Source organism: Ranitomeya imitator, chromosome 3 (genome assembly GCF_032444005.1).
Source record: "Ranitomeya imitator isolate aRanImi1 chromosome 3, aRanImi1.pri, whole genome shotgun sequence".
Lineage (NCBI taxonomy): Eukaryota > Metazoa > Chordata > Amphibia > Anura > Dendrobatidae > Ranitomeya > Ranitomeya imitator.
Window position 1 is genome coordinate 136097398 of NC_091284.1, and position 72089 is coordinate 136169486.

The following is a 72089-nucleotide window of genomic DNA, read 5'->3' on the forward strand; positions in this document are numbered from 1 at the left end:
AGAACAATGACAGCAGGTGGTGGCTGATGGGACTATTACTCCTATCAGCCTACACTTGCTGCCGCTAATAAAAGTGAGAGCAGGAGCGGCTCATGGAAATGTTCAACAGCCGGCTCATGTGCTATAAATAAATGAATGCGTTAAATGGCTCTGTATTTTCCATAAGCAGCCAAGCAAAACTGACAGCTGGGGGTGCAACCCTCAGCTATTAGTGCTAGCAAGGCTGGTTATAAAAAACAGAGGGGTCCCTGTAATTATTTAAATAAATAATTTAAAAAAGGCATGGGGTCCCCCCATTTTTGAGAACCAGCCTTGCTAAAGAAGACATCTGGGGGTTGATATTCTCAGGCTGGTAAGGGGTCATAGATATTGACCCCCCCAGCCTAAAAATACCAGCCCACAGCAGCCCAGAAAAGGCACATCTATTAGATGCACCAATTCTGGTGCGTTGCCCAACTCTTCCCACTTGCCCTGTAGCGGTGGCAAGTGGGGTTCATATTTATGGGGTTGATGTCACCTTTTTATTGTCAGGTGAGATCAAGCCCACGGCTTAGTAATGGAGAGGCGTCTATAAGACATCTATCCATTTCTAATCTTATAGTTATATGGTAAATAAAGACACAGCAAGAATGAAGTCCTTTATTAGATATAAAAAAACACACTTTTCCATTTTTATTTAAAAATAACAAACACAGTTATACTAACCTACAGTAACTCCTAATTCCACACAATTCCCTGTCTCCTGTAAGAAAGCAAAAATAAAAAACAACAATATCCCTCACCTCTCTATCGTTCTGTCCCATGCTGTAATCCATGTCTGGGATTTAAATAGTTTTCAATGTGGACGGTGCCAAGATGTGACTGTCCAGGCTGAAAACCAGTGGTGAGGAAATTCTTATGGTGATCCGCTCTGAAGTCACTGAGCTTGAACTGTGGTGACCTCATCATCATTTTCCCATGGTGCTGAGATGACCGCAGTTCAGCCTGGCTGAGAATTCAGCCTCAGTGATAGGAGATAACCTCAATGATGTCAGCGCTAGTCACTGAGGCTGTGCTCTGAGAAGCTCATTCACCAGTGGTTCTCAGCTGCTGTTTTTTATTTTTGTTTTTAGACAAGAATTCATTGGAATAAGGCGTTAGGTGAGTATAACTGTATTTGTTATTTTTAAATAAAATGAAAAAGTGTGTTTTGTTTTATTTCTAATAAAGGACTTTATTCTTGCTGTGTCTTTATTTACCATATTACTATAGGATTAGTAATGGAAAGGTGTCTTATAGACACCTTTCCATTACTAAGCCATGGGCTTGATGTCACCTGACAATACAAAGGTGACATCAACCCCACAAATATGAACCCCACTTGCCACTGCTACGGGGCAAGTGGGAAGAGCTAGGCAAAGTGCCAGAATTGGTGCATCTAATAGATGGGCTGCTGCTATTTTAGGTTGGAGGGCCAATATCAATGGCCCCTTACCAGCCTGAGAATACCAGCCCCCAATTGTTTGCGTTAGCAAGGCTGGTTGTCAAAAATAACGGGGACCCCACACTAATTTTTTAAAATTATTTATTTAAATAATTAAAAATTACGGCATTGGTACCCCTCTATTTTTAATAACCAGCCTTGCTGAAGCTGACAGCTGAGGGTTGCAGCCTCCAGCTGTGAGTTTTGCCTGGCTGGTTATCAAAAAATAAAGGAACCCACACTGGGTTTTCTTTAAATGATTTATTTACAGTGCAGGAGCCAGCTGATGAATACTCCCATCAGTCGCTCCTGCTCTCACTGTTATTAGCGGCAGCATGTGTCGGCTGATGGGAGCTGTAGTCCCAACAGCTAACACCAGTGACTGGAGGTAAACTTTATACAGTGGATACGGAGAGTATTTAGACTCCTTTAAATGTTTCACTCTCTGTTTCATTGCAGCCATTTGGTAAATTCAAAAAAGTTCATTTTTGTTGTCATTAATGTGCACTCTGCACCCCATCTTGACTGAAATAAAACAGAAATGTAGAAATTTTTGCAAATTTATTAAAAAAGAAAAACTGAAATATCACATGGTCATAAGTAATCAGACCCTTTGCTCAGTATTGAGTTGAAGCACCCTTTTGAGATAGTACAGCCATGAGTTTTCTTGGGAATGATGCAACAAGTTTTTCACACCTGGATCTGGGGATCCTCTGCCATTCTTCCTTGCAGATCCTCTCCAGTTCCATCAGGTTGGATGGTGAATGTTGGTGGACAGCCATTTTCAAGTCTCTCCAGAGATAGCTATTGAAATTTTGTGGTCTGTATCCGAGCTGCCAGGTGATGAAGAAACATCAAGTGCCAGAGATAATGTAAAAAAAGGTTTTGCAGACCACAAACTTTCTATTTTTTACTCGCCCACTGTAAACCAGCAAACTCTGCCCTCTGGACACCTGAGCTCAAAAAAATAGTGCAGAGGACTCCAAATTTCTTCATTAACATACAGCAAAAGGTCTGCTAGCATGTTTGCAATGGGGGAGTGAGAATTCATAGATAGTAAATTCATCTTTGGAAACTGCGTGGAATCTCCAGTTATCCAAGTATTATAGCAGTTCAAGGGCATTTTTCATGAGAGCAAATTCATTTTAAGCAGCACTGGCAGTTGAATATACAGTGCATGACATATTAGACAGGTTTTGTGCTCTTATGCAATATGCAATATGGCTCTTTGTCTCTCCCACTGTTTAATTTTCAAGGGACATTAATGGAAAATTACAAGTAGTCACGATAAACAGCTTTACATTTACACCCACATAATTGCAGAGTTCATATATCATATTTATCTAATAGCATGACAAACAGTCAGCAAATAGAAATATAAAAAATAAATGAACAGAACCAATTTGTTTCCCACATCACAAATTATATTATCAAAGGGATGAATTAAGTTACAAACCTCTTAAAAGAAAAAAATCACATTTTATTAATTTGCTTTTTAAATTGAAACTCAGCAGAGCAATATACTGTGCAAACTGCATTAGATGTCCGCGTACCTGTTAGGGCAGGGGTCCCCAACTCCAGTCCTCAAGGCCCACCAACATGTCATGTTTTCAGGATTTCCTTAGTCTTGCCCAGGTAATAATTGCATCACCTGTGCAATGCAAAGGAAATCCTGAAAACATGACCTGTTGGTGGGCCTTGAGGACTGGAGTTGGGGACCCCTGTGTTAGGGCACACCACCATGTTGGACTGAATATCACAATCCTGCATGGGCAGGGGGATCATGGCTCCAAGGGGATCCCCACATCCTGCCATGATCAGGGTTGATGGCTGCACTGAGAAGGTTAACTGAAGGTATTTAAGTTTAAATCAACATGTAGAAATTAACTTATGGCGAAAAAAAGTAAAAAAAAAAAGAAAAGCCAATTAAATAAATAAAAAAAGATCAATGTGGAAAATTCCTTCCTAAGGCTATGTGCACACGTCAGGTTTATTTGCAGAATTTTCCTGAACAAAACCGGACTTTTTCTGCATTAAATCCGCTCGTGGTTTTTTCGTGGTTTTTTTTTCACGTATTGTTCGTGGTTTTTAAGAGGATTTTTCCTGAGCTTTCCTCTACAATATTATATAGCGGCAAATCCGGAGATTTTCCGCAAAATTAATGAACATGCTTTTTGCGGAAAAAAACGCAACATGTGCATGAAATTTGCGGATTACATTCTAATAAATAGGATGCTTAATGTAAGCTTTTTTTCAGCAAAAAAACACAAAAAAACGCAAAAAAAATCCTGAACGTGTGTAGAGCACCTCCATGGGGTCGTGGGGTACTCGGTACCGGGTCCTGCGGTTCACAGGGGGATGTCACGGTGGCTGACCCGGCCCGTGGCCCTGGGACGTCTGTGTAAAAGGGAAAGGTCTTTAAAGGGATAAAGTTTATGTTCATGACGCCACATGAGGTATTCGGTCAGGGTGACCAACGCTGCTTTAAGGGGTCCGCTGGGGTAATGTTATGGCAGCTAGATGGTATACCTTCCCACAGGTGAAGTATATCCCCAGGGCTTTCCGGTGTGTAGATGGTGGATGGTGAGAGGCGCAGAGAAGAACGAGGACACAAGGTTGCAGTCTCTTTACCTTTACTGAAGACTTCAGCATCCACAGTCCAGGGCACCAGATCACAGGGCAGGTAGAGTCCGGCCGGTTTGGAGGCAAGTCGAGAGTCCCCTTGTCCAGGTGGAAATCAGTAGCCTTCCCTTGCGCTGCAGTGATGTAGTCCCTTACTGCCTATAGCTTCACATAAGGGTCTCACAGATGTAGTGTCTTTCTCTCGTCTCCCCCATATAGGATAGGACAAACCCGTATGACTGGTGGCTTGAGGCTGTTTATAGGGACTCTAGCACGCCCCGGCCTCCATGGGTTGCCACCGTGCCCCCTGGGTGTAGGGCGGACAGGTAACTTGCAATTAGATATCATGCTGGTCTCTGGAGCAAAGCATAAAGGTCCTTACTCCTTCGGTGTTCCGGCTACTGGGATTCTGCACCTCAGAAGGAGGCAGCCTGTGCAGGGCTGGTCCCCTTCTGGTATCCTCTCCTTTGCTACGACTTCCTTCACGCTCGCTGCAATACAGTTCTGCCTTCTGAATGTCTCTTCGTAGGAGCTGCAGCTCTGAGGGCATGCACAGCTCCATGTCCTTTCTCCTTCGTTCAGTGACAGGATCCCACCCCTGTCAGGGACCAACTAACTGAGCTGAGCTCAGCCAGCAACTAACTAACTTTCCTTACAGGCGACCAGTTTTACCTATGTGGGGAGTGACCTAATAAATAGGAGCAGATGCTCCCCCTGGTGGTCTGGAGTGTGAAATGTGTTGCATGCTTGTGATACCTGGATGCAGTTATCCTTCTTTGCCTCCAAACGTAATCTCAAAGCAATACCACTGCGACGACCAGGACCCTGGGACGCCGCATGTGCACATAGCCTGTTTAAAAAATGGAACATAGTAACATAGTTATTAAGGTTGAAGGAAGACTTTAAGTCCATCTAGTTCAACCCATAGCCTAACCTAACATGCCCTAACATGTTGATCCAGAGGAAGGCAAAAAAAAACCCATGTGGCAAAGAGTAAGCTCCACATTGGGGAAAAAAATTCCTTCCCGACTCCACATACGGCAATCAGATTAGTTCCCTGGATCAACAAGGAAAAGTAGAAACATTTTCAGTGTCTTTTCATACGTAAAAACTTTATATTAAATTTGCAACACTATTTGAGATGACTGCTGAATAAATAGCAAATAATAAGGGTTTTAAATTTCTAAATAAAAAACTCTACCATATGAGTGCTCCAAAATAGTGCCTGTAAAACAACAAAGACTCGAGGACTAATAGAAAAAAATAAAAAAGTTTGATGTCAGAATGTCAAAATCTAAAAAATAGGGTCAGGGGTGATTTTCCCCCAATCTGTCAATTTACACTATAATTCCTTAGTTCTTTTTTGTTTTGTTATGTATTAGTTATTATCAAAATATATACGATGTATCCTGAAATTGTTCACTGCCTTTTTTGATTAAAAGTAAAGCATTTGTTACATAGATTATACATGGGAGAAGTGACCTTGATATGCTGATTATTTCTACCTCTTATGATCAGTGTCATTTTATATCTGTATGTAATTTAATTTTTCCAAATAATTCTTCAATTGCATATTGTATCAATATCAGATTCTTATTTGCATACCATGCCCTCTAACAAGCCACTGTAAATCCATCCACGGCTCACCGTTGAATATGCCTCGAGATGTTGGGTTTTTGGTGTCCCCATTTTGTAGAAGCCTGCAGGATGTTACAGTGCTTCTGGTAAATATAATAGGGAAGTCATAATTTTTTTAAATACCTATTACAATGAAATTTTTGCTTTACATGTATTTTTAAAGAATTTTGACAATGTTTTTTTCACACTTACCACTAGGATTTTTTAGACTCATTGACTCCAAGTCATTATTTGCGGGGGGGTTTTAAGTCACTTTCCTTTTTGGTCTTGGAGCAAGAGATTCATGAATTTTATGCAAAGTCAAAATAGGTCTTTTTTTTCTGGTAACGAACTGTTTTTGCAACGCTTTGAAGCCAAAAGTTGCAAGTTTTGCAAAATGCCACAAAGATTGCACCAAAACACTGGCACACACAAAATTATATCAAGCAGTAACTGGAGCGAGATTGCACAACATTTGGTGGCTTTTAAAAAGTCATATTTGATGAATCAAGTGAAAACTAAGCTCCACCCACCATGCGAAAAACAAAGAAAATTAGGCACTGGTATACAATATAGACTTAAAGAAAGACGTGAATAGAATAATAAATTGAGAGCAAACAAAGAAAAATGAAAAACACCCAAAACGAGACAAAAAACAGTTGCAAAGACAAGAGTGAATCAGAGCCATACTTTCCTTCCAGAAAGAATTTTCAACAGGGCTCCTCTTTAGCAGAAGCAGGATTACAATGACAATGACAGGTAATACCTCTATGCTCATCTGATAACACACATTCCACAAATCACAATAGGCAATATCACAGCTGATCCTGCTCCCCCTGCCTTCAAAATGACATTTGAACACGCACATTAGATTCTTCAGTATAAAAATTGGGTCTGAATTTGTTAATTGTGGCTAATGTACATTTCCTGAAACAATTGAAAATTTAGGTCTAAAAAAACTGCAAATAGTTCATTTGAGAAAACCCACAAACGTAGCAGAGATTAAGTTGTTTTGTAGATAGGAATGGACTAATATTCCTCCAGTCAAAAATGCTGGACTAATATACAAGTACCAGAAACATTTGGCGTAAGTTACTGCTTCACAAAGGAGTCACACCAGATACTCAAAGCAAAGGTTCATATACTTTACAAATCACAGACATGTGTTATTGGGCCATTTTCGTTAACAAAAACTGACAAAGTCTAATATTTTTACTCATTTGTTTGGTTTGCTCCACTTATCTACTTTAGAAGCTGATTAATTTTAGGTCACATTTATGTAGAAATATGGAAAATTCTGAAGTGTCCACACTTTCGAGTATTACTATCAATACAGTAGACTTATGATAACTGAAAAACATCAACATCTATGATGATCAGACATCAGGACCATGTTACAGCTTTTGACAGACCTTAGAAATAAATTCCATCAATTAATTTTTTAAATTTTTTTAATCAAAAATTGAAGCTTAAATGAGGACTGGATTGGAAACATGGGGAAATATAATGATATAATTTGAGTTTTTCACTTTTATACATCTATGTCGGATTTTGGCTTCAAAATACTTCCCAATTCTGGAGTGCATAAATAAGACTGATGCAGTGCTCCTCCTATTCAGGCTCTGGAAGGTTTTAGATATAAACAGCTTATATAATTTATGTTTCAGTGTAGCCCAACCTTAGTGAGAGAATAACCCATCGTTTAACGGGAAGCTGTTACCTGAAAAAACGCTATTAACCCCTTCCCGACCTGTGACACAGCGTATGCGTCATGAAAGTCGGTGCCAATCCGACCTGTGACGTATATGCTGTGTCACAGAAAGATTGCGTCCCTGCAGGCCGGGTGAAAGGGTTAACTCCAATTTCACCCGGCCTGCAGGGACAGTGGGAGTGGTAGTTTAGCCCCGTGGCTACGATCGCTCTGATTGGCTGTTGAAAGTGAAACTGCCAATCAGAGCGATTTGTAATATTTCACCTAAAAAACTGGTGAAATATTACAATCCAGCCATGGCCGATGCTGCAATATCATCGGCCATGGCTGGAAACACTGATGTGCCCCCACCCCACCCCACCGATCGCCCCCCCAGCCCCCCGATCTGTGGTACGCTCCCCTCCGTCCTGTGCTCCGCTCCCCCGTCCTCCTGTCCGCTCCCCCCGTGCTCCAATCACACCCCCTGTGCTCCAATCAAACCCCCCCGCACTCCGATCACCCCCCCGCACAGCGATCCCCCCCGTGCTCCGATTCCCCCCCCGTGCTCCGATCCACCCCCCTGCACAGCGATCCCCCACCCCGTGCTCCAATCCACCCCCCCGTGTTCCGATCCACCCCCCCGTGCTCCGACGCTCCCCCCGTGCCCTGATCTCCCCCCCTTATACTTACCTCCCGGGATCCGTCCGTCTTCTTTCCTGGGCGCCGCCATCTTCCAAAATGGCGGGTGCATGTGCAGTGCGCCCGCCGAATCTGCCGGCCGGCAGATTCGTTCCAAAGTGAGTTTTGATCACTGAGATATAACCTATCTCAGTGATCAAAATAAAAAAAAATAGTAAATGACCCCCCCCCCCTTTGTCACCCCCATAGGTAGGGACAATAAAAAAATAAAGAATTTTTTTTTTTACACTAAGGTTAGAATAGGGTTAGGGTTAGGGGTAGGGTTAGTGTTAGGGGTAGGGGTAGGGTTAGGGGTAGGGTTAGGGGTAGGGTTAGGGGTAGGGATAGGGTTAGGGGTAGGGTTAGGGGTAGGGTTAGGGGTAGGGGTAGGGTTAGGGTTAGGGTTAGGGGTAGGGTTAGGGGTAGGGGTAGGGGTAGGGTTAGGGGTAGGGCTAGGGTTAGGGGTAGGGTTAGGGTTTCGGTATGTGCACACGTATTCTGTTCCTCTGCGGATTTTTCCGCTGCGGATTTGATAAATCCGCAGTGCTAAACCGCTGTGGATTTATTGCGGATTTACCGCGGTTTTTCTGCGCATTTCACTGCGATTTTCTATTGGAGCAGTTGTAAAACCGCTGCGGAATCCGCAGAAAGAAGTGACATGCTGTGGAATGTAAACCGCTGCGTTTCCGTGCAGTTTTTCCGCAGCATGTGTACAGCGATTTTTGTTTCCCATAGGTTTACATTGAACTGTAAACTCATGGGCAACTGCTGCGGATCCGCAGCGTTTTCCGCAGCGTGTGCACATACCTTTAGAATTAGGCTATGTGCACACGGTGCGGATTTTGCTGCGGATCTGCAGCGGATTGGCCGCTGCGGATTCGCAGCAGTGTTCCATCAGGTTTGCAGTTCCATGTAAACATATGGAAACCAATCCGCTGTGCCCATGGTGCGGAAAATACCGCGCGGAAACGCTGCGTTGTATTTTCCGCAGCATGTCAATTCTTTGTGCGGATTCCGCAGCGTTTTACACCTGTTCCTCAATAGGAATCCGCAGGTGAAATCCGCACAAAAAACACTGGAAATCCACGGTAAATCCGCAGGTAAAACGCAGTGCCCTTTACCCGCGGATTTTTCAAAAATGATGCTGAAAAATCTCACACGAATCCGCAACGTGGGCACATAGCCTTAGGGTTAGGGTTGGAATTAGGGTTGTGGTTAGGGGTGTGATTAGGGTTATGGCTACAGTTGGGATTAGGGTTAGGGGTGTGTTGGGGTTAGTGTTGGAGTTAGAATTGAGGGGTTTCCACTGTTTAGGCACATCAGGGGTCTCCAAACGCAACATGGCGCCACCATTGATTCCAGCCAATCTTGTATTCATAAAGTCAAATGGTGCTCCCTCAATTCCGAGCCCCGACGTGTGCCCAAACAGTGGTTTACCCCCACATATGGGGTACCAGCATACTCAGGACAAACTGCGCAACAATTACTGGGGTCCAATTTCTCCTGTTACCCTTGTGAAAATAAAAAAATGCTTGCTAAAACATAATTTTTGAGGAAACAAAAATTATTTTTTATTTTCACGGCTCTGCGTTGTAAACGTCTGTGAAACACTTGGGAGTTCAAAGTGCTCACCACACATCTAGATAAGTTCCTTGCGGGGTCTAGTTTCTAAAATGGGGTCACTTGTGGGGGGTTTCTACTGTTTAGGCACACCAAGGGCTCTGCAAACGCAACGTGACATCCGCAGACCATTCCATCAAAGTCTGCATTTCAAAAGTCACTACTTCCCTTCGGAGCCCCGACGTGTGCCCAAACAGTGGTTTACCCCCACACATGGGGTATCGGCGTACTCAGGACAAACTGGACAACAACTTTTGTGGTCCAATTTCTCCTGTAACCCTTGGGAAAATAAAAAATTCTGGGCTAAAAAATTATTTTTGAGGAAAGAAAACGTATTTATTATTTTCACGGCTCTGTGTTATAAACTTCTGTAAAGCACTTGGGGGTTGAAAGTGCTCACCACATATCTAGATAAGTTCCTTTGGGGGTCTAGTTTCCAAAATGGGGTCATTTGTGGGGGGTTTCTACTGTTTAGGCACACCAGGGGCTCTGCAAACGCAACGTGACGCCCGCAGACCATTCAATCAAAGTCTGCATTTCAAAAGTCACTACTTCCCTTCGGAGCCCCGACGTGTGCCCAAACAGTGGTTTACCCCCACACATGGGGTATCGGCGTACTCAGGACAAACTGGACAACAACTTTTGTGGTCCAATTTCTCCTGTAACCCTTGGGAAAATAAAAAATTCTGGGCTAAAAAAATATTTTTCAGGAAAGAAAACGTATTTATTATTTTCACGGCTCTGTGTTATAAACTTCTGTAAAGCACTTGGGGGTTGAAAGTGCTCACCACATATCTAGATAAGTTCCTTTGGGGGTCTAGTTTCCAAAATGGGGTCACTTGTGGGGGGTTTCTACTGTTTAGCCACATCAGGGGCTCTGCAAACGCAACGTGACGCCCGCAGAGCATTCCATCAAAGTCTGCATTTCAAAACGTCACTACTTCACTTCCGAGCCCCAGCATGTGCCTAAACAGTGGTTTACCCCCACATATGGGGTATCAGCGTACTCAGGAGAAACTGGACAACAACTTTTGGGGTCAAATTTCTCCTGTTACCCTTGGGAAAATAAAAAATAGCGGGCTAAAAAATCATTTTTGAGAAAAGAATTTTTTTTTTAATTTTCATGGCTCTGCGTTATAAACTTCTGTGAAGCAATTGAGGGTTCAAAGTGCTCACCACACATCTAGATTAGTTCCTTTGGGGGTCTAGTTTCCAAAATGGGGTCATTTGTGGGGGATCTCCAATGTTTAGGCACACAGGGGCTCTCCAAACGCGACATGGTGTCCGCTAATGATTGGAGCTAATTTTCCATTTAAAAAGCCAAATGGCGTGCCTTCCCTTCTGAGCCCTGCCGTGCGCCCAAACAGCGGTTTACCCCCACATATGGGGTATCTGCATACTCAGGACAAACTGGACAACAACATTTGTGGTCCAATTTCTCCTATTACCATTGGCAAAATAGGAAATTCCAGGCTAAAAAATCATTTTTGAGAAAAGAAAAATTATTTTTTATTTTCATGGCTCTGCATTATAAACTTCTGTGAAGCACCTGGGGGTTTAAAGTGCTCAGTATGCATCTAGATTAGTTCCTTGGGGGGTCTAGTTTCCAAAATGGGGTCACTTGTGGGGGAGCTCCAATGCATAGGCACACAGGGGCTCTCCAAACGCGACATGGTGTCCGCTAACAATTGGAGCTAATTTTCCATTCAAAAAGTCAAAAGGCGCGCCTTCCTTTCCGAGCCCTGCCATGTGCCCACACAGTGGTTTACCCCCACATATGAGGTATCGGCGTACTCGGGAGAAATTGCTCAACAAATTTTAGGATCCATTTTATCCTATTGCCCATGTGAAAATGAAAAAATTGAGGCGAAAATAAATTTTTTGTGAAAAAAAAGTACTTTTTCATTTTTACGGATCAATTTGTGAAGCACCTGAGGGTTTAAAGTGCTCACTAGGCATCTAGATAAGTTCCTTGGGGGGTCCAGTTTCCAAAATGGGGTCACTTGTGGGGGAGCTCCAATGTTTAGGCACACAGGGTCTCTCCAAATGCGACATGGTGTCCGCTAACGATGGAGATAATTTTTCATTCAAAAAGTCAAATGGCGCTCCTTCCCTTCCGAGCCTTACCATGTGCCCAATCAGTGGTTTACCTCCACATGTGAGGTATCAATGTACTCAGGAGAAATTGCCCAACAAATTTTAGGATCCATTTTATCCTGTTGTCCATGTGAAAATGAAAAAATTGAGGGTAAAAGAATTTTTTTGTGAAAAAAAAGTACTTTTTTATTTTTACGGATCAATTTGTGAAGCACCTGGGGGTTTAAAGGGTTCACTATGCATGTAGATAAGTTCCTTGGGGCGTCTAGTTTCCAAAATGGGGTCACTTGTGGGGGAGCTCCAATTTTTAGGCACACGGGGGCTCTCCAAACGTGACATGGTGTCCGCTAAAGAGTGCAGCCAATTTTTCATTCAAAAAGTGAAATGGCGCTCCTTCCCTTCCAAGCCCTGCCGTGCGCCCAAACAGTGGTTTACCCCCACATATGAGGTATCAGCGTACTCAGGACAAATTGGACAACAACTTTCGTGGTTCAGTTTCTCCTTTTACCATTGGGAAAATAAAAAAATTGTTGCTGAAAAATCATTTTTGTGACTAAAAAGTTAAATGTTCATTTTTTCCTTCCATGTTGCTTCTGCTGCTGTGAAGCACCTGAAGGGTTAATAAACTTCTTGAATGTGGTTTTGTGCACCTTGAGGGGTGCAGTTTTTAGAATGGTGTCACTTTTGGGTATTTTCAGCCATATAGACCCCTCAAACTGACTTCAAATGTGAGGTGGTCCCTAAAAAAAATGGTTTTGTAAATTTCGTTGTAAAAATGAGAAATCGCTGGTCAAATTTTAACCCTTATAACTTCCTAGCAAAAAAAAATTTTGTTTCCAAAATTGTGCTGATGTAAAGTAGACATGTGGGAAATGTTATTTATTAACTATTTTGTGTCACATAACTCTCTGGTTTAACAGAATAAAAATTCAAAATGTGAAAATTGCGAAATTTTCAAAATTTTCGCCAAATTTCCGTATTTATCACAAATAAACACAGAATTTATTGACCTAAATTTACCACTAACATGAAGCCCAATATGTCACGAAAAAACAATCTCAGAACTGCTAGGATCCATTGAAGCGTTCCTGAGTTATTACCTCATAAAGGGACACTGGTCAGAATTGCAAAAAACGGCAAGGTCTTTAAGGTCAAAATAGGCTGGGTCATGAAGGGGTTAATCTGCAGATATGGGGTTAATCTGTAGGTTAATAGCATTCTGACACCATGCAAAGCCGGCACTGAAAACCCTGCAGCCAGGTGGAAATTAACTTTATTCCTCCCAGCAGTGTCCCTTTTTCAGTCTCGGGGCTGTGCCAGAAGGGGTTCAGTCACCACTCTGTGTATAGAGAATGATGGCTGTAACCACACCACTGGCATTGCCTGACAGCTGGCCCTAATGATGAGCTGGCTATCAGTCAGTGCCAGGGGTGCAGTTACAGCCACTGCTCTGTATAAATAGGGCGGTGACAACCTGCAGCGGCACCACCCCCATAACTGAAACCGGAATGCTAATGGGGGAATAAAGTTAATTTCCTCCCAGCAGTGTGGGTTTAAGTGCCGTCACCAGGCAGGTTCACAACGCTCTTAACCTGTGAATTGACCACAGCTGTCACAATTCATTTTTGGATTTGTGACAGCTCTGTTTCTGCTTTAATTTAAATGTTGCTTTTTCCTTCTGGGCCTGCAAAGGTTAATGCCAGTTTCCTTGCTGGCAGCTGCTTTGTTGTTGGTCAGCTGATGTGGGAGGTGACCACTCCCACCATCCTTTAAATAGTCATATGACGCATCAGCTGACTGTTGGTAATAGAGTTTGTCTATGAAGCTTCTGAGGAGTTCGGGGTTCCTGGTTCCATTTCCTCTGCTGTCTGGAGATAAGTTTAGTTGTTCCTTTTCTTGTCTGTCTCATGCTTGTCACTACCGCCTGTGTTGATACCATATGCAGTGGTGAGGCTAGCATCCTTGTCGGTCAGGGCACTAGTCAGGGTATTGTGAGGTGACAGCTAGGGACTAGGCATGTGACAGCGACAGGGGGAAGGACCCACATAGGGCTTTAGGGGAGCTAAGGGATAGGCACAAGTTGTGGTTAGGAGGTGCCCTAATCCTCGCTCCTACTGTTAGGGCCTTCCTCTCCCTTTTTCCATCCCATTGTTTATGTGTGTTGTGCCACCCACCAGACTTTCCCATCCTGAGCGTGACATTATTACCAACCTCAAACCATTCTTCCGGTGAACCTATGACTCAAGCAGCAGAGGCCCTCATGGATGAAGTAACAGAGCTGCAGTCTCAGGTGGTGCAGGAGCTTCAGCAGGTATCTGGTTCGTTGGTTTCGGCTCATGTCCAGGCTCATCCAGAACCCAAAATATCTCTCCCTTACAGGTTCTCTGGAGGGAGAGATAAATTTATTCTCTTCAAAGAAGCCTGTAAATTATACTTCATTGTTTGCCCTCATTCCTCAGAGAGTGAGGAACAATGTGTGGGGATTATAGTCTCCCTTCTCAAGGGTGATCCCCAATTGTGGGCCTACTCCCCGCTGACCAATTCACTATCTTGGTGGAGAAGTTGTTCACGGCAATGACGCTGGTGTAAGGGGATCCTGATGACATCTCCCTAGCTGAGTCTTGACTTCATAAGATCAAGCAGGGAGGCTGGCCGGCTGAGGAGTACTGCTCAAAGTTTCGGAGATAGTCCACTGACACTCAGTGGAATGACCCTGCTCTTAGGAGCTGTTTTTGTCAGAGTCTGTCAGCTAGACTTCAGGATACTCTGGTGCCGTATGCTACTTCTTGGTCATTGGAGGCCACCATGGCCCTTGCTACCCGGGTGGATAGACACCTTTGGGAGAGACATACACCAAATCTACCCCCTGTCATCCTTTCTATTGTAAAATAGCGCTTACTGCGTGTCTTGGGGGTCTCTCACTTGGCAACGGGATAAATGCACTCAGGCACGATTTTCTTACAATAACAGTCTCTTAGGTTTACTTCAACATCAGCATAAACCACAACCTCATGAACTTGGTAGTTTGTAACAGCCTGAACACCTCCTGTACATGTTCAGCTTTACAGTGGAACCACAGTCCCTCACTGACCCCTGTCAGCATAACACGGATTACAGTCCGTTACCTGTTGGTGACATCACACAGGTTTCTGGATGCGTCTTATCCTCAGAGGTATCCCATAGAGTAAACACAGTCTCTCTCTTTCTCTCTCTCTCTGACCCTGGTCAGTATAAGACGGATCCCTTTCCGTTACCTGTTGGTGTCATACAGGTTCTGGGATACCTCTTATCCTCAGAGTTATCCCACAGAAGTCTCTCACTGACCCTGGTCAGTATCACTCACGGTTATCATTATCATTGCTCTGGCTCAGACTAGCCAGCACTCGCTCCCATATGCCAAATACACCTCCATTACATAGGTGTGATCACACCCAGGTATCTATCACATGGCTAGTCAGGTGATCGTTACATCACCACAGGTTCTCAAACACACAAACATCTTAGGTATTCAAACACATCCCTTTGGGTGGGTTTGTAGGTGACTGGACCCACCCATCACTCCAATCACCTGGAAGCCTTCCCAATGTCAAACAAATCCCTCAGCAGTAGACCTGCTAAGCCAAAACATATCCAGGCTTCAATCACAGGGCCACCCACCTCTGCGATACACACCTCCCATTAATCACATAACCAGTTGCTATGCCACACTAGGGAAGAGGACACACTGGTGCAGTTGGGCTGACCCATGTAGGTGACAGAAGCTTCTTTTCAAACTAGGTTGTCTGCAATTCGCAATGAGATGGGGGCATGTTTCTACTGTGGTCTTACGGATCATTACATCAATGTCTGCCCATCTCATGCCAAAGTTGATACTTCATCATTAAAGCCACATTCCCCTGGTCATGTGAAGGGAGATGACCAGGGTGTGTACATTTCCTCCACCTTCACGTCTCAGTTTTCCATTTCATCTGAAGTGGTGGTTGGTGAGGAGACTGAGACTGCACTGGTTTTTGTGGATAGTGGCGCTGGGGTCAATTTGGTGGATTCTTGCTTTGTTCAGGCTCATGGTCTGATTGGTAGGACGCTAGTGAGACCCATTTTCATTCATGTAATTGACTCTGTTCCTCTCGGCCAAAGGAGTTTGACCCAAGTCATAGACAATATTAACTTGTGTATAGGAACTCTTCATGAAGAGTCCCTGTTGTGCTACATCTTGGAGGGTATGCCAACTCGCATCATCTTAGGCCTTCTCTGCCTAAAGAGACACAAGCTTGTCATAGATTGGCGGTCCAGGGAAGTAGTGAGTTGGGACCAGTCTTGTAAAGACGGTTGCCTGGGAACTACGATCTCTACCATCCTTCTCTAATCAACTCTTTCTTCTCTAGTGGAGGCAGCTAAGCTGCTACCAGGGAATAGGGGCAAGATTCAACCCTCACCACAAGGAAACCCTGAGTCCTGGTGTTCTCTCAGGAGGAGGTATCACGGGAGGGTGGTGGTTTTCCCTGAATATAGTGAGGGTATGACTTTGGTGACACGGTGGAACTCTTCTGTTGTTGTCTATTCCTCAAGGAGATTACCATATGTTGGCAAACGTACACATATGAAATAAACGTTCAGGTCAGAACCTGCATGTGAGTTAGTTTGTGTGGTTGTTCACTAAAAACATCAAGTGGAAGTACCCATCTGGGCCTGGAATTCTAGGGTGATTGGACCATATCGGGTGTCGGCAATTGTCAGCTCTAGGATTTTTCTGTTGGGAGTTATCCCCAGTAATGCAGGTACATAACGTGTCATAATATCAGTTTCCTTGCTAGCAGCTGCTTTGTTGCTGGTCAGCTGATGTGGGTGGCGACTACTCCTACCATCCTTTAAATAGTCACATGATACATCAGCTGACTGTTGGTAATAGAATTTGTCTATAAAGAACAGCCTAGGAGTTTGTAGCTCTCTGGTACTAGCGGTGTATCTGCAGCTCCTGAGGAGTTTGGGTTTCTGGTTCTGTATCCTCTGCTGTCTGGAGCTTGGTAGCAGAGGCCGGAGCTAAGTTGTTTTGTTCCTTTCCTTATCTGTCTCATACTTGTCACTACCCCCTGTGTTGATATCATCTGCAGTGGTGAGGCTAGCGTCCTTTCCGACCAGTGCACTAGCCAGGGTATTGTGAGGTGACAGCTAGGGACTTGCCATGTGACGGCGGCGCGGAGGGGAAGGACCCGCATTCGACGTTAGTGGAGCTAAGGGATAGGCACAGGTTGTGCTTAGGAGGTGCCCCATCCCTCACCCCTACTATTAGGGCCTTCCTCTACCTTTTCCCATCCCGTTGTTTGTGTGTGACGCCCTCAGGACTTTCCCATCCTGAGCGTGACACCATTTCTTCAAATCAATATCTTTTTTTCAAGTGACAGGTTTACTTCAATTCAGGTTTTTGCATTAAATGTATTTTTAGAAATTTATGGCAATGCTTTTCTTTCCATATTGCAAACAGTATTAAAAATAAAAATTAGAAATCTTGAAGTTGTCACACTGACCACTTAGGCTTGTCTACACTCATCTTTACTGTTTTTTTAAGGAAAGTCACGTGTACTTTACTAGAAATGTACTTAAAAGATTCCATCTTTTGTAATAAAACATCTAAAAGCACATGCAAAGCCATTGTGAAGGGAGGGGAGAAGGGTCCGCTTTGACAGCTTCTCACATTTTATTTTTAATATAAATTTTAGTATGAAGAAAACTCAGAGCTGACTGAATGACTATAGGGTGTAGTCTTCTCTGAAGAAATATTGTGGAGATAATTTGTATTAATGCAAACTGCGGTTTTTCAGAAGATGCACACAAATATGATGTTTTAACTAGGTATGTTGTGGCTTAACACTGAGGTAATATAAGGGTGAGTTAAAAATTATGGCGTAGAAGTCGAGCATGAACACCTCGTCTTCATTTATTCTCATTGGGAGTGCCAAAGACAGCCGAGGACGGCCCCATTGAGAATGAATGGAGCAAAGCCACCTATGCTCGGCCTCTACTCTATTCAGATGGGGTTCTCAGGATCAGTGGGGGTTGCAGGAGTCGGACCATCAGCAATCGGGGTAACTTCTAAATTTGGTACATAGTCTTTAGTAGGAGCACACAAGGAAAAAAAGTTCTTTATATTCATACAAGCCTACTTATGTTTTTACATTGATATAAAGCACATTATTTTGCATGTTTTTGAGTATACTGAATGAAAACCAGTTTTCTTTATTCCTTGAGGTTGAGGTGTGCTCTTCTCTTAGGCTATGTGCGCATGTTCAGGATTTTTTGTGTTCTTTTTGCATTTTTTCTGCCGTTTACTGTGGAAAAAACGCTTAAAAAATGCAAACATAAACATCTCATCATTTTTAATGCATTCTGCAATTTTTGTGCACATGATGCTTTTTTTTCTGCCGAAAAAACGCATTGCGGTAAAAAACACAGTATGTTCATTAATTTTGCAGATTTTTTGCGTTTTTGCCGCTATTTAATGCATTGGGAAGCTCCGGAAAAAAACGCACAAAAAATGAGCAAAAAACACGAAAAAAAGCCGTATGCGGATTTCTTGTAGAAAATGTCCGGTTTTGTTTAGGAAATTTCTGCAAGAAATCCTGACGTGCACATAGCCTTAGCCTAAGTGCACACGTTGCATAATTGCCACGGAAATTTCCATGGCAATTCCGCAACTCCTGCCGCGGGTATATCGCATGCGGAATTGGCATGCATATTCCCAGTAAACACAAGCATTTTGCAAGCGTTATTAGCTTGCAGAATGCTAGCGTTTTCCAAGCGATCTGTAGCATTGCTTGGAAAACTGATTGACAGGTTGGTCACACTTGTCAAACATAGTGTTTGACAAGTGCGACCAACTTTTTACTATTGATGTTGCCTATGCAGCATCAATAGTAAAAGATCTAATGTTAAAAATAATTTAAAAAATTAAAAATAGTTATTCTCACCTTCCGACGTCACCCGATGTGACCACGACGTAATCGCAGGTCCTTCGCACACAGCATTCCAGCCGCCGCGTGCACCGCTGAGAGGCGGGAGGACTCCGGGGGCCACCAGAAGGTAAGTATATCACTATTTTTTATTTAATTCTTTTTTTTAACAGTGATATGGTGCCCAGTCCGTGGAGGAGAGTCTCCTCTCCTCCACCCAGGGTACCATCCGCACATGATCCGCTTACTTCCCGCATGGTGGGCAGAGCTCCATGCGGGAAGTAAGGGGATCAATGCATTACTATGTGTGCGGAATCCCCGAGATTCCGCAAATTAATGAACATGCTGCGTTTTTTTTCAGAATGCGTTTCCGCTCAGGAAAAAAATGCAGCATGTGCATACAAAATGCGGATTGCATTCTTTTAATAGGATGCTTAATGTGAGCGTTTTTTTCGTGGTTTTATCGTGTTTTTATAGCAAAAAAAAACTCAAAAAATCTGGGATGTGTGCACACAGCCTTAAAGTTACTTTCCCTTATAGCTACTTTCTCTTAATGATTTTTACGTTGCGTATTTTTGAAAAATGCAAGTAACCTTATTTACTTAATGGGAACCTGTCAGCAGATTTTGCCGCTATAAGTTGCGACCACTGCCTTTCGGGGCTTATCAATTCAATTCAATTCAAAGAAGCTTTATTGGCAGGACCAAATAAACATTAGTTTTGCCAAAGCACAAGCACAGTAGGGAATAGGGAGTAGGGACTGTGGGGATAATGGGTGGGGACTGCTGGGACGATAGATGGGGACTGTGGGAACGATGGATGGGGTACAGGGTGGGGCTAAGGAAGTCCATGGCATATCATGGTTGTCTTTCTCGCATTGTATAATGCTGTAGATAAGCCCCGGTCCGACCTGCAAGTGAAGAAAAATAAGTTATATTATATTCACCAGGGTGGCGGTCTGGTCCAATGGGTGTCGCAGGTCTGGGGCCTCCCATCTTCTTGTGACGATGCCCTCCTGCTTCTTCATCACTCCCCGGCATCGGCGATCCTGTGCAGGCATATGTCTCTGCCCTGTTCAGGGCAGAGTACAGTACTGCAGTGTGCAGGTGCTGGGCCTCTCTGACCTTTCCCGGAGCCTGCACACTGCAATACTTTACTCTGCTCTCAACAGGGCAGTTAAGTACGCCTGCGCAGGAGTCTGATGCTGGGGTGCGATAAAGAAGCAGGAGGGTGGCATCGCAAGAAGATAGGAGGCATCGGACCAGGACATGTGACACCCATCAGACCGTACCTCCCCCCGGTGAGTAAAATTTAACATATTTTTCTTCACTTGCAGGTCAGACAGGGGGCTTATCTACAGCATTATAGAATGCTGTAGATAAGCCCTGAAAGGCAGTGGCCACATCTTATAGCGGCAAAATCTGCTGACAGGTTCCCTTTAATGGGTGCAGAAGTGGTGCAGAAAATCTGCAACATCAAAAGCTCATCATGGTAATGAAGTCTAAGGCCGGCCTCACACTCAGCGTATAAAAATACGGTCCGTTATTTAAGGCCGTAATACGCAGAAAAGTCCCAAAAATAGTGATCCGTATGTCATCCGTAGGCAGGGTTTGTCAGCGTATTTTGCGCATGGCATCCTCCGTATGTAATCCGTATGGCATCCGTACTGCGAGATTTTCTCGCAGGCTTGCAAAACCGACAAACGGACATACAATGGATCCATGGGCTCAGATAATCGTAAAAACATATATACTGTATATATATATATATATATATATATATCTCAGTGAGACATATATATATATATATTAATATGTCATACAGCGCTAGATAGCTTAAAAGCCGGTAATTCAATTGCCGGCTTTTCCTATCTCCTTCTCAAACCCGACATGATATGAGACATGGTTTACATACAGTAAACCATCTCATATCCCTTTTTTTTTGCTTATTCAACACTACTAATGTTAGTAGTGTGTATGTGCAAAATTTGGGCACTCTAGCTATTAATTTAAAGGGTTAAATCGCAGAAAAAATTGGCGTGGGCTCCCGCGCAATTTTCTCCGCCAGAATGGTAAAGCCAGTGACTGAGGGCAGATATTAATAGCCTGGAGAGGGTCCATGGTTATTGAAATTTTTAACACATTTTTAACCCTTATATAGCAACTAAATTTACCCAACAAGATATAATATCTTTTGGATAAGCAATTTAATACCAATAAATTTTGTAGACTTTTTTTGAGTATTATATGCCAAGGAAATGTATTCTAGACAATGAAATAGTATATGGATGATCAATATAATTACGGAAAAATTTTGAACAAGCTTTTTGAGGGTTAAATACCGATGAAATGTACCCAAGAACACATAATACTGTGTGGCTGAGAAATGTAACCTAGTAAAAATTGTTAACTTTTTTTTAGTGTAATATATTGCAAAAATGTACCTCACAAAATGGAAGAGTTTTTGGGTAAGAAATGTGAAGAAACAAGCAAAATTACCAAATGCTTCTTTCTACTGTTATATACCACCAAATGTGACAGAAAACACATAATACTTTATGGATGAGTAATCTAACCATGAATTATTTTTCTACACTTTTTGAAAGTCTTGCATAACACCATAAAGCAACAATAACTGTGTTAAACTGTACGGATGAGTCATTGAATCCATAAAAAAAATAATCATGAAAATATTTTTAAAATGTACTTATACAGTCATAAAGGCTTTACAAAAAGTGCCATGCCAGACAGAAATTATGAGGAGGGTTATCCATATACACCTAAAAGGCAACAACTGGTGGGCTTCATTAAAATATTACAAACACTTTATGTGTTGCTGTCATCTGGTGGTGTGGAAAAGTGTGGACTAATCAAGGCTTTGTTCATTTTTATGGAAGTGAGCCTGCCTGCATGCTGACCTCCCCTGGCGGCACTAAAAACCCACTCAGGCAAGACACCAGTGGCAGAGCAACACAACACCTCTAAGGCATAGAGGGACAGCTCATGTCAGGTGTCTAGCTTTGAGACCCAATAGTTGAAAGTCGCAGCAGAATTAGGGAGTAAGCTGGTTTGGTCGGCAAGGTATTGCTTGACCATCTTTAAAAACTTTTCCCTCCTTGTAAAAAATCAGGCCCTGAGCGCTAAGCTGGTGTCATTGTAACCCAGCCTCTGCTGTGTGTCTCCCTGGCTGCTATTGTTTCCTGATGGGAATTTTTTCTACATATTGTCCACAATGGCCTTCTGGTATAGCACTATTATAGAAGACCTCTCTACCTCAGGAAGAAAAGATGCAAAGTTCTTCTTGCAGCGTGGGTCTAGCATGGTGAACAATCAGTATTATTTTTAGCAAAGATTAATGTGACATGAGGGTCACAGGAAAGGCAGCAGTACATAAAGATGGCCATATGTGTCAAGCTCTGTACAGCCAACACTTCCCTGTCTTCACCATGATGATGACTCTCCATTTCCTTCTCCCTTCTTATTCCCATTCTCAACCCTTCCATGTAGTAGAGAAGGGACAAAAGTCGTGTGTCTACTAGCCTCTGTTGCGCTAGCCACTAGCTGTTGTTCCTCCTCTATACCCTATTCATTGTCCACCTCCTCATTGTTACCCAATCCACGCTGAACAGATGAGATGAAGCTGGGCTGGCTACAAGCTCTCTGTGTTATGTCTTCCTCCATCCCCACCAGCTCTACATGCAAAGCTTCATGTTTAATTGTGAGCAACAACTGTTTAAGTAGGCACAGAAGTGGGATATTTGCGCTGACTATGGCATCATCTCTACTCATTATCTTTGTGGAGTCCTCTAAGTCTTGGAGAACTAAACAAATGTCAGATATTTGTGCCCACTCTTCACTTGTTATGTGCGGAGACTGACCAAAATACCGATGGGCGTGTTGGAGCTGTTACTCAACTACTGGCCTCTTCTGCTCACAAAGCTTTGCCAGTATGTGCAGTTTGGAGTTTCAGCACGTGGTGACGTCGCACACTAGTCGGTGAGCTGGCACTTGAATGCGCTGCTGCAGCCCTGCCAGAGTGGCAGCAGCTGTAGCTGACTTTTGGAAATGGGCAGAACTACCATGTTGAGCACATGTGCCAAGCATGGTACGTGTGTGAGCTTGCCAAGCTTCACACCTGCCACCAGGTTTCGCCCATTATCCCAGACAACAATGCCTTGTTGCAAATTCAGTTGCAAAAACAGATCTGTCTGGTCTGTTATTCCTTTAAATAACTCTGCCTCAGTGTGCAATTTTGTCTACTAGACAAATTAGCTTCAGCAGAGCCGAGCCTGTTTCCGCTTTGCTGAGACAGTGCTGCAGAGCTTCCAGGTTTCAGCATATGTGGATGACGTGCTCTGAGACAGCACATCAGAGATGGAGGAAGAGGAGGAGAAGCAAGAGTAGGGCAGGAACTGCTGTAGGAGATGGAGGGAACCTTGATAGAACTAGGGCCTGCAATCCTCTGCGTTGGAAGAACATGCGGCGCTGTGCCAGGGTGTGACTTGGCCCCAGCCTCCACAATATTCACCCAGTGTGCCATCATTGTAATTTAGCATCCCTGGCCACAAGCCACATGTCGGTCGTTAAGTTGGCAATGCTAGTAAGTGCGTGCACCATCAGCAGCATTTCCACTTCCCCATCCCTTAATACACATCTTAAGCATTTTGCTGTTGCGAGGTCTCTTGAATCTAAGTTTACTCTAATTGTAATGTAACAGAAAGAACGCAAAAGTACATGGATGACAATCAAATTCATACCAGAAAATGTTAATAAAAATTTTTTAGTTTTATAGATCACAGAAATGTACACAGATGCTGTACCGTATATACTCATGTATAAGCCACGTTTTTTCAGCAAATTTTTTTGCGCTGAAAACACCTCCCTCGGCTTATACTTGAGTCCTTGTCCAGAAAGCCGACGGGGGGGAGAGGCGGAGCAGCGGCAGGAGCATGCAGCTGTGGCTGTAACTGTGCAGCTGCTAAAGAGAAATGAATATTCATTTCTCTTATAGCGCATAGTGACAGCTGCAGCTGCAGCTGCCGGCTTCCAGAAGACATCATACTCGCCCTCCTCCATGCCGTTGCAGCATCTCGGTGGTCCCAGTGCCATCACAGCATCTTGATGGTCCCATCTCTTGCAGCTCTTCCTGTGCTGAGTGATCACGTGACACCGCTCATTAAGGTAATGAATATGCATGCATCTCCACTCCTATAGGCATCAAGCACATATTCATTACCTTAATGAACGTGATTGCTCAGCACAGGAAGAGCTGCAGGTGCCCGGGACCATCGAGATGTTGCAACGGTGCAGAGGAGGGTGAGTATGATGTGTTTTTCTGGAATAGGAAGCATGCTTACCGGGACGGGGGGAGCCACGCATACGATGACAGGACCGGGGAAGCCATGCATGCAACGACGGGATCGGGGGAGCCACGCATACCAGGACAGGATGGGGGTGAGCCATGCATACCAGGAGAGGACGGGGGTGAGCCATGCATGCCAGGACAGGACATGGGGAAGCCACGCATGCCAGGACAGGATGGGGAGCCACGCATACCAGGACAGGATGAGGGTGAGCCATGCATACCAGGAAAAGACAGGGGTGAGCCATGCATACCAGCACATGACAGGGGTGAGCCATGCATACCAGGACAGGACAGGGGAAAGCCAAGCATACCAGGACATGATGGGGGAGCCAAACATACCAGGACAGGATAGGGGTGAGCCATCCATACCAGGACAGGACAGGGGGAAGCCACGCATAGCAGGACAGGGATGAGGGGACAATGCGTATCCGGCTTATATATGAGATAATAAGCTTACCCAGTTTTCCGTGGCAAAATAGGTGCCTCGGCTTATACTCAGGTTGGCTTATACTCCAGTATATATAGTAATACTGTATAGCTGACAAAGGAAAGCCTAGAAAAAAATGTAAAGCTTTTTTAAGCTTTAGACATCTCAGAAATGTTCACAAACCAAGTAACACTCTATGGCTGAAAAATGGAAGTCTACAAAATTTTAAAAATCTTTTTTTTTCAGGTTTTGAGATTACATAAATGTTCACAGGCAATGTAACACTGTATGGCTGACAAATTGAAGTCTACAAAAAATGTAATCTTTTTTTTCAGGTATAGAGATCACAGAAATGTTCACAAGCCATGTAACACTGTATGGGTGTGAAGTGGAAGCCTACAAAATTTTATTTTTAAAATCTTTTTTTCAGTCTTGGAGATCACTGAAATGTTTACACACCATGCAACACTGTACGGCTAAGAAATGGAAGCCTACAAAATTTTTAAAATCTTTTTTTCAGTTTTAGAGATCATTGAAATGTTAACACACCACATAACATTGTATGCTGAGAAATAGAAACATTTTTAAAAGCTGTTTTTCAGTTTTACAGATCACAGAAATGTGTACGGAATATGCTACACTCTATGTCTGAGAAATGGAAATCTACAACATTTTTCAAAGCTGTTTTTCAGTTTTACAGATCACAGAAATGTACTCCACACTACAAAATAGTGTATGGCTGAGAAATGTAGCCCAAGACAATGTTACAACTATTTTTGGGTGTGTTATATAACACAAAAAAGGACCTTAAAGCGCATAATACTTGATGGATCAAAACATAATGAATTTTTTCAGCCCCCACAAAAAAACCGCAGCTATATATTTGCGCATGGCTTGCATAGGCCTAATCCCTGTTTACAGACTGAATCCTGTCACCCTTCCTGCTCCTATAACTCTCTCTCCCTCCCTAGGCTAAATGCAGATTCTAGGTGTTGCAAACAATTAGCTGTTACTATGAAGGCTCAGCTTCAGCGCCAGTTTCAACACTACAGGCCTCTGTAGTGCACACAGGTCTAGACAAGCACTCTTTCTCTCAAATATGAAGTGTCACAGAGCTGTGCTATGGCATCAGTGTGCCGAGTCAGGTGATGCCAGTGGCGTAGGAAGGGGGTGCGGGGGGGGCGGTCCGCCCCGGGCGGCACAATGCGGGGGGCGGCCGGTGCTGCAAGAGAAGAAAAAAAAAAAAAAGACGCCCCTTTAAATCTTCGGGCGGCGCCGTCCGCCGCCACGACCAGGGCCAGCTCCCCCCATCCCCGGACCCCGCCCCCCGCTCTAATACTCACCTCTCCTGGTTCCTGCGGCTTCAGCGTCCTCTGACTCTGCGACGTCTCAGAGCAGAGGGCGCGATGACGTCACTACTGTGCGCGCCGCTCTGCCTCTCTGTCCTGAGCGTCGCAGAGCCGGAGAGACGCTGACTGCACCGGACCTGCGCTAGGAACGGGAGAGGTGAGGATTTTACTTTTTTTTTTTTCTTTATGTCTGACTGTCTGGGGGCAATGCTGGACACACTGGGGCAATACTGGAGAGCATGGGGCAGATTGCTGGACACACTGGGGCAATACTGGAGAGCATGGGGCAGATTGCTGGACACACTGGGGCAATACTGGAGAGCATGGGGCAGATTGCTGGACACACTGGGGCAATACAGGAGACTATGGGGCAGATTGCTGGACACACTGGGGCAATACTGGAGACCATGGGGCAGAATGCTGGACACACTGGGGCAATACTGAAGACCATGGGGCAGATTGCTGGACACACTGGGGCAATACTGGAGAGCATGGGGCAGAATGCTGGACACACTGGGGCAATACTGGAGAGCATGGGGCAGATTGCTGGACACACTGGGGCAATACTGGAGACCATGGGGCAGAATGCTGGACACACTGGGGCAATACTGGAGACCCTGGGGCAGAATGCTGGACACACTGGGGCAATACTGGAGACCATGGGGCAGAATGCTGGACACACTGGGGCAATACAGGAGACCATGGGGCAGAATGCTGGACACACTGGGGCAATACTGGAGACCATGGGGCAGAATGCTGGACACACTGGGGCAATACAGGAGACTATGGGGCAGATTGCTGGACACACTGGGGCAATACTGGAGACCATGGGGCAGATTGCTGGACACACTGGGGCAATACTGGAGACCATGGGGCAGAATGCTGGACACACTGGGGCAATACAGGAGACTATGGGGCAGATTGCTGGACACACTGGGGCAATACTGGAGAGCATGGGGCAGATTGCTGGACACACTGGGGCAATACTGGAGACCATGGGGCAGAATGCTGGACACACTGGGGCAATACTGGAGACCCTGGGGCAGAATGCTGGACACACTGGGGCAATACTGGAGACCATGGGGCAGATTGCTGGACACACTGGGGCAATACTGGAGACCATGGGGCAGAATGCTGGACACACTGGGGCAATACTGGAGACCATGGGGCAGAATGCTGGACACACTGAATACTGGAGACCATGGGGCAGATTTCTGGACACATTGAGGCAATGCTGGAGACCCTGGGGCAGACTTCTGGACACACTGGGGCAATGCTGGACACTGGGGCAGATTGCTGGACACACTGGGGGTAATATGCTGGACATACTGGGGCAATGCTGGACACTGGGGGTAATATGCTGGACACACTGGGGCAGACTGCTGGACACACTGGGGAAAGGCTGGACACTGGGGCAGATTGCTGGACACACTGGGGGCAGTGCTGGACATACTGGGGCAGATTGCTGGACACACTGGGGGTAATATGCTGGACACACTGGGGTAGATTGCTGGACAACATGGGGGTAATATGCTGGACACACTGTGGCAGATTGCTGGACAACATGGGGGTAATATGCTGGACACACTGGGGGCAGGACTTGAGGCATGGGCAGAATGTAGACACGGGGCATGATTGGAGACACGGGGCAGGATTGGATCATGGGGCAGGATGGATACGATGGAGGCTGGTGGGACACACTGTGTGTGTATATATATATATATATTTATATATATATATATATATATATATAGATATATACTAGCTGAAGAGCCCGTCGTTGCCTGGGCATAGTAAATAACTGTGGTTAGTTATAGCACCTCACTTGTCTTATTTTTCCATCACACCTCTCATTTTCCCAATCACATCTTTAATTTTCCCCCTCACAGCTCTCATTTTTTCCCTCACACCTCTCATTTTCTCCCTCACTCCTCTCATTCCCGCCTAACACTTGTCATTTCGACCTCACATCTGTCATTTTCCGATCACTACACTATTTTCCCTCACTCCTCTCATTTTGCACTCACACCTTTTCATTTTCACCTCACACCTCTCATTTTCACCTCAGTATATACATGTTTGTCATCTCCCTTATATATAGTATATACCTGTATGTCATCTCCCCTGTATATAGTATATACCTGCTGTGTGTCATCTCCCCAGTATATAGTATATACCTGTATGTCATCTCCTCCTATATATAGTATATACCTGTATGTCATCTCCTCCTATATATAGTATATACCTGTATGTCATCTCCTCCTATATATAGTATATACCTGTATGTCATCTCCTTCTATATATAGTATATACCTGTATGTCATCTCCTCCTGTATATAGTATATACCTGTGTGTCATCTCCCCAGTATATAGTATATATCTGTGTGTCATCTCCTCCTGTATATAGTATATACCTGTATGTCATCTTCTATATATAGCATATACATGTATGTCATCTCCTCCTGTATATAGTATATACCTGTAGGTAATCTGCTCCTGTATATAGTATATACCTGTGTGTCATCTCCTCCTGTATATAGTATATACCTGTATGTCATCTCCTCCTGTATATAGTATGTACCTGTATGTCATCTCCTCCTCTATATAGTGTATACCTGTGTGTCATCTCTCCTGTATATAGTATATATCTGTGTGTCATCTCCCCTGTATATAGTATATACCTGTGTGATCTCCTGTATTAGACCTCGTTAACACGTTATTTGCTCAGTATTTTTACCTCAGTATTTGTAAGATAAATTGGCAGCCTGATAAATCCCCAGCCAACAGGAAGCCCTCCCCCTGGCAGTATATATTAGCTCACACATACACATAATAGACAGGTTATGTGACTGACAGCTGCTGTATTTCCTATATGGTACATTTGTTGCTCTTGTAGTTTGTCTGCTTATTAATCAGATTTTTATTTTTGAAGGCTAATACCAGACTTGTGTGTGTTTTAGGGCGAGTTTCGTCTGTCAAGTTGTGTGTGTTGAGTTGTGTGTGGCGACATGCATGTAGCGACTTTTGTGAGATGAGTTTTGTGTGGCAACATGCATGTAGCAACTTTTTGTGTGTCGAGTTGCATGTGACAGGTTAGTGTAGCAAGTTGTGTGCAGCAACTTTTGCGCATGGCGAGTTTTGCGCGTGGTGAGTTTTATGTCTGGTGCCTTTTGAGTATGTGCAAGTTTTGTGTGAGGCAACTTTTGCATGTGTTGCAAATTTTGTGCATGTGGCAATTTTTCCGCGTGTGCAAGTTTTGCGTGTGGCGAGTTTTCCATGAGGTGAGTTTTGCACTTGTGGCGAGTTTCGCGTGAGCCTAGTTTTTGCATGTGGCGAGTTTTGCGCGTGGTGAGTTTTGAGCGGCGACTTTTGTGTTTCGACTTTTATGTGGCGAGGTTGGTGTATGTGTGGTGAAATGTGTGCTGAGGGTGGTATATGTGTTCAAGCACGTGGTAGTGTTTGGCGCATTTTGTGTGTGTGTTCATATCCCAATGTGTGGTGAGTATCTCATGTCGGGGCCCCACCTTAGCAACTGATTGGTATATACTCTTTGGCGCCATCGCTCTCATTCTTTAAGTCCCCCTTGTTCACATCTGGCAGCTGTCAATTTGCCTCCAACACTTTTCCTTTCACTTTTCCCCATTATGTAGATAGGGGAAAAATAGTTTGGTGAATTGGAAAGCGCGGGGTTAAAATTTCACCTCACAACGTAGCCTATGACGCTCTCAGGGTCCAGACGTGTGACTGTGCAAAATTTTGTTGCTGTAGCTGCGATGCTTCCAACACTTTTCCTTTCACTTTTTTTACCCAATATGTAGATAGGGGCAAAATTGTTTGGTGAATTGGAACGCGCGGGGTTAAAATTTCGCCTCACAATATAGCCTATGACGCTCTCGGGGTCCAGACGTGTGACTGTGCAAAATTTTGTGGCTGTAGCTGCGACGGTGCAGATGCCAATCCCGGACATACACACACACACACACACACATACACACACACACACATACACACATTCAGCTTTATATAGTAGATATACAGTGGGGCAAAAAAAGTATTTAGTCAGTCAGCAATAGTGCAAGTTCCACCACTTAAAAAGATGAGAGGCGTCTGTAATTTACATCATAGATAGACCTCAACTATGGGAGACAAACTGAGAAAAAAAAATCCAGAAAATCACATTGTCTGTTTTTTTATCATTTTTTTTGCATTTTATGGTGGAAAATAAGTATTTGGTCAGAAACAAACAATCAAGATTTCTGGCTCTCACAGACCTGTAACTTTTTTTATTACTGATCAGTATTGTAGTATTCAGTCACTATGTGGTGGTAATATGTGGTCTGGAAATGGTGTTGTGGTATTTGTCCCTTGTATGTAGTATTATTCGGTCACTATGTGGCCTGGTCATGGTGTGGTGGTATTAAGTCACAGGTGTGGCATGTGGGGGTGACACCATTAGGCCCAGTTTAAGTTCTACAAAACAGGAAAACCATTTTTGGTAACCTTTGTGTGTATTGAGCCGGGGAGGGGGGGCGCCAAACTCGGGAACAGCCCCGGGCGGCAAAAGCTCTAGCTACGCCTCTGGGTGATGCTTGTCCTTTCATAATCCCTGATGATGTCACATGGGCAGGCAATCACAGTAATGCCACTACCAAGATGGCTACAGCATTATAGGCAATCCCCACATGTTTATTTGCTGCATAACAGGCGCCAAAAATGTGGGGCAGGATTTGATTTTTACATCGATCACAGCCCATTGCTTGCCGAGTAACGAGCACATCCGAGCACGGTGATACTTGACTGATAACCTAGTATCACCGAGCACATTCACTCATCTCTAGTAATAATATGATACAGGCGACGCAAAATATAAATTGCGCATCTTGCAGATGTAGTCACTGGTTAAAGCTGTAGATTCTCCATATGATTCATCTGTCTTTAGACCTCTGGTTGCTCACCTTTCTTTACACTATTCATCAAATTTAGATTAGACAGCATATGGTTGTACAGCTGTTAATGACCTCTAATTCCCAGCATGCTTTGCAAATAACCTCCTCTTGTGACAGCATGATCCTCTAAAGCCTGGTTGAAAATATCAGAGTCAGCTTTCCAGCCCACAGTTCCGTTTTGCATTAATAATGCAGACATTTGAAGGGAGTTTAATGTTGTCAGCAAATTAAATGTCCTATTGTTATGAAAATTGTAATGATCAGGAAAGTAAAAAAAATACACACAAAAACGCAAAGTTAGTTTTATTTTTAGCTGACAAAGCAGCAATTTAGGTGGAAATCACTAGGGTGGTTGTCGGCAGCGTCCTGGTGACATTTATTCTCATAACTATATTTGCAGCAGCTGCCTGTGCCCATAGAGCTTCTATATATACTTTGGTTTCTTCCCACACTTGTAGAACATGCTAATAATAAGCAGTTTTCAATAAAATTAGTTATGATGTGCCTGTGATATTAACCTCCAATACATTTTTAAGTTCTCTATTGCGAAATATTCTGGCACTGACCCAGCAATATTGCTTGATTTATCAACTACTTTTTTTTTCCATAGTTTCATGTATCCATCTTTACAAATGCCTAGTCTACAAAAATAAACAGCTAAAAATTCTGGATTTTGAAACCCCTTTTTAATGTTCGACTTGCAGGATAGTCCTGGCAAAAATTGGAACAGCTGACAAGTATAAAATAAGTGTTATGTAAAAAAAAAAATTAAACTTAAATTCTAATAAGAGAGTGAGGGGTTCATGCAGACAACTGTATTTTTGGTCCTAGTGCGATTTGAAAAAAAACATTGGATCACACCTGGACCAATGGGATTCTTTGGGATTGTGCATATGTCAATATTTTTCCTCAATGGAAAAAAATGGAAAAACAAAAACAATAGCAAAATAGGGTCTTATCCAGGTAAAGTTGCATCAAGGAAAAGAAAATTGCTCATCTGGCCAGGCTTGTGTACCACAGCCACTTATTACACTAAAAGTCAATGCGTTTTGAAGTATCACACTTCTTCAGGACAAACCACAAGCAGAGCAAGACTTAACCCATTCCCTCCAACATTGATTTTTTCCTCAGGCTCTGCATGAGTAAAACATTATAGTATGCCTGAATTTGATCTTATATTTGGATATATTCGGATCGCACTTGGCCATGCAAGTCAATGAGTCTGTGGAAACCATCAGACTGCACTCGGATGACATCTGTGTGCACTCCGATTTCCATGAATTGACTGAATTGAGAAGGTGGAGACATTTTTTTCTCCATTTTCTTCTCATCCCAGAGAAACAAAACACTATAATCGCAGTATGCTGACATACTGACTAAAAAAATCAGAGTCTGATTTGCATAACTGACTCTCTTCTTGTCACATTATACAAGCAGTCCAATCTGTGGACAGAACAATATAGAGAAAAAGAAGCTGAGTAGAATCGTATAAAGTGTCATTGGGAAAGTTCCAATATAACTTGTATGTTATTGATTGAAATCTTAGGTATTTGTATGTAAATAGTCCAGTAGGTGGTCCTACAAGTGATTGACAGCTATCTCTGTGTAGGAGTGGTGGGGTCTGATAGTTTATTCCATGACACTCTAAAGGGATTAAAGTAATTGATGTTCATGTGTGTTGAAAAAGGATAACACTCACTGGAGCTGCAGTTAGCTTAGACAGGGTTAACTGTGATGGCCGGCCTAGGTTGGGAGGCTGAACTGAGTGTCAAGAACATGAAGAACAGAGCCAGTAAGTGCTGCGCAGTGACAACTTACAAGTGACAGGTCAGGATGGGGCTGCTAATGACAGCATGATCCCAGAACAAATAATTAAGTACACCAAATTAGTGTACTTAATTATTTGTACTAAATGTCCAACTGTGGGTCTGTATGTAGGGGAGACAGGGCAGAAACTGAGAACAAGAATGAACTCCCACCGCCATACAATAAGAGAAAAAAGAATAGATCTACCTGTGGCAATACACTTTTGTCTCCCCGATCATAACATTATGGACATGAAATTACTTGTATTAAAAGGTAACTTCAGATCTCAAAGAGACAGAAGAATCTGGGAATAGAAGCTGATGATGACCTTTGACACTCTTAGTGCAGGAATGAATGTGTCGCATGGATTTATGTCTTTTTACATCAACTAAGAAACTAAGGAATTTGCCCGTCAGACCATGTGGGGTCATCATAACAGGACCAGACCCCAATCAGAGGACAACAAAACATTCACACTCCTTATCTATGAACTGCTCCATTATTTATGGACATAACTGTTTATAATGGTAATTCTGCTGTGTTGTGCATAAAAATGTGATTTTTCAGAATTTCTATTAGTCTATGCCTAATGAAGAGACCGGAGTACTCTCAAAAGCTTGTAATTTGTTACCATCTTTTCAGTTAGCCATTTAAAGGTGGGGTACCCTCCTCAAGTTAATGTTCAGTAAAAAGTATATTTTTAGCTTGTTTTCTGCCTCCTTCAACTGTCAAACATCTGGTCCTGGCAAATAGGCAACATCGGTTACCTGCGGCCAGCACAAGCCCACACACGTAACCAGGACTCCCCATTCATGTAAGCGCTGGGGCGCAAGAGACAAGTACCTCACCTATGGCTGCCACCCCTTGCCATTTTGCTGTGGAATGGGGTAATACAGAGCACAATAACAAGGCAAGTGAGAATTTTGACCATCTCATCATTTAATGCAGATTTTCCAACTCAAAGCTATATAAACTTGCATGCTTATTGGATGAAGCAGATCAGGTGATGTGTATTTGTTTAATGATGAGCGTGCACTCAAAGAATATTAAAACTCTATCAAGTTGTCTATATTTATTAGGAATTATTGTTTTACTCTGGCAAAATGGGCCAAAAAGAGTTAAATGACTCTGAAAAGTCACAAATTGTTACACGTCTTACAGAGGGTTGCAGCACTCTTGAAATTACTAAGATATTGGGGCATGATCACAGAACCATCAAACGTTTTGCTGAAAATAGTCAAGAGGGTCACAAAAAACATGTTGATGAAAAAAGATGCACATTAATTACCAAGGATTTGAGAAGAATCAAATGTGAAGCAACCAGGAACCCATTATCCTCCTGTGCTGTCGTATTCCTACAACCTCCCTGGAGTGCCCAGAAGTACAAGATGTTCAGTGCTCAGATACACAGCCAAAGTGAGAGGAACAGGCTGCCACGAGAGCAGGTGGGTTCTCTTTCAATGGAAATCTTGACAGACATCTGTCTGAGATGGTTTAGTGAACCCTGCATTGAGCAGGGGGTTGGACACGATGACACTTGTGGTCCCTTACAAGTCTAACATACTTTGATTCTGTGAAGGTAGGGAAGGCTGAAAACTGACCACCACTGAACAAGTCACAGAAGTGGAAACATCAAGATTGGGTCAAGAAATATCTGAAAGATCTAAAGATGGATATTTTACAGGTTTTGAAATGCCCTGGATCAGTAACAGGCACAGGCATCCAATTTGACTCAGGACAGTGATTTTATCAAAACTACAGGAATAAAGGTGTTTGTCTCTTTATTATGCTGTTCTCAGATTATGTGGTGAAAAACTGGTGACAGGTACCCTTTAAAATTTGTCAGGGGAGTGCAGGTTAACCTTTCACAATGTTAATGATTTTACCTACCCATTTAAGCTTTGGTGCCACACTCACCTTAAACACTATTATCAATTTGTGCCCCTCAAGATTTCCAATAGTCTAATCATTGCAAAACCTCTGTCTCCATCTCTGATAATGGTACTTCGCTTTGACAATGACTCTCTTTCTCGTACTCACCATTGGATATTCTAACACATTTACTCCACAGTCTGCCTCAACCTGACATCATCTGCAGTGCAAATGTCAGTGTAAATGGGTTACTCCAACAACTACAATCTAGGATTACACCAAGGAAAGTTCATATCTGTTTGAGAGATTACGTTTAAGGAACAGTAGGGTTCTGAAGACAGGCACTTCTCAAGCCTCTTCTACTGTGGCCTTGAAAGAAAGCCATGATGACTGTCAAGAAATGTCAGATCAATATATTCCCTGTCTGCCACACTTGAATTCAACTTTGATCTTCAACTTTGTTCATCTTCCATAGAAATCACGTTCTTACTAAAAAAAAATTCACATCCAATTGCTTTTTTTCTCATTTTAATAATTATCTGTTCCACTTAAGAAGCCCACTGTTATGCCTATGAAGATTTTTATTGGAAGATTGCCCAAAGAACTTAAAGGGACTTGTCACATTGAACATGCAGTTTGATCGTTGGTCAGCATGGTATAGAGCAGGAGAAGCTGAACAGAATGACATATAGATTTATTGGAAAAGATGTTGTAGGTTCCCTGAGTCAAGTGGACCATCCTACTCAGTGACTGACCATTATATCTGCATACTCAGTCTTAGGCCGGGGTCACACTAGACCATAATACGGCCGAGTGCAATGCGATAAAAAATCGCATTGCACTCGGACCAATGTTACCATATAGGGCCACTCCCACTAGCCGACTTTTTGTCGGCCGTTTTCCTCGGTCCGGGACAATCGCAGCATGCTGCGATTGTCCCGAACCGAGGAAAACTCTCAGCTCAATCACACCCATATAAGCCTATGGGTGCGAGTGAGACAGCGCACACCACTCGGATATCATCCGAGTGATGTGCGCTATAAGCGGACCCCAGCAATGGAGGAGATGGAGAAATTCATTTCTCCGCCTCCTCCGCAGCTGTGCTCCGATCCTCCCTGTGCGAGAGAATCGGAGCACAGACGCATGACACTCGGCTCCTGCTCTGCTGCGATCAGGAGCCGAGTGTGATTAGCATATCGCATCCGATGCTCTCGCATCGGATGCATTACGCTAGTGTGACCCCGGCCTTATAGGGAAACACGGAAGAGTGAAACAGTGAAAAGCAGTACATGTTATGATTTTTTTCCATGCAGACCATCAGTCTGCTTGACAAATCGTCCATGTACACTGGCAATTTAGCTAAAATTGGTCCATGTGCTCTGTGTGTGGTCTGCGGTGCACACTAACAGTACATGGACCGATAATAGAATTGTTTGAACAAGCCCTATGTCTGCTTTAAATCTCTCTCAGCAAAATAATTATAACATAGGATATTTTGGTGTCTCCAATGTCTAGCAAGAACAACTGTCTGTTACAATAAATCTTGGCGGTGATTACATCAAATATATTCTCAATCTCATTGAAATACGAAATAATTTTATCTTCACTTATAGGTTTATTATCCAACATCTCCCTCTTGTGGAAAACATGTACAGCATTTATGTACAGTATTTATTTATGCTTAAAAAAAACTTTCAAATAATGGTTTTGTGCATCAGCAGCTCTTTTTATTAGCACCAAAAAAATTAAATAAAAACAATATATACACTACAGTTCAAAAGTTTAGGGTCACCCAGACAATTTCGTGTTTTCCATGAAAACTCATATTTTTATTAATCAAATGAGTTGCCAAATGAATTGAAAATCTAGTCCAGACATTGACAAGGTTCGAAAAAAAGATTTTTATTTGAAATAATAATTTTCTCCTTCAAGCTTTGCTTTCGTCAAAAGAATTTTCCCTTTGCAGCAATTGCAGTATTGCAGACCTTTGGCATTCTAGCAGTTAATTTTCTGAGGTAATCTGGAGAAATTTCACCCCGTGCTTCCAGAAGCCCCTCCCACAAGTTGGTTTGGCTTGATGGGCACTTTTTGTGTACCATTCGGTCAAGCTGCTCCCACAACAGCTCAATGGGGTTGAGATCTGGTGACTGCGCTGGCCACTCCATTACAGATAGAATACCAGCTGCCTGCTTCTTCCCTAATTAGTTCTTGCATAATTTGAAGGTGTGCTTTGGGTTATTGTCCTGTTGTAGGATGAAATTGATTCCAATCAAGCGCTGTCCACAGGGTATGGCATGGCACTGCAAAATGGAGTGATAGCATTCCTTATTCAAAATCCCTTTTACCTTGTACAAATCTCCCACTTTACCAGCACCAAAGCAACCGCAGACCATCACATTACCTCCACCATGCTTGACAGATGGCGTCAGGCACTCTTCCAGCATCTTTTCAGTTGTTCTGCATCTCACAAAGGTTCTTCTGTGTGATCTAAACACCTCAAACTTGGATTTGTCTGTCCTTAACAGTTTTTTCCAATCTTCCTCTGTCCAATGTCTGTGTTCTTTTGCCCACATTAATCTTTTCCTTTTATTAGCCAGTCTCAGATATGGCTTTTCCTTTGCCACTCTGCCCTGAAGGCCAGCATCCTGGAGTCACCTCTTCACTGTAGACGTTGACACTGGCGTTTTGCGTGTACTATTTAATGAAGCTGCCAGTTGAGGACCTGTGAGTAGTGATGAGCAAGTGTACTCGTTGCTCGGGTTTTCCCGAGCACGCTCGGGTGACCTCCGAGTATTTATGACTGCTCGGAGATTTAGTTTTCATTGCGGCAGCTGAATGATTTACAGCCACTAGCCAGGCTGAGTACATGTGGGGGTTGCCTGGTTGCTAGGGAATCCCCCCATGTAATAAAGCTGACTAGCAGCTGTAAATCATTCAGCTGCCGCGATGAAAACTAAATCTCCGAGCAGTCATAAATACTCAGAGGTCACCCGAGCAACGAGTACACTCACTCATCACTATCCGTGAGACATCAATTTCTCAAACTACAGACTTTAATGTACTTGTCTTGTTGCTCAGTTGTGCAGCGGGGCCTCCCACTTCTCTTTCTACTCTGCTTAAAGCCTATTTGTGCTCTCCTCTGAAGGGAGTAGTACACACCTAGGTAGGAAATCTTCAGTTTCTTGGCAATTTCTCGCATGGGATAGCATTCATTTCTTTTTCCAATAAATTTTTATTGAAATTTTTTAAGTCAACTTGTGGAGGGAAGGGAGGATAGGGAGACGGAGTAAAGGGGGAGGGAGGATAAGGGAAATAAGGTAGGGAAGGGGGATAATTAGAAAAGGAAAGAGAGGGGAAAGGGAAGAGACAAGCATACATATACTTCAGTAGATATACATATGTGTAATTGTTGCTTACTACTACAGCATCTGGAAATCAAAAACATTAAACATACCAATAACTGTTGCTTAATATTTCAGCATTTGAAAAACAGGAGCATGAGCCATGCAAATAGCTTTTGAATAACATTAGTCGTACAAATACTTTAAGTAAAATATAAAATATATGAGAGCTTTTCGTGTCCGGGTACACTCTTGAGTGACCCTAAGACTATGTGGGGGGAAAGTTCGGTTTGTTTAAAACAGTAGCAAGTGGAGTAAGGCTTTACTAATTTCTTAATAATAAGGCAAAGCTGCTATTATATTGTAATCCAAAATAAGAATATCTCATGGGAAATGTAGCAAAGTTAGCATCCTGTTCTGTCAAGAAGGACATAGGCCTGATGAGGACGAAGAAGGAAGACCGTGTGAAGCCGATGAGGACATTAATTCATTTTTTTTTTTTCAAAAAGACAATTCCTTCCTCCGGTGATGAGATTAAGTTTGACGCAAATTTTACTTGTATGGTGGAAGTCTGGGTCCAATGATTGGGAATTCCTGCGCTCAGGAGTTCTCGAGTCGTATACTGGTGTGATTTCCTTTTGTGAATTGTGGCTCTAGACAATTCTTTCAACAGAGTTATTTTGTCATACTGAGACGTGAGGTTTTTTGAGTTTCTTGTTAGAGCAAGAAGATCATTCTTTACCCACCCAGCGTAAAAAGACACGATAACGTCTCTTGCTATATTTGGAGGGAAAGAGAGTGGTCTAGGGATTCTAAATGTCCTCTCAGCCAGGTTTTTAACTTTGGTATTAAGTAAGAAATCAGATATTATTGTAGAGATATAATCTTTTAATTGATAAGTTATTTTTTCTTTTAAAATCTTCACAATTAGCCAAGTCGTCACTAAAAGAGAATATCTGTTTGAATCTTTTCCAGGGAGGTTAGAGAAATATTTTTGACGTCCTTTGAAAATGGGGTTGTGTAATTTTTGTTTGTCTAATCTATTATTTTTGAAAAGGGTAGAGGAGGCTCGGAGGCTTTGGTGACGTTTGGATTGAGGACTTTAACAATATATGGAGTGTCTATGGGAAGCTTTTTTGAAAAGTTTCAGAGACCCTTATTTCCTCGGTTTATTGAGAGTCGGATGTCTTTGTATTGGTTCCAGATAAAGTTATCAAATTACCGACAGTATCTATAACCCTTCCTTTGATATCCAGATGATGTTAGAAAAGCTTTACAGATTTTAATCATAAATCCTTCAGATGGAGAATTTTGAGAAGTGAGAATATTATCCACTAGAGATAAATTAATAGGACGCAACTCAAACTCTGTAGAAATTTGCTTCAGGCTAGAGTCTTCTGTATTTATATGCTTCGAGAAATTTTCCAGGAGATCGGACTTCCTGGAGCCATTAGAATCCTCTGAATAGGAATGTAAAGATGAATTATCAACAGAATCTCCATCATAGAGAGAATCACTCCCGCCATGAAAAGAGGAGTCTGCCACGCCAGTGAAATCTTCTGAGTGGACACTTTCTAATTCCTCGTGAGAGATAGAGAAACGTCTGTTTCAGAGTGTGAGACATGGTAGGAATCTGTTGGGTCTGACTGATCCTCTATGTCACTATTGTTTTTTCTATAGAGGAGATGGATTTTGTGTTTATATTTTGAAATCACACAGTAAAAATTTTAGTCAAGTTTTTTCATTGAATCTAAACATTCCTTTTGCGAGTCTAATAAAGGATTTAAGATGGATGGAAGCATCCTCTGTATGATTGACAGTCAAATGATCATTGCCATGTATCTGTGCAGTATCGTTGTTCCCCAGTTCTTTTATTGTAACTATGTTATTGGAGATTGACCCATTATGGCAGGAGGAATTGATAAAGGGAGTCGATTCATGTTTCTTAGTAAAGGGATTTGGGGAGACAAAGACGGCACAGTCCCTTGATGTATAGTATGTTTGATCCCTCTCAGAGAGCTCTGCAGGAGGACCTACAGAAATACTCAGCTGTATGTCATCAACAGCAGTGCCATCAATTGTGGCATCACATGTTTCTTGAGACATTTTCCCCTTAATTTTGGGATAAATATTTATATCTTTAGAGATGGCACGTGTCTATTTTAGAGCAGGGCTGCCAGTTGCTATCACATTCAACTGTCCTGTCTGGTGTGTGGTTTAATTTTTGCCGCACAGTCTCTGTGATTAACAGACTTCTGTTTGGTGGCTCGCATAGAGTTTGTCCCCCTGTATAGGCCCCGTGATTTTTAGTTTTTGAATTTCCACAAAAATTTAAAATAACCAATACATTTCTTTCAACTTCACAATTGTGTTCCACTTGTTGTTGATTCTTCACCAAAAATTTACATAAGGTACCTTTATGTTTGAAGCATGATATGTGGGAAAAGGTTGAAAAGTTCCAAGGAGCCGAATACTTTCGCAAGGCACTGTAAGTTACTGTAAGGGGATTTAGGGGTGGCACACCTACTTGAAAGTGAGGGAGGCTGCAGACCGTCGCCGTGTTGAAGCTGTGTTTTACTCACTGCATCTGAGGTCATCTGCCTGGTAGTGCATCCTTTGTCCTCCTTCCTCCTCGGCGTAAATGCTGCAGACAGGAGCAAAGTTCTCCCAGGAACCTCCCTCCTGAGAAGCCTGGCGCCTGCGCACTGCAGTACTTTACACTGTCCTCAACAGGGCAGATAAAGTACACCTGCGTAGGAGCCAAGACAGGAAGCAAGGAAGAGGACGTCATCGCATGAAGATGGGAGGCGCCGGACCCAGGCCGCGACGCCCATCGGACCAGACCGCACTGGACCACCCCTCCAGGTGAGTATAATTTAACTTGTTTTTCTTATCTTTCAGGTTACATCAGGGGCTTATCTACAGCATTACAGAATGCTGTAAATAAGCCCCTGATGGTGGCTGAAGCTTATATGACAGATTCCCTTTAAGGTCTGTAGACTGGCTAGGCCACTCCATGACCTTAATGTGCTTCATTTTGAGACACTCCTTTGTTGCCGTTGCTGTATGTTTTGGGTCATTGTGTTGCTGGAAGACCCAGCCATGACCCATTTTAATGTCCTGGTGTAGGGAATGAGGTTGTCACTCAGTATTTTACGGTACATGGCTCCATCCATTCTCCAATTGATGCAGTGAAGTAGTCCTGTGCCCTTAGCAGAGAAACACCCCCAAAAACATAATGTTTCCACCTCCATGCTTGACAGTGGGGACAGTGTTCTTTGGGTCATAGAATAGGGTACAATGGTGTGCACTCAGTCAATTTAAAGCGATGTGCAGGTGCCACGGACTAAAAAATTCCCAGTAATCAAATATTGTTCGGGAGACACCGCACACTCTAGTGATCAATTATGCAAGATAGTGTGAGTTTATTCAACATAACTCAATATAAGTAACACATGGGAGCATTTCTACAAACATAAGGTAAGCGATCAAATTTAGTAACATAACATGACGTTTCGACTCTCCTGAGTCTTAGTCATACCATCACTTGGTAAGGTGGTACCCGACGGCTCACGTGACCTTGACGTCATCGAAGGTCCTTCACTCACTGCATTCTTAGGAACGGAGGCAGATGCTTGCACCGCTGAGAGCCAGGGTCCGTCGGAGGGGTGAGTATATCCATATTTTTTATTTTTATTCTTTATTTTTAACTCTCCTTCAGACCCTGGGAACCATCCAGGATCGCTCCCTGCAGCCGTACCTGGCATATAAGACGACCCCCGACTTTTGGGACAATTTTTAGGGGTTAAAAAGTCATCTTATACGCCGGAAAATACGGTATATGTTTATTTGTGTTGTCTAACTACCTTAGATTTTAAGTATTTAAATGAAGAGTAATTTTAAAGGATTTTTTCTAGTTCTGGGTTCCTTGTTAAGGGTTGAATTTATCTAGTTTGTTTTTCTACTTCTATTTGTGCTAATCCCAAAAATATATTGTATTGACTCAGAGTTATTGATAGAGTCTTAAGAAATCAGGAAACAAGCCCCAATACATCTTTTGCACCCCAAAAATATGAATATCAAAGTGTCACGAGTGTGTCACATCCTCCTGGGAGATATGGGGTTAGGAAACCGTTACGTATTGTGAATCGCAATAGCTACATTTAGCCTGTGTTTTTTGTTCTCCATATTAAATGGATTTTGTTTCCTTTGGTGATGAAGAGGATAACAACCTTTTCTGTGCTGGTTAGGATTGCGCAGCTCCATCTTACAGCTGCTCCTGGCCTGCTCATTTCTGCTCCCTATAAAATCTTTCCAGACCTTCTCTTCCTCTCCAGTGAAAGTAGACTTACTGGTTTGCTGAAGATGATGTCCTGAAGTTGGAGATCGTTGTTGCTGCTGGAGATTGTTCTATGCTGTTTTTGGATGTATGCTTTCTTCATTATCCTATTCATATTTGGTTTGTACGTTCCTACCCTTCCCTATAGTCCTCTCTACCTTTGGTGAGTGATTTGTATGAAAGTTGCTTTTTGTTTTCCCTGTTTGTCTTACGTGTTTATACACTGGAACTTCTCTTCTGTCCCAGGTCAGGGGGAGGGAACAGCTTAGGATACAACAGTAGATCAGTAAGGCTGGTGGCTCAAACCTCCTCACCTTTAGGGTATGTGCACACGTCCGGATTTTTAGCGTTTTTTTTGCGGAATTTCGCCATAAAACCGCTATAAATCCGCTAAAAAAAGCTAACATTATGCATCCTATCATTTATAATGCATTCCGCATTTTTTGTGCATATGTTAGCGTTTTTTTCCGCAAAGAAAAAAGGAATACCGCAAAAAATCCGGAAATGCTCTATCTTTTTGCGGATTTCCTATTAAAATGGACATTCCGGAAAAATCCGCAAAAAATCCGTGCAAAAAACGCATCAAAAACGCGCAAATTCCGCGAGAAATTCGCGCGAAAAAAGCATGCGGATTTCTGGCAGAATTGTCCGGATTTTGTCAGGAAAAAATCCTGACGTGTGCACATACCCTTAGAGGTACATTTGGGAGCAGGGATAGTTAGGACCACTTTCCCTAATCTCATACAGTCACAGCGTAACATTTTCACTGGCTCAACATTTTTTATACAGCAGAGAGACCATCCAGCAGAGAAATTTTGTTCAGAATTCCGTAGATGGGTCACTGACACCCAGTGGAATGACCCTGCGCTTAGGAGTCAGTTTTGTCAGGGCCTGTGAGTCGCCCACCAGGGAAGTGGGGTACGCGGTACTGGGTCCGGTCGCTCTTAAAGGGGATGTCATGGTAGCTGCGACCTGGTCCGTGGTCCTGGGACTCAATTAAAGGGGAACGTTCTTTTAAGGGTTATTGTGAAAGTCTATTTTCGTGATGCCACCTGTGGTTCTCCGTCAGTAGGGTCCGACGCCGCTTAAAGGAATCCTCTGGGGTGATGGTATGGCGGCTGGATGGTGACGCTTCCCACAGGTGAAGCGGGGTCCCCAGGGCTCCCAAGGTATATGGCAGTGATGATGTGTTGCCGGTAAATAACAGAGGACTCAGGGTTGCAGTCTTTACCTGGTTTACTGGAGCTGTAGTAGGCCTCAGTCCAGGGTACCAACAACAGGTACAGAAGGAGTCCAGGCAGCCTGGAAACAAGAAGAGATCCTCTTGGCAGGTCAGGTTGGGAGCCTTCCTCTATGCACTGGGTTTCTCGTACCTTGCTACCTGTGGTTTGCTGGCAAAGTACTCCTTTCTCTCTCCTGTCCTGGGACAGAACCTGCACGGCAGGCAGCTTGAGCTGTACTCTTGGGGGTCTCTAACACGGTGACTCCAGGCTCTATCTGCTGCTTTGCCTCAGGTAAGGTATGGGCAGTATACTTATAGTCCTATGACCTCCAGCTCTGCTACAGCTATCCACAACCTCGGGCTCCCGGTGCCCAGTTTCTGCGCTCTGGCTTTTAGGGGCCTAATTGTCACCTCCTTGAGTCCTCAATCTCTCCTCTGCTCCTTTTTCTGTATGCTCCAGACTGAACTGAACTCTCTGGTCTCTCAGGACCAACTGTCTGACTCCTCCTCCAGACCAGGGTCTTTATTCAGGAAAGCTGCCCTAAAACCGGGTTTTGAGCTCCCCCTCCTGGCCTGGATTCAGAAGGTGTTGTGTGTGAGATTACTTGCCCAAAGGATCCCTCTTGTCTCCAGGCATAGCACTACCCTCCCCGAGAGGAAGGCAGCACTACTGTGGTACCCAAACTCCTAGGGTGCCACACCTGTCTGAATGATTAAAAGATGCATTGGCACAGTACGAAACTCAAGTGCTGTTGGAGGCTGCCATGAATCTTATCATACGTATAGACAAATGCCTCCGGGAAACACCTGTAGTGACCCCCCTGTGGTACTTCCTAGAACTGAAGTCCTCCCCTTGTGTTCTGAAGAACATATTCAGTTAGGTGGGCTTCCCCAGTTCGACGCAAAACGAGGATGTGCTTTACTGTGGCAAAAAGAGTCATTTTATTGGGGTTTGTCTATCTATACCTAAACATGAAAAACACCAAAAAAGGACACATTCAAGAAAAAACACCAAAAACAGGCAAAGATGCTTACCTGTCTAAATAGGCCTCAATACAAATGCACAAGCAGGGTGCAGCGGACCCAAACAAAATAGCAAATGCACAGGTGCAATACCTAATGAAACAGCCAGCCTTCAATAAGGGTTTGGCCATGTGGTACACCAATGCACTAAGATAAAATACTCTGTATGTGGCGTGTTCACACAAGGAATAATAATAAATAAATAATAATAATCTTTATTTTTATATAGCGCTAACATATTCCGCAGCGCTTTACATTTTTTGCACACATTATCATCGCTGTCCCAGATGGGGCTCACAATCTAAATTCCCTATCAGTATGTCTTTGGAATGTGGGAGGAAACCGGAGTGCCCGGAGGAAACCCACGCAAACACGGAGAGAACATACAAACTCTTTGCAGATGTTGTCCTTGGTGGGGTTCGAACCCAGGACTCCAGCGCTGCAAGGCTGCTGTGCTAACCACTGCGCCACCGTGCCGCCCAAATATACGGCTATATCTACTAATACCTTACATATATTTATATGTTTTTTTGCACGTATATTTTTTGCAGGGTGCAGCTGGGCCCAAATTGTTCTGTACACTGTGGCCTCTGTTCACACAGGATGCATTTTAGCACTGGGCAGCCCGCCATATGGCGTCATTAATAGGCTGTAGCCAGACGCTTTGTATTCCTTGTGTGAACACGCCACATACAGAGTATTTTATCTTAGTGCATTGGTGTACCACATGGCCAAACCCTTATTGAAGACTGGCTGTTTCATTAGGTATTGAACCTGTGCATTTTCTATTTTGTTTGGGTCCGCTGCACCCTGCTTGTGCATTTGTATTGAGGCCTATTTAGACAGGTAAGCATCTTTGCCTGTTTTTGGTGTTTTTTCTTGAATGTGTCCTTTTTTGGTGTTTTTCATGTTTAGGTATAGATAGACAAACCCCAATAAAATGACTCTTTTTGCCACAGTAAAGCACATCCTCGTTTTGCGTCGAACTGGGGAAGCCCACCTAACTGAATATGTTCTTCAGAACACAAGGGGAGGACTTCAGTTCTAGGAAGTACCACAGGGGGGTCACTACAGGTGTTTCCCGGAGGCATTTGTCTATACGTATGATAAGAGTCATGGCAGCCTCCAACAGCACTTGAGTTTCGTACTGTGCCAATGCATCTTTTAACCCTTATTGAAGGCTGGCTGTTTCATTAGGTATTGCACCTGTGCATTTGCTATTTTGTTTGGGTCCGCTGCACCCTGCTTGTGCATTTGTATTGAGGCCTATTTAGACAGGTAAGCATCTTTGCCTGTTTTTGGTGTTTTTTCTTGAATGTGTCCTTTTTTGGTGTTTTTCATGTTTAGGTATAGATAGACAAACCCCAATAAAATGACTCTTTTTGCCACAGTAAAGCACATCCTCGTTTTGCGTCGAACTGGGGAAGCCCACCTAACTGAATATGTTCTTCAGAACACAAGGGGAGGACTTCAGTTCTAGGAAGTACCACAGGGGGGTCACTACAGGTGTTTCCCGGAGGCATTTGTCTATACGTATGATAAGAGTCATGGCAGCCTCCAACAGCACTTGAGTTTCGTACTGTGCCAATGCATCTTTTAACCCTTATTGAAGGCTGGCTGTTTCATTAGGTATTGCACCTGTGCATTTGCTATTTTGTTTGGGTCCGCTGCACCCTGCTTGTGCATTTGTATTGAGGCCTATTTAGACAGGTAAGCATCTTTGCCTGTTTTTGGTGTTTTATCTATACCTAAACAGCAGAAACTGTTGAAAAACTTCTGATCCCAGATTATCTGGAGGTTTACAACCTGGGCGTATATATTTCCTCTACAGGTGTGTCTCAGTTTATCCTACTTGTAGAAGTGGTTAGGAAACTGAGACTATATCTGTCCTACTGGATAATGGGGCAGGAGCCAATATGGTGCTCGGTTCACTAAGATCCATGGTTTTTCCTGTAATAAGCTGGTGAAGTCCATTCCCATATATGCCATAGACTCTGCACCTCTAGGACAGGGAAGCTTTACACAAATAGCGCAAAAGGTGAACATTCCATGTAGGAGCTCTTCACAGAGAGCCCCTTACCTGTTACTTTCTGGAAGGCCTCCTTACTCCTATTGCGTTGGGTCTTCCCTGGTTGATTATGCACATGTAAGTTGTTTTTTGATTTCACTATTTGTCTTATGTATTTATACATTATCATTTGTGTCCCAGGCCTCCTGGAGGAGGGGGAGGGAACAGGTTAGGGTATAAAAGGAGAACAGTAAGGCTGGTGGCTCAAAACTCCTCACCTTTAGCGGTACCTTTGGGAGCAGGGATAGTTAGAGCCCCAGCTCCAGGGCCGCTTTCCCTAATCTCGTACAGTTACAGTATGACACAATTAGCATATATAAGACTAATATAAGAAATCAGGTGTAGACACATGGCTATGTATGATAGCATACCTCTAAATAATGAGGTCACCAAAAAATTGTCAGATCGAATCAAGGATCAGCTCACCGACACAAAATGAGGATTTAAAAATCCTCCAAAAAATTCAAACAAGTCACAGAGAAAAAAGCAGAGATGTTTACCTGCAGAAGCTTCCAACCAAATGCACCAGCAGGGCGCAGCGGACCCGATAAATGATGGCAAACACACAGGTGTTTGGCATTAGTGCACAAAAAGATAAGAGATACTAGTCTGTATATGGCATAATTCACACAAGCAATGCAGAGCATCTGGTTTACAGCCTATTAGTAAAGGTACTGTCACACTAGACGATATCGCTAGCGATCCGTGACGTTGCAGCGTCCTCGCTAGCGATATCGTCCAGTGTGACAGGCAGCAGCGATCAGGCCCCTGCTGGGAGATCGCTGGTCGGGGAAGAAAGTCCAGAACTTTATTTCGTCGCTGGACTCCCCGTAGACATCGCTGAATCGGCGTGTGTGACACCGATTCAGCGATGTCTTCGCTGGTAATCAGGGTAAACATCGGGTAACTAAGCGCAGGGCCGCGCTTAGTAACCCGATGTTTACCCTGGTTACCATCCTAAAAGTAAAAAAACAAACACTACATACTTACCTACAGCCGTCTGTCCTCCAGCGCTGTGCTCTGCACTCCTCCTGCTCTGGCTGTGAGCGTCGGTCAGCCGGAATGCAGAGCGGTGACGTCACCGCTCTGCTTTCTGGCTGCCTGGCGCTCACAGCCAGACCAGAGAAGCAGAGCGCCGAGGACAGACGGCTGTAGGTAAGTATGTAGCGTTTGTTTTTTTACTTTTTAGGATGGTAACCAGGGTAAACATCGGGTTACTAAGCGCGGCCCTGCGCTTAGTTACCCGATGTTTACCCTGGTTACCGGGGACCTCGGGATCGTTGGTCGCTGGAGAGCTGTCTGTGTGACAGCTCTCCAGCGACCAAACAGCGACGCTGCAGCGATCCGGATCGTTGTCGGTATCGCTGCAGCGTCGCTATGTGTGACGGTACCTTAACGCACATACAGGTCCTTCTCAAAAAATTAGCATATAGTGTTAAATTTCATTATTTACCATAATGTAATGATTACAATTAAACTTTCATATATTATAGATTCATTATCCACCAACTGAAATTTGTCAGGTCTTTTATTGTTTTAATACTGATGATTTTGGCATACAACTCCTGATAACCCAAAAAACCTGTCTCAATAAATTAGCATATTTCACCCATCCAATCAAATAAAAGTGTTTTTTAATAACAAACAAAAAAACCAACAAATAATAATGTTCAGTTATGCACTCAATACTTGGTCGGGAATCCTTTGGCAGAAATGACTGCTTCAATGCGGCGTGGCATGGAGGCAATCAGCCTGTGACACTGCTGAGATGTTATGGAGGCCCAGGATGCTTCAATAGCGGCCTTAAGCTCATCCAGAGTGTTGGGTCTTGCGTCTCTCAACTTTCTCTTCACAATATCCCACAGATTCTCTATGGGGTTCAGGTCAGGAGAGTTGGCAGGCCAATTGAGCACAGTAATACCATGGTCAGTAAACCATTTACCAGTGGTTTTGGCACTGTGAGCAGGTGCCAGGTCGTGCTGAAAAATGAAATCTTCATCTCCATAAAGCATTTCAGCCGATGGAAGCATGAAGTGCTCCAAAATCTCCTGATAGCTAGCTGCATTGACCCTGCCCTTGATGAAACACAGTGGACCAACACCAGCAGCTGACATGGCACCCCACACCATCACTGACTGTGGGTACTTGACACTGGACTTCAGGCATTTTGGCATTTCCTTCTCCCCAGTCTTCCTCCAGACTCTGGCACCTTGATTTCCGAATGACATGCAAAATTTGCTTTCATCAGAAAAAAGTACTTGGGACCACTTAGCAACAGTCCAGTGCTGCTTCTCTGTAGCCCAGGTCAGGCGCCTCTGCCGCTGTTTATGGTTCAAAAGTGGCTTTACCTGGGGAATGCGGCACCTGTAGCCCATTTCCTGCACACGCCTGTGCACGGTGGCTCTGGATGTTTCCACACCAGACTCAGTCCACTGCTTCCTCAGGTTCCCCAAGGTCTGGAATCGGTCCTTCTCCACAATCTTCCTCAGGGTCCGGTCTCCTCTTCTCGTTGTACAGCGTTTTCTGCCACATTGTTTCCTTCCAACAGACTTACCATTGAGGTGCCTTGATACAGCACTCTGGGAACAGCCTATTTGTTGAGAAATTTCTTTCTGGGTCTTACCCTCTTGCTTGAGGGTGTCAATGATGGCCTTCTTGACATCTGTCAGGTCGCTAGTCTTACCCATGATGGGGGTTTTGAGTAATGAACCAGGCAGGGAGTTTATAAAAGCCTCAGGTATCTTTTGCATGTGTTTAGAGTTAATTAGTTGATTCAGAAGATTAGGGTAATAGGTCGTTTAGAGAACCTTTTCTTGATATGCTAATTTATTGAGACAGGTTTTTTGGGTTATCAGGAGTTGTATGCCAAAATCATCAGTATTAAAACAATAAAAGACCTGACAAATTTCAGTTGGTGGATAATGAATCTATAATATATGAAAGTTTAATTGTAATCATTACATTATGGTAAATAATGAAATTTAACACTGTATGCTAATTTTTTGAGAAGGACCTGTACAGGCGGGCTGCCCAGTGCTACAAAATGCATGCTGTGCGAACAGAGGCCAATAGTTTACAGAGCCATCTTGGTCCGACTGCGCCCTGCAAGATAAAGTGCAAAAAGAAAACCACATATCAATGTATGTAAGGTATTAGTTTATATTGGGGCCTCAATACGTAAGCTGGCAACCCACATCAAGGGTCCTTACAATTTGCTAGTCCTAACGCTAAACATTGAGTAAAAGCTCACCGACACAAAAAGAGGATTTAAAAATCCTCCCAAAAATTCAAAAAAGTGACAGAGAAAAAAGCAGAGATGTTTACCTGCAGAAGCCTCCAACCAAATGCACCAGCAGGGCGCAGCGGACCCGATAAATGATGGCAAACACACAGGTGCAAAAAATACCGATGAAACAACCACTTTGAATCCAGTGTTGGCTGTTTGGCATTAGTGCACAAAAAGATAAGAGATACTAGTCTGTATATGGCATAATTCACACAAGCAATGCAAAGCATCTGGTTTACAGCCTATTAGTAACGCACATACAGGCGGGCTGCCCAGTGCTACAAAATGCATGCTGTGCGAACAGAGGCCAATAGTTTACAGAGCCATCTTGGTCCGACTGCGCTCTGCAAGATAAAGTGCAAAAAGAAAACCACATATTAATGTATGTAAGGTATTAGTTTATATTGGGGCCTTTATACGTAAGCTGGCAACCAACGTCAAGGGTCCTTACAATTTGCCAGTCCTAACGCTAAACATTGAGTAAAAGCTCACCGACACAAAAAGAGGACTTACAAATCCTCCAAAAAATTCAAAAAAGTCACAGAGAAAAAAGCAGAGATGTTTACCTGCAGAAGCCTCCAACCAAATGCACCAGCAGGGTGCAGCGGAATACTTTTTTGCACCTGTGTGTTTGCAATCATTTATCGGGTCCGCTGCGCCCTGCTGGTGCATTTGGTTGGAGGCTTCTGCAGGTAAACATCTCTGCTTTTTTCTCTGCGAATCAAGGATCACCAAGCTACGACTTGCCTATTTTGGACACACCATTGGACACAGAAGAAGACCAGTAACCCTATACCTCGATATCATCAAGATAACAGTATAGAAGACCCTGGTGGACCTATCTAGTCTTGCACAACATCGATCTTCCTACAGATCATTCATCCATCAAGTCGCCATGGCTCGAGATCGAGCCAAAGGCCATTAAGAATAGAGTGACTCATGGTGTCATGCTCTCTGATAGTAGAAGTCCTTTTTACATTTTTTTTTATCCAGGTACAGATCATTATAAAGACTTCTTCTAACCATGTCTTGTCTCTTTACCAACTTTCTGTTGTGGTGCAAGGAAGGCTGTTTTCAATGCTCCCCACACAGTGTAAGTTCCCTCTCTAGTTTAGAGCTATACATTGTTTGTCCTGTCAGGACTTTGAAGACTACCATAGGCTTTCTAGAATTATTCATTCCCTTGATTTTTCAGCAGATGGCAGCAAAGTCAAACTGAATAACAGTTAATTTTCTAGTCACCGGTTATGCATGTTAATTCACCGTATGTATTAAATTCAATATAAATGTATATATTAGTATTTTTAACTGGTCTGTCATAAGAAATTTTTACCATCTTCAGAGTTTTGGTATTGGAGTCTGATGATTATACACTGATTTCTGCTCTGCATCATTGATCTTTACAAAAACACAAAACTGAGCCAGAGTATGACTTGAAAACATGCAGGATGTAAAAGCATGTTCACACTGGCCATGGAAACAAACAAAACCAAAGAAAAGACAATGTGTGCATGTACCCTTATGAAAATAAATACCGTAAGTAAAAAAGCAAGTGCATTAAATAATTAACATAGGGTACTTAGTAAACGCTGTTTTTGATTAAAAAAAAGCATAAAGCTATCCCACCGTGACAAGGTATACCCAATTGGGACAGTAACTACACTCTCTAATATTAAATGCTACCTAGTGTGAATACTTATTTATTTTTATTAGGGCATATGCACACATTGTCTTTTCTTTGGTTTTGTTTTAGCATTGCTCTTTAGAATATCATTTTTATTTGATTGTATCTAATATTATGTGCTAATTAAGGTGTTATATATTTTCAAAGTAGGCATAACAACGTCACCAGGTGTAATAACTCGATGTATTCATGTATACTGCTCAAAAAATAAAGGAAACACTTAAACAAGAGAATATAACTCCAAGTAAATCAAACTTCTGTGAAATCAAACTGTCCACTTAGGAAGCAACACTGTTTGACCATTGGCAATTCTCAAGACACACTCAAAGAAGTGGTTCTGCAGGTGGGGACCACAGATAACATCTCTTTACCAATGCTTTCTGGCTGATGTTTTGGTCACTTTTGAATGTTGGTTGTGCTTTCACACGTGTGGTAGCATGAGACGGACTTTACAACCCACACAAGTGGCTCAGGTAGTGCAGCTCATCCTGGATGGCACATCAATGCGAGCTGTGGCAAGTAGGTTTGCTGTGTCTGTCAGCGTAGTGTCCAGAGGTTGGAGGCGCTACCAGGAGACAGACCAGTACACCAGGAGACATGGAGGGGGCCATAGGAGGGCAGCAACCCAGCAGCAGGACAACTACCTCAGCCTTTGTGCAAGGAGGAACAGGAGGAGCACTGTTAGAGCCCTGCAAAATGACCTCCAGCAGGCCACAAATGTGCATGTGTCTGCACAAACAGTTAGAACCCGACTCCATGAGGATGGTCTCAGTGCCCGATGTCCACAGATGGGGTTTGTGCTCACAGCCCAACACCGTGCAGGACGCTTGGCATTTGCCACAGAACAGCAGGATTGGCAAATTCGCCACTGGTGCCCTGTGCTCTTCACAGATGAAAGCAGGTTCACACTGAGCACATGTGACAGACATGACAGAGTCTGAAGACACAGTGGAGAGTGATCTGCTGCCTGCAACATCCTTCAGCATGACCAGTTTAGCAGTGGATCAGTAATGGTGTGGGGTGGCATTTCTTTAGAGGGCGGCACAGCCCTGCAAGTGCTCACAAGAGGTAGCCTGACTGCCATTAGGTACCGAGATGAGGTCCTCAGACCCCTTGTGAGACCATATGCGGTTGGCCCTGGGTTCCTCCTAATTATTATTATTTATTATTATAGCGCCATTTATTCCATGGCGCTTTACATGTGAGGAGGGGTATACATAATAAAAACAAGTACAATAATCTTGAACAATACAAGTCATAACTGGTACAGGAGGAGAGAGGACCCTGCCCGCGATGGCTCACAATCTACAAGGGATGGATGAGGATACAATAGGTGAGGGTAGAGCTGGTCGTGCAGCGGTTTGGTCGATCGGTGATTACTGCAGGTTGTAGGCTTGTCGGAAGAGGTGGGTCTTCAGGTTATTTTTGAAGGTTTCTATGGTAGGCAAGAGTCTGATGTGTTGTGGTAGAGAGATCCAGAGTAGGGGTGATGCGCGAGAGAAATATTGTATGCGATTGTGGGAAGAGGAGATAAGAGGGGAGCAGAGAAGGAGATTTTGTGAGAATCGGAGGTTGCGTGCAGGAAAGTACCGGGAGACGAGGTCACAGATGTATGGAGGAGACAGGTTGTGGATGGCTTTGTATGTCATGGTTAGGCTTTTGTACTGGAGTCTCTGGGTAATGGGGAGCCAGTGAAGGGATTGACAGAGGGAGAGGCCGGGAAATAGCGGAGGGACAGGTGGATTAGACAGGCAGCAGAGTTTAGAATAGATTGGAGGGGTGCGAGAGTGTTAGAGGGGAGGCCACAGAGCAGGAGGTTACAGTAGTCGAGGTGGGAGATGATGAGGGCATGGACTAGGGTTTTTGCAGATTCTTGGTTAAGGAATGTACGGATCTGTGAAATATTTTTGAGTTGAAGGTGGCAGGAACTGGAAAGGGCTTGGATATGTTGTTTGAAGGAGAGATCAGTGTCAAGGATTACCCCAAGACAGCAAGCTTGTGGGACTGGGGAGAGTGGGCAGCTGTTTACTGTAATTGATATGCAGCACCCCAGGGTCCTGGTTGTTGCAGTAATATCATTCTCCTCTAGGGGGGAGTGGTGTTACGTTTGGAGGCAATGAAAGACAACTGAATCCAGGTACCACAAACATACAACACATTTCATACTCCAGGCCACCAGGGGGAGCTATGCTCCTATTTATTAGGGAACTTCTCACACTTAGGTAAAACTGGTTGCCTGGATAGGAAGTTAGGCAGTTGCTGGCTGAGCTTTGCTCAGGTAGCTGGTCCCTGACAGGGGTGGGATCCTGTCAGAGGCCGAGACAGAAGGACATGGAGCAGCCTCCCATAAAGAGACATTGAAGGAGAACTGTATTGTAGAGAGGGTGAAGAAGTCGTAGCAAAGGAGTGGATATCAGAGGTAGTTCTGCCCTGCACAGGCTGCCTCCTTCTGAGGCGCAAGATCCCGGTAGCCGGAACATCGAGGGAGCAACAGTCCTTTATGCCTTGCTCCAGGGACCGGCAGGGTAGCTAATTTCACTTACTTGCCCGCCCTATACCCAGGAGGCAAGGTGGCACCCACGAGAGGCTGGGGCATGATAGAGTCCCTGTAAAAAGCCTTAAGCCACTGGTCATACGGTTTTGTCCTATCCATCTGAGGGACAGAGAGAGAGACATTTCATCTGTAACATCTTTGACAGTTGTGAGGACCTTATGAGAAGCTTAGCAGTAAGGTACTACAACACCACGGCGCTAGAGGAAGGCTACTGATTTCTACCTGGACAAGGGGACTCTGGATTTGCCTCCAAACCGGCCGGACTATGCCTGCCCTGTGGTCTATGCTCTGGATTGTGGATGCTGAGCCTTCAGTAAAAAGGTAAAGAGACTGCAACCTTGAGTCCTCGTTCTTCACTGCGTCTCACACCATCCACCATCTATACACTGGGAAGCCCTGGGGATATACTTCACCTGTGGGAAGGTATACCATCTCGCTGCCATAAGATCACTCCAGCGGACCCCTAAGCAGCGCCGGTCAACCTGACCTAATACCACAGGTGGTGTCACAAACATTTTTTTTCACACAGCTTAAGGCCGGTTTCACACGTCAGTGGCTCCGGTACGTGAGGTGACAGTTTCCTCACGTACTGGAGCCACTGACACACGTAGACACATTGAAATCAATGCATCTGTGCAGATGTCATTGATTTTTTGCGGACCGTGTCTCCGTGTGCCAAACACAGAGACATGTCAGTGTTCGTGGGAGCGCACGGATTACACAGACCCATTAAAGTCAATGGGTCCATGTGCAGTCCGTGTGCCGTGCAGGAGACAGCGCAACAGTAAGCGCTGTCCCCCCCACTGGTGCTGAAGCCGCCATTCATATCTTCTTTGCAGCAGCGTTTGCTGTAGAGAAGATATGAATATTCCTTTTTTTTTGTTTCTCGTGTTTAAAATAAAGATCCATGTGCCCACCCCCCTCCCACCCCCTGTGCGCCCGCCCGCTGATCTTAAAATACTCACCCGGCTCCCTCGCTGGCTGACGCTGCTTCCTGTCCTGGCCGCACCTTCTACTGTATGAGCGGTCACGTGGGGCCGCCGATTACAGTCATGGGGTGGAGCCGCATATTCATTACTGTAAATGAGCGGCCCCACGTTAATTTATGTTCCACCTCCCAGGCAGGCCATATAGCCACTTGAATCTATACATTGTCCAAGTAAACGGTATGTAAAACTCCACCACTGTACTACCACGGTGCCACAACATAGGTCACTCTCTTATACCACTAGTATCCACCCACCATCATTTTCGCCATAGTCATATGCATAGGATGTTGCATATGTTGTATATACTTTGGTTATTTTTGTTCACAGTTTTATTTATGTTTTCCCAATTATGGTTTTTAATTATACTGTATTGTATGTACATACTTATTTCAGTTACTCATGAAGGTCCAGCTGTGGGACCGAAACATTTTCTGATTTGGGATAATAAATCTTTCGTTTCTGCACACCACAAAGTTGAGTGCCGGGTTTTGTATTATTTGCGAATACCACAGGTGGCATCACGAACATATCCCTTTACAGACCTTTCCCCCTTTTTCAACGGACCTCCCGAGGGCCACGGACCGGGTCAGCCACAGTGACATCCCTCTTGAGAACCGAAGGACCCGGTATGAGTACCCCTTGCCCATGGGGGCGCTCCAGAAAGGTTCGTTGGGGGGGGGTCGCGTGAGATGGGGGAAAGACGATGAATTCTGTTTTGTCCATGTTAAGTTTTAGAAATCTAGCGGAGAAGAAGGATGAAATAGCGGACAGACATTGAAGGATTCTGGTTAGTAGGGTGGTGATATCTGGTCCAGAGATGTAAATCTGTGTGTCGTCAGCATAGAGATGATACTGAAAACCATGACAATGCAGGACAATGCCAGACCTCATGTGGAGTGTGTCAGCAGTTCCTGCAAGATGAAGGCATTGAAGCTATGGACTGGCCGCCCGTTCCCCAGACCTGAATCCGATTGAACACATCTGGGACATCATGTCTCGCACCATCCACCAACATCACGTTGCACCACAGACTGTCCAGGAGTTCGCGGATGCTTTAGTCCAGGTCTGAGAGGAGATACCTTAGAAGACCATCCACCGTCTCATCAGGAGCATGCCCAGGCGTTGTAGGGAGATCATACAGGCACGTGGATGCCACACACACTACTGAGCATCATTTCCTTGTCTTGAGGCATTTCCACTGAAGTTGGATCAGCCTATAACTTCATTTTCCACTTTTATTTTGAGCATCATTCCAAATCCAGACCTCCGTGAGATATTAGTTGTGCCTCATGAGAAGGAAATGATGCTCAGGTCTGAGTGCCCAATGTCCACAGATGGGGTTTGTTCTCACAGCCCAACACCGTGCAGGATGCTTGGCATTTACCTCAGAACACCAGGATTGGCAAATTCGCCACTGGCGCCCTGTGCTCTTCACAGATGAAAGCAGGTTCACACTGAGCACATGTGACAGACATGACAGTGTGTGGAGAAGCCGTGGAGAGTGATCTGCTGCCTGCAACATCCTTCAGCATGACCGGTTTGGCAGTGGGTCAGTAATGGTGGGGGGTGGCATTTCTTTGCAGGGCCGCACAGCCCTCTATGTGCTCGCCAGAGGTAGCCTGACTGCCATTAGGTACCGAGATGAGATCCTCAGACCCCTTGTGAGACCATATGCTGGTGCGGTTGGCCCTTGGTTCCTCCTAATGCAGGACAATGCCAGATCTCATGTGGCTGGAGTGTGTCAGCTGTTCCTGTAAGATGAAGGCATTGAAGCTATGGACTGGCTCACCCATTCCCCAGACCTGAATCCGATTGAACCCATCTGAGACATCATGTCTCACTCCATCCACCAACATACCAACATCACATTGCACCACAGACTTCTAGGAGTTGGCGGATGCTTTAGTCCAGGTCTGGGAAGAGATCCCTCAGGAGACCATCTGCCACCTCATCAGGAGCATGACCAGGCATTGTAGGGAGATCATACAGGCACATGGAGGCCACACACACTACTGAGCATAATTTCCTTGTATTGAGGCATTTCCACTGAAGTTGGATCAGCCTGTAACTTCACTTTCCACTTTGATTTTGAGCATCATTCCAACTCCAGACCTCCATGGGATATTAGATGTGATTTACGTTGATCATTTTTAGGTTTTATTGTTCTCAACCCATTCCACTATGTAATGAATAAAGATTTACAACTGGAATATTTCATTCCGTGATAGCTAGGATGTGGGATTTAGTGTTCCCTTTCCTTTTTTGAGCAGTGTATCTATATATCTATTATCTATCTATCTATCTATCTATCTAATATCTATTATCTACAGTTGTGCTCAAAAGTTTACATACCCCAGCAGAATTTTTGCTTTCTTGGCCTTTTTTTTCAGAGAATATGAATGACAACATGGTTAATGGTTGGGTGAAGCTATTTATTGTCAAACTACTGTGTTTTCTCTCTTTAAATCATAATGACAACCCAAAACATCCAAATGATCCTGATCAAAAGTTCACATACCCTGGGGACTTTGGCCTGATAACATGCACAGAAGTTGACACAAATGAGTTTGAATGGCTACTAAAAGTAACATCCTCACCTGTGACCTGTTTGCTTGTAATCAGAGTGTGTGAATTAAAGCTGAGTGACTTTCTGAGATCTAGACAGACTCTTGCATCTTTCATCCAGCCACTGACGTTTCTGGATTGTGAGTCATAGGGAAAGCAAAAGAATTGTCAACGGATCTACAGGAAAAGGTAGTTTAACTGTATAAAACAGGAAAGGGATACAAAAAGATATCCATGGAATTGATAATGCCAGTCAGCAGTGTTCAAACTTTGATTAACAAATGGAATATCATCTGGGGCGCTGTAAAAACAAAACCACGGTCAGGTAGACCAACAAAAATGTTGTCCACATCTGCCAGGAAAATTGTGCGGAATGCAAGGAAAAGCTAACAAATAACATCAGCTGAAATACAGGACTCTCTGAAATCTAGCGGTGTGGCTGTCTCAAGATGCACAATAAGGAGGCACTTGAAGAAAAATGGGCTGCATGGTCAAGTCGCTAGAAGAAAGCCATTACTGCGCAAATGCTACAAAGTATCTTGCCTAAACTATGTAAAACAGCACAGAGACAAGCATCAAAACTTCTGGAACAGAGTAATTTGAAGTGATGAGACCAAAATTGAACTTTTTGGCAACAACCATAAACGTTACATTTGGTGAGAGGTCATCAAGGCCTGTGATGAAAGGAACACCATTCCTACTGCAAAGCACGGAGGTGGATCGCTGATGTTTTGGGGATGTGTGAGCTACAAAGGCACAGGAAACTTGGTCAAAGTTGAAATAAAGATGAATGCAGCACATTATCAGCAAATACTGGAGGCAAATTTGCACTCATCAGCATGGAAGCTGCGTATGGGACGTACTTGGACGTTCCAACATGACAATGATCCAAAACAGAAGGCCAAGTCGACCTGTCATTGGCTACAGCAGGACAATGTGAAGGTTCTGGAGTGGCCATCTCAGTCTCTTGACCTCAATATCCTTGAGCCACTCTGGGGAGATCTCAAGCACGCAGTTCATGCTAGACAGCCCAGGAATTTACAGAAGCCGGAGGCTTTTTGCCAAAAAGAGTGGGCAGCTTTACCATCTGAGAAAATATAGAACCTCATGCACAACTACCACAAACGACTTCAAGCTGTCATTGATGTTAGAGGGGGCAATACACGGTATTAAGAAATGGGGTATGTAAACTTTTGATTAGGGTCATTTGGATGTTTTGAGATGTCATTATGATTTAAATGAACTCTGTCACCTGAATTTGGAGGGAACAATTTTCAGCCATAGGGGCGGGGTTTCGGGTGTTTGATTCACCCTTTCCTTACCCGCTGGCTGCATGCTGGCTGCAATATTGGATTGAAGTTCATTCTCTGCCCTCCATAGTACACGCCTGCGCAAGGCAAAATTGCCTTGTGCAGGCATGTACTACGGAGGACAGAGAATGAACTTCAATCCAATAATGCAGCCAGTATGTGTTAGGGCTAGCGGAACGCACCGAGTAGAAATAGATATTTATTATTAATGGTGCGTTCGCAGCCCGGGGTCCACCGTGCAGGAAGAACCTGCTGCTAGTGAATGGTGGCACAATATGGCGGTGTAGACTAGCTCTGTTACCTCACAGAGCAGCCGCGAGAGGAAAGCACTGCGCCCTGTTAGCCTCACAGGAGCACAAGCTTACTGCCAAGCTGATAGCAGTCTGTGGTTAAGCAACACGCAATCTCCTCACCGGAGAAGCCGGTCTTCTAGGGGCTTATTTCAGCCGGGTCCCTGAACACACTCATACAATCTCCTCACCGGAGGTGCCGGTATTCTAGGGGCTTATTTCAGCCGGGTCCCTGAACACACTTATGCTAACCACACTGGCGCAAAGCACATATGACTTGATACTAGCGCATGGCCGTGCGGTCATGCGCAGTTTATATAGCTGCAGCACAGGAAGTGGCTATAGAACTTTTGCCCTTCCAAGACCTGCCAAGAGGACCAATGGAATGTGCCGCAGAGCCTGAGCACATGACCCTCGATCTCCAACGGGAGATCTTGCCCTGGGCATGCTCAGTGTGTGCAGATAAGGACTTAGTCCCAGAGAAGTCCGCTCGCTGCTGACCAGTATAGGCTTTAAAGGCAGAAGCTGGAGAAGCAGCAGTAACTCTTCTCACAGAGTCAGACTGAGCGAGACACTGGGATCGACGTCCCTGCTGAGCAGACTCCACTGCGGCTGGAGGAGAATGGGAGACCGCAGCGGAGATGGATCAAGATTCCCCCTGTGCCACAGAGGAAACTCGACTCCTAACATTACCCCCCCTCCTAGGGCCCCCCTCCTTGGGCCTCGCTACGTTCGAAGGCAGCAATGAGCTGCGGAGCCCGAATGTGCTCAACAGGCTCCCAGGACCTGTCCTCGGGACCATAACCCTTCCAGTCCACCAAATAAAATTTTTTACCACGTACCACCTTGCACCCCAAAATAGCGTTCACCTCATAATCGTCCGAAGACGAACCCGATGTCCCAGCAGATGACGCGGAGAACCGGGACATATACACGGGTTTCAAGAGGGACACATGAAAGGTGTCGGTGATACCCAGGTGTGGCGGAAGGGCCAAACGATAGACCACAGGATTAACCTGCTCGAGGACCTTGAATGGGCCCAAGTAGCGAGGAGCAAATTTAGTGGACTCAACTCGCAGCCTGATGTTACGGGCGGAGAGCCACACCAAGTCGCCAGGAGCAAAGGTCGGGGCAGGGCGCCGATGTGCATCGGCGGAGGACCTCATTCTCTCCTTCAAGGCCCGAATGGCATCCTGAGTGCGGTCCCAAATGTCCCGTGCCTCCACTGCCCAGTCTGCCACCCTGGAGTCAGCAGAGGACACGGGCATAGGCACAGGAACCCGCGGATGCTGGCCGTAATTAAGGAGGAAAGGAGTCTGACCGGTGGAGTCGGCTACAGCGTTATTAAGGGTGAACTCTGCCCATGGTAATAAAGATGCCCAGTCATCCTGCCTGGCAGAAACAAAATGTCGTAGATATGTGACCAGAGTCTGATTGGCCCTCTCTACCAACCCATTCGTCTCGGGATGATATGCGGAAGAGAGATTTAACTCAATGCTGAGAAGACGACAAAGCTCTCTCCAGAACCGAGACGCAAACTGGGGACCCCGGTCACTGACAATTTTGTCTGGCATGCCGTGTAGGCGGAAGATGTGTCTTATGAACAACGCTGCCAAGGCCCGTGCAGAAGGTAACCGTGGGAGCGGCACCAAGTGCACCATTTTCGAGAAATGATCGGTAATAACCCAAATGACGGTACAGCCGCGAGACTTGGGCAAACCCACTACAAAGTCCATCCCGACCATCTCCCAGGGCCTGTCTGCCACCGGCAAGGGATAGAGTAACCCAGACGGCCGTTGTCGAGGAGACTTATTTTTGGCGCATGAGACACACGCCAGAACGTAATCTCTGACATCTCGCAGCATATGCGGCCACCAGTACGTCCTCGCCAGCAGCTCAGATGTCCTTTTTGTCCCAAAGTGTCCACCCACCCTGGAGGAATGAGCCCAAGAGAGAACCTCCGGTCACAAATTTATGGGCACAAAAGTCTTGCCCGGAGGCACAGACTCAAGCGACACCGGAGCCATGGTTCTCAAGCTCTCAGAAGGAACAATAAGCCGAGGCTCTCCTTCCTCCTCCTCAGATGACACAACAGAGCGAGAAAGAGCATCAGCTCGAATGTTCTTCTCCCCAGCGACATAATGGAGGGTGAAGTGGAATCGGGAGAAGAATAAGGACCATCTGGCCTGGCGAGAATTTAGCCGCTGGGCTGTTTGCAAATATAGCAAATTTTTGTGGTCTGTAAATACTTGAAAGGGAAAACGAGCCCCCTCCAAGAGATGTCTCCACTCAGAGAAAGCCAATTTCATCGCTAGCAACTCCCTGTCCCCGATGGAATAATTCCTCTCCGCTGGTGTGAAGGTCTTGGAGAAGAAGAAGCACGGATGCTTCCGACCTTGAGCATCCTTTTGGAAGAGGACTGCTCCAGCACCAACGGAAGAGGCATCCACCTCCATTATAAACGGCTTATTGACATCGGGACGATGTAGGATGGGAGCGCTAGCAAAATGAGACTTAGTAGAAGAAAAGGCCCTGGAGACCTCTTCAGACCACACTTTGGGATTTGCTCCCTTCTTGGTGAGGGCTACCAAGGGAGCTATCAAAGTTGAGAAATGGGGAATGAACTGGCGGTAATAATTAATGAACCCCATAAAGCGCTGCACCGCTTTAAGTGAATGAGGTTCTTGCCAGTCCATCACAGCCTGTAGTTTGGCAGGATCCATAGCCAATCCCTGGGCAGAGATGATATAGCCCAGGAAAGGTAAAGACTCCTGCTCAAACACACACTTCTCCAACTTTGCGTAAAGAGAGTTTGCCCGTAAGAGGTCGAAGACTCGGCCAACATCTCTCCGGTGGGAGTCAATATCTGGAGAGAAGATGAGAATATCATCCAGATAGACTACGACCGAGGTGGAAAGCATATCCCGGAAGATGTCGTTGACAAAGTCTTGGAAAACGGCTGGAGCGTTACAGAGCCCGAAGGGCATCACCAGATACTCATAGTGCCCATCTCTGGTGTTAAACGCCGTCTTCCATTCGTCCCCCTCACGAATGCGAATCAGGTTATAAGCTCCCCGCAGGTCTAATTTGGTAAATACCTTAGCTCCCCGTAGCCTATCAAAAAGCTCAGAAATCAGGGGCAGCGGGTACTTATTCTTAACGGTGATGGCGTTAAGACCCCTGTAGTCTATGCAAGGACGCAATTCTCCATTCTTCTTCTGTACGAAGAAGAACCCTGCCCCTGCTGGTGACACTGACTTCCTAATAAATCCTCTTGCCAAATTCTCCTGGATGTATTGGGACATAGCCTCCGTCTCCGGGAGAGAGAGGGGATAGACACGTCCCCGAGGAGGTTCTGCTCCAGGCAAGAGATCTATAGGACAGTCATAGGGACGGTGAGGCGGAAGGGTCTCCGCGGCCTTTTTGGAGAAGACGTCTGCATAAGACCAATAGTATTTGGGGAGAGTAGAGAGATCTGCAGGTATCTCAGTGGTGGAAACCTGAACGCACTCTTTCACACATCTGCCCTTACAGGATTTACTCCAACCCAATATCCTCCCAGAGGTCCACTCAATATGTGGGGAGTGGAAACGGAGCCAGGGTATTCCCAGCAGAATCTCATCCATTCCCTCGGGAAGGACAAGAAGGGAAATAATCTCCTGGTGGGATGGGGACATGGCTAACGTGAAAGGAACAGTCTGATGTGTGATCTGTAATGGAAGTGTCGACCCATTCACCACTCTTACGGTTACTGGTTTGGCAAGCATAACCAGAGGTATTGCGTGGCGCAGAGCAAAAGCAGAAGACATAAAATTTCCCTCTGCTCCTGAATCCACACAAAGCTCTACTGTAAGAGTGGATGTGCCTAACAGGATTGTCCCTTTAAAGGACAATTTTGAGGAAAATGCCGCAGTGTCCAGTGAACCTCCTCCAATGGACACTAGACGCGATCGTTTTCCCGACCGCCGTGGACATTTATTAGCGTAATGTCCCGGTTGCTGGCAATTTTTACATACCACAGGTACTTGAACGGTCTGAGACCTAGGTCCCGCTCGAGAAACCTCCATGGCCTCATGGGAGTCGGACGCCATAACAGGAGATTCTAGAGGTTTGGCAAAGGTGGGAGCCAGCCGAAACCTCTGCCTACACTGGGTCCGCTCCAACCTCCGCTCATTAAAACGGAGATCGATGCGGGTAGCTATAGTAATAAGCTCCTCCAGTGTGGCGGGAATCTCCCTGGTGGCCAAGGCGTCCTTCACATGATCTGCCAGTCCTTTCCAGAACACCGGAATAAGGACTTTATCCGGCCATTCCAGCTCAGAAGCTAGAGTCCGGAATAGGATGGCAAACTGGCTGACCATGGACGAAGCCTGAGTAATTGCCAACAATTGGAGCGCGGTATCGTGGGTGACACGGGGTCCCAGAAAGACCTGCCTCAGAGCGTCCAGGAAGATAGGAGCACTCTGTACCACACGATCACCACGTTCCCAAAGCGGCGTTGCCCACTCCAACGCCCTGCCCGACAAGAGAGATATAATGAATCCCACTTTCGCCCGTTCCGTAGGAAAACGTGCAGCCAGCAGCTCGAGATGTATGGAGCACTGGCTCACGAATCCCCGACATAGCTTACTGTCACCAGCAAACTTGTCTGGAAGCGGGAGACGGGATAAGGTCGGAGCAGGGGTGGCAGCGGACAAACTGGCTGCAGCTGCACTTGCAGCCTGAACAGCGACAGCAGTAACGTCCACAGCTGAGGTTGTGCGCTCGAGAGCCGCCAACCTACACTCCAGCTGCTGGATGTACTGCTGTAGATGCTGACCGTCCGCCATTTACTAGCCAGACCCTGGCGCTAGTATTATGTTAGGGCTAGCGGAACGCACCGAGTAGAAATAGATATTTATTATTAATGGTGCGTTCGCAGCCCGGGGTCCACCGTGCAGGAAGAACCTGCTGCTAGTGAATGGTGGCACAATATGGCGGTGTAGACTAGCTCTGTTACCTCACAGAGCAGCCGCGAGAGGAAAGCACTGCGCCCTGTTAGCCTCACAGGAGCACAAGCTTACTGCCAAGCTGATAGCAGTCTGTGGTTAAGCAACACGCAATCTCTTCACCGGAGAAGCCGGTATTCTAGGGGCTTATTTCAGCCGGGTCCCTGAACACACTCATACAATCTCCTCACCGGAGGTGCCGGTATTCTAGGGGCTTATTTCAGCCGGGTCCCTGAACACACTTATGCTAACCACACTGGCGCAAAGAACATATGACTTGATACTAGCGCATGGCCGTGCAGTCATGCGCAGTTTATATAGCTGCAGCACAGGAAGTGGCTATAGAACTTTTGCCCTTCCAAGACCTGCCAAGAGGACCAATGGAATGTGCCGCAGAGCCTGAGCACATGACCCTCGATCTCCAACGGGAGATCTTGCCCTGGGCATGCTCAGTGTGTGCAGATAAGGACTTAGTCCCAGAGAAGTCCGCTCGCTGCTGACCAGTATAGGCTTTAAAGGCAGAAGCTGGAGAAGCAGCAGTAACTCTTCTCACAGAGTCAGACTGAGCGAGACGCTGGGATCGACGTCCCTGCTGAGCAGACTCCACTGCGGCTGGAGGAGAATGGGAGACCGCAGCGGAGATGGATTGAGATTCCCCCTGTGCCGCAGAGGAAACTCGACTCCTAACAGTATGCAGCCAGCGGGTAAGGAAGGGGTGAATCAAACACCCGAAAACCCCGCCCCTATGGCTGAAAATTGTTCCCACCAAATTCAGGTGACAGAGTCCCTTTAAAAAGAGAAAACACAGTAGTTTGACAATAAATGGCTTCACTCAACCATTAACCATGAGTGGAGAAAAACTTTTGGTGTTATCATTCATATCTCTGAAAAAAGGCCAAGAAAGCAAAAATTCTGCTGGGGTATGTAAACTTTTGACCACAACTGTGTATACAGCAGAGGCAGTGGTACACTGTCAAAGGTGTGGGCCGAGTTCATGCCCAGGGCCTGATGACTGGGTATTTTTGAGAAGAAGGGAAAAGTTTTTAAAGATGGTCAAGCAATACCTTGCCAACCAAACCAGCGTACTCCCTAATTCCACTGCGACTTTCAACTATTGGGTCTCAAAGCTGAACATGAGCTGTCCCTCTCTACCTTGGAGGTGTTGTGCTGCCATGCCTCTAATGTCTTGTCTGAGCGGGTTTTTAGTGCCGCCGTGGGTGGTTAGCCTGCAGACAGGTTAATTCTCATAAAAATGAATGAGGCCTGGATTAGCCCACACTTTTCCACACTATCAGATGACAGCAGAACTTAAAGTGTTTGTAATATTCAATATTATAACCCCTTTACCTCCAAGGGTGGTTTGCACTTTTATGACCAGGTGAATTTTTACAATTCTGACCACTGTCAATTTATGTGGTTATAACTCTGGAGCAGCTTCAATGGACCCGGTTGATATTGAGATTTGTTTTTTTCTTACACATTGTACTTCATGATACTGGTATAATTTCTTTGATATGACTTACATTTACTTGTGGAAAAAAAAACAGCAATTTGGCGAAAACTTTAAAACTTTTGCAAATTTGTCACACAAATACTTAGGCAGTTAACTGGTTCATGCAGCTTTACATGAACACCCGAGCCTTACACTATGGCTGGTCCGAATAACTAAAGCAATTGTTACCATCCACCTCTTGTGTCTCACCTTTTCCTCATAGTTTGTAAACTTGCGAGCAGGGCCCTCACTCCTCTTGGTATCTATTTTGAACTGTGATTTCTGTTATGCTGTAATGTCTATTGTCTGTACAAGTCCCATCTATAATTTGTAAAGCGCTGCCGAATATGTTGGCGCTATATAAATAAAATTATTATTATTATAATAATAAATAACATTTCCCACATGTATATTTTACATCAGCACAATTTTGGAACAAATTTTTTTTTTTGTTTGGAAGTTATAGGCTATGTGCTGTTGCAGAATGTAAGCAGAATTTTCCTCATCAAAGCCAGACTCCCTTCGCAGGAAATCCGCTTGCGTTTATCTAGCGTTTTTTCACTTTTTTTGCATTTTACTCGCATTTTTTTTCCATGCGTTCCAATAAATTTATATGGAGGCAAACTCACCAAAATTCCGCAATTCTGTGGAAAAAACGCAGCATGGGCACAACAATGCGGAATTCCATTAAAAATAAAGGGATGCATTTGGTAAGCGCTTTTTAAGCGTTTCCGCAGCGATAAAACATGTAAAAACGCTAAAAAACACAATGTGTGCACTTTGCCATACGGTTAAAAAATGACCAGCGATTTCTCATTTTTGCAACAAAATTTACAAAACCATTTTTTAGGGACCGCATCACATTTGAAGTCACTTTGAGGGGTCTATATGATAGAAAATACCCAAAAATGACACCATTCTTAAAACTGCATCCCTCAAGGTGCTCAACACCACATTCAAGAAGCTTATTAACTCTTCAGGTTCTTCACAGGAATTTTTGGAATGTGGAAAAAAATGAACATTTAACTCTTTTTCACAAAAAATAACCTTAGATCCATTTTTTTTTTATTTTGACAAGGGTAACAGGAAAAAGTGGACCCCAAAATTTGTTGCCCAATTTCTCCTGAGTACACCAATAGTCAATATAAGAGAGAAAACTACTGTTTGGGTTCACGGCAGGGCTCGGAAGGGAAGGAGCGTCATTTGACTTTTTAAATGAAAAATTTCCTGGAATCATTAGCGGATGTTATATCCCGTTTGGAGAGTCCCTGATGTGCCTAAACAGTGGAAACCCCCAACAAGCGACCCCATTTTGGAAACTAGACCCCTCAAGGAATGTATTTAGATGCGTGGTCAGCACCTTCAACCCCCAGGTGCTTCGCAGAAGTTTATAATGTTGAAATAATAAAATCACATTTTCCTTACAAAAATGTTAATTTAGCCCCACATTTTACAATTTCATAAGGGTAACAGGAGAAATTGCCTCATAAAATTTGTAGTGCAATTTCTCCTGAGTACGAGACACTATATGATAGGGAATATTACTTTTGAGGCACAGTGCAAAGCTCAGAAGGGAAGAAGCGCCATACTGGAGTTCAGATTTTGCTGGAATGGTTTGAGGGTGCCATATCACATTGACAGAGCCCCTGATGTGCCAGAACAATAGAAATCCCCTATATGTAAACTCGTTTTACAAACTACACTCCCCAATGAATTCATCTAAGGGTGCAGTGATCATATTCACACCACATGTGCCTCACAGAATTTTATACCACTGAGAAGTGAAGAAAAAATAAATTACATTTCTACTACTAAAATGTTGTTTTAGCCCCAAGTTTTTAATTGATCTAAGGGCTAATAGGAATTTTTTTTTTACAACAAACTGAGGTCCATTTTTTTCCTAAGTGCGCCAATACCCTACATGTAATCGGGAAATATTATTCAGGCACACTGCAAAGCTCAGAGGCATAGAGCGCCAGATTTTACTGCTATGGTTTGAAGGTGCCATAACCCACTGGGAAAGCTCATGAGGGGAAGCCCCCTATATGTGACCCCATTTTACAAACTACATCTCCCAATGAATTAATTTAGGGGTGCAGCGATCATATTGACACTACAGATGTGTCATAGAATTTTATACCATTGGGGAGTGAAGAAAAAATAACTACATTTTTACCACCAAAATGTTGTTTTAGCTCCAGATTTTACATTTTTACCCAAGAAGGGGGTAAAACTGGCACCAAAATTGGTCTCACAATTTCTACTTAACATGGCAATGCCCCTTATGTGGCAGTGCAGTGCTACTTAGCCATACGGAGAGACTCGGAAAGAACGGACCGCAGATGTTCCTAGAACAGTTTGTGGACTCCATATACAGATCCTCTAATTACTAAAACAGCAGAATCCCCCTCAAGTCACCCCATTTTGGAAACTATACCCCTTGGAGTATTTATCTGCAGGTGTAATGATGATTTTGACTCCATGGGTATTATCCAGAAACAAGCAGCAATGAATGTTGCCAAGTGAAAATTGCAAACTGCCGTTGTAGTGAATGTACGCTGTAAGTGACCATTACGCTGTAGTCACCAGTTCGTTATGCCCAAAAAAAGAAAACAGAATGGACTATGAAACAGGCCCGCACAACCATAGAAAGTAGAAAAATAACACAATGTTTATTGAACATCACAGCAAAATATAAAAACATTTAAAATGTACCAATAGTGTACAAAAACACCCCTATTCAAATGCCCTACAAATAAATACGAAGTCGACATGAAACATAATACAATGGGTCAGCATAATATATGTCACCTTATATAGATGAAATAATACCCCCTAATTGAAAGGGAAACGCATCCATATATGCTTAGGGCATAAGAGGTCATAGGCGCTAAGAACCATAAGCCCCCTATTGGAAAAGCTAGAGCAAAAAAAAAAAAAAACTTGTAAAAAGGATGTCCGTATCAAATCTATAAATTGGTTTGGAAGTAAAGTGCCCAGCAGATAACAAGGAAATACAGCCTATAGTTACAGAGGGGGGGGGCAATATAATGCCCAGCATACTCATCTAAGGCGGGGAGAAAAAAGACAGGCTGAACCCAAAAATATATCGACTACACAAAGTCAAATAGAAGCCAGTGCCTAAATGTGAACGGCATAAGGCAGGGTAGGGTAGGGTAGGGTGTGAGAGCCCCACGCGTATCGCCGCCACAGCGGCTTCGTCAGGGGAAGTGGGTGCTGTAGTCAATAACTCACATTTAAATAAGAAGCCCAATCAATTGGAGTGTGTGCAGCCGTGCCGTCCAAAGGATGGGGGGCGGAAACAGGAAGTCGCACATTGGCAGGGAATGGAGAGAGGCAGGATGGGAATAACAAAAGATCTCCATGGAGACGGGCGGCGCCTGCGCAGACGTGGTTCAAATAATGAGCCGCGCTGCGCAAACATCCAGAGGGGGGCGATAAAGAGCACAAGCAACAGAGGCGCAGAAGGTGAATGACACATAGTTCTTTTTGCAGGCTATTCTGCTAACAGGCACAAATAGTATGCATGGACCTGTATTGAAGGAATGTGCATAGTTAGTGTGAAAATGCAGCAATGACTATATATATATATATATATAATATATATATATATATATATATATATATATATATATATATAAAAACATACATATGCCATCACTACCACTCAATACAGCACACATAATTAATCTATATGCTGCAATAGAAAATGTATGCCAATAGGTATGGAAATATAAAACAAAAAGAACAAAAAAAAGGGAGAAAATGGCCCACATTTAAATGTCAGATGAAGAGACCATCCCAATAACAAACTGCAGTACACATGCAAAGTGGGATGGCATGAACAGTAAAAAGTCCAATAGTCATGTGTCAAGGTCCTCAGATCCAAATGACCTCTATAATGAAAGTCCCACTGATTTAAGTCTGAGAGTCCAAGAATGCAAACAGGATGCATATAAGATGATCCTCATCCATCAGGCGAAAGGCCATCCTCCACTAATGCTCCATTGGATTCCACACATCGCACCTTTGATACGTGTCCAATAGCCATGTCCTAAAGAGTACGAGACACTATATGATAGGGAATATTACTTTTGAGGCACAGTGCAAAGCTCAGAAGGGAAGAAGCGCCATACTGGAGTTCAGATTTTGCTGGAATGGTTTGAGGGTGTCATATCACATTGACAGAGCCCCTGATGTGCCAGAACAATAGAAATCCCCTATATGTAAACTCGTTTTACAAACTACACTCCCCAATGAATTCATCTAAGGGTGCAGTGATCATATTCACACCACATGTGCCTCACAGAATTTTATACCACTGAGAAGTGAAGAAAAAATAAATTACATTTCTACTACTAAAATGTTGTTTTAGCCCCAAGTATTTAATTGATCTAAGGGCTAATAGGAATTTTTTTTTTACAACAAACTGAGGTCCATTTTTTTCCTAAGTGCGCCAATACCCTACATGTAATCGGGAAATATTATTCAGGCACACTGCAAAGCTCAGAGGCATAGAGCGCCAGATTTTACTGCTATGGTTTGAAGGTGCCATAACCCACTGGGAAAGCTCATGAGGGGTTAGAACAGTAGAAGCCCCCTATATGTGACCCCATTTTACAAACTACATCTCCCAATGAATTAATTTAGGGGTGCAGTGATCATATTGACACTACAGGTGTGTCATAGAATTTTATACCATTGGGGAGTGAAGAAAAAATAACTACATTTTTACCACCAAAATGTTGTTTTAGCTCCAGATTTTACATTTTTACCCAAGAAGGGGGTAAAACTGGCACCAAAATTGGTCTCACAATTTCTACTTAACATGGCAATGCCCCTTATGTGGCAGTGCAGTGCTACTTAGCCATACGGAGAGACTCGGAAAGAACGGACCGCAGATGTTCCTAGAACAGTTTGCGGACTCCATATGCAGATCCTCTAATTACTAAAACAGCAGAATCCCCCTCAAGTCACCCCATTTTGGAAACTATACCCCTTGGAGTATTTATCTGCAGGTGTAATGATGATTTTGACTCCATGGGTATTATCCAGAAACAAGCAGCAATGAATGTTGCCAAGTGAAAATTGCAAACTGCCGTTGTAGTGAATGTACGCTGTAAGTGACCATTACGCTGTAGTCACCAGTTCGTTATGCCCATCTCGTGCTTTTGGAGGCATGCACCCGTAAGTTAGGCGGGCTCTCAATGCTTCAAAAATGCCAAAAGTGGATGCAATATGTGGTTTTGGTACACTGTGGGGCTCAGAAGGGAGGGGGGCATTTAGATTTAGGAGCGCAGAATTTGCTGAATTTCTTTTGGCGGGTGAAGAGCCATTTCTCTTTTCCAGAGCCTTTGTGCTATGAGTAAGGTGGAAGCCCCCTATATTTTCATTAAAAGATGACAGACCTGAGTGAGGGCTTGCATTTTTTGGTTGAAGTTTTTATTGGGAACATTTTACATAACGTTTAGATCACATTGATCTGGCCCTCTACACTGAGCACTTACTTTGGTATTTCCATCTAAATATCTGAGTGACGTGATTCAGATGAAACCCCCGAGGGATCCATTCACTATAATGAGGCAGCAGAGTTACTCTGGACTCCATCTGGCCTCTGTTCAGCGGTGTCCTTCTTTTCAAAAGTGCTCAAAACTGTGGCCCATGGCACTTTTATGCAATCTTAAAAGGATGGACACTGCCGCATCACAGGTCAGACGGCACCCATAGTGCCTCCATCTGCCTCATTATAGGAAATCTTCTGTCAGAGGTTTCGGCTGAATCATGTATTTCAGAGATTTATACTGAAACCCCAGAGTAAGCGCTCAGCAAAGAGCGCAGGATAAATGTGCACCGAGCCTTACTGCGATCTTTGGAAAGCAGAATGAAAAAATCAACAGCCTGTGAATTGGTTTTATTTATTTTTTACGCCATTCCTCGTAAGTTATACAGTAAGTGATTAGGCGACTTTATTCTGCTGGTCAGTGCAATTTCAGTGATACCAGATTTATTTAGGATTTTTATGTTAGGCTGCTGTCACACAGTAAAAGATGCTTTTTATTGCAAAAAATAGTTTTTGCATTACCACATTTTGAAAGCTATAAGTTTTAATATTTTGGCCCACAGAGTTATGTGAGGGCTTGTTTTTTGTGTGCCGAATTGCTGTTACCATTTTCAGTCACATGACTTTTTTGACCACTGTCTGTTACGATTTTTGGGAGGCAAAATGAACAAGAAACAGCAATTCAGTAATTTATTTTTTAGGGGGTTATGCTGTTCTGTGTGTGATAAAATTGTTAGGGCAGTTTTATGCTTCGGGTCAGTGCTATTAGTGATACCTCATTTATATTTTTTTAATGTTTTGCCGATTTTACACAAAAACTATTTTCTAGAATAAAAAATTATATTTGCATCCCTTTATTC